Raw genomic sequence first — 72,089 nt, 5'->3', positions numbered from 1 at the left:
CAAGTCCCACTTATGGGAAGAGAATCTGAGTCTAGAGGGGTGGCAAGTTTACGAGCGAGAATTATCACGCAGTGGAAATAAAACCAGCCTGCCACTCGCTAACTATGCAGAATTAACCAAGCTTCCTCTGTCACTTACGATCCAGTTCCCCTGTGTCTGAAGTTGAACCTCAAAGTCCTTTCAATTTTCAAAATCCTATGAATCCCTGAGAGCGTGCTCGTGTGCTCCTACAACGGTTAAGTTAGGAAGTGGAGTTTTGTAGTTGGGGTAAGCAAGCCGTCAGTTTCCCAAGATCTCTGATAGTCAGCAACCCAAAGACTTAGAGATTAGTAGGGAGTCAAATTCAGTGTCTCAGACTGTGAGTTGTGGCTTTGCCCTGGGCTGAAAACAGGATATTTGTACTCTGAACTCTGGGTACTGTTCACTGGGTCCAAGTTCACTTAACAAAACAAGAGGACACACAGTCACAGATATGTTTATTCAGCCTCTTGCCACCAACCCCCCTTTCAGCACCTCGGTCACACTGTTGTGAAAACAGCAAGGTAATTGCCAAGTTCAATCAGCTTCCATGATGTCATAAATGGAAAGAGCCATGAATTGCTCCATTGCTAGACATTAAGGCAGGGAATGATGTCATTCTTTAAAAATAAATAAGCATAACCTAATGTCTTTTTATTAATAGGAGACTAATTGCTGCATCAGAAAAAGGAGAGCTTTGTAGAAGGGGGTGAGAAACTGCCCCTGACATCATCCCAATAGCACAAGAGGAACTTTATTCTCGGGATGGACACACATACACACGCGACTGAAACGGTCTCTTAAATATGGAATCCCCAGATAACATGCAAGAGACTTAAAGGGGGGATGTGTCGGCAAGCTGATTGCTTCACAGCTGGAAAAAATTAGAGACTGCAAAGGACAGAATGGTATGATGCTGTACGTGGTAATGACATTGGCTGGGGAGGAAGGCAAGTGGAGCGGCCCTTGAGAGTGCCCTCGCCATGGCAGATCCCCCATAGCCAAACAGTTCTTACCTGTGCTGTCTTTCATCTGTTCAGTGCTCTTCACCAACTGCCCTGCACTGTGTAGTATGCAGGTAAAGTGTGACTGGTTGGATGAAACGAGAACCATGGACATGGATTTAGGTGGGGGAGATGTACTCGTGAAAACTCCTAAGAAGCAAAACCACGCCCCCCAGAGGAACGCTTAGACATCAAGGTGCTATAAAAGAATTAGATTACGTAGGTATTAAGCTCTTTAAATATTCATGGCTCCAGAGACTGAGTTTTCTTATGAATGGGTACAGCGCAGTATGGTTTCTTCCCAGGAGACTGAATTTGTCCCTTTCTCATCGGCTCTGGATGTTTTTTATTTTTTTATTTTTTGACAGGCAGAGTGGATAGTGTGAGAGAGAGAGAGACAGAGAGAAAGGTCTTCCTTTCTTCCTTTTGCCGTTGGTTCACCCTCCAATGGCCGCCGTGGCTGGCGCGCTGTAGCCGGTGCACTGTGCTGATCCGATGGCAGGAGCCAGGTACTTATCCTGGTCTCCCATGGGGTGCAGGGCCCGAGCACTTGGGCCATCCTCCACTGCACTCCTGGGCCACAGCAGAGAGCTGGTCTGGAAGAGGGGCAACCGGGACAGAATCTGGCGCCCCGACTGGGACTAGAACCCCATGTGCTGGCGCTGCTAGGCGGAGGATTAGTTTATTGAGCCACAGCGCCAGCCTTGAATGTGTTTTTGTAACGATTTTTGTAGCCCTGGAAAAAAAGAAAGGTCTTTTCACAGCTTCTGGAGTGTGTCCATCGTATTTCCTAGAGACAGATGTCATAAAACACTTGCTTGGGTTGAAATACATGATTCAGTGGGAGTGGAAACACAACCGCACGTGCATTACCCTATGTAATGTTGATGGAAGCATTGCTATGCTGCCTACACCAGACACACACGCCCACTGGGTGATGCATTTCCAGCCGGGTCATCATTCCAAGGGGGAGAGGTCAGGAGGCTATCGTGAAGGAAGAGCCATCCTAGCATAGGGTGACTCTCCCTTATCCCTTGAGAACAGAAGTGTTTCAGATTCCAGACTGCTTCAGATTTTGGAATCTTGGCATGCACATAATGAGATGCCTTGGGGATGGGACCCAAGTCTAAGCACAAAATCCATCTGTGTCCTGTGTGTACTTTATACACACAGCCTGAAGGTGATTTCATGCAACTGTGTGGGGTGCACCTGCATTTTGACTATGACACCCTCAGGTGCGGCATTTCCCACTGTGGCATCATATTGGTGCTCAGAACGTTTCTGATTTGGGCGTTGATTTTGGATTTCCAGCTTGCATCAGGTTCTCTTGATATCCTCACAACAGCAGGGAAGCCATGCTTCTAGTTAACAACGTTCCATGGACAGCCTTTGACCCACAACTGGAGGACTTGTGAGTTAATCAGAAGAAATGATTTACTGAGAGGATGAAACCACTCTTACAGCCTCCATGGCTACAGCCATGCTAATGATGGCTTCCCTCAGCCAGGTGAGGGCCTACCCATCAAACTGCGTTTGGACTCTTAGAGACCCCTGTGGCATAGCAGCTCCTCTTGGTTGCTCATTCTTAGTTAGACACATGCCAGGAGTCTTGGTTGTGACAGAAGGAAGAAAGGGAACAGTGAAAAGGTGGAAGAAAACATAGCGACTGGATGCCAGCAGGAAGTACCTTGTACGGAAGTAAAGCGATGCCTTGGGAAGAGCGCTGGGCTTGAGAAGAAGAGGAATAATCATTCATGCAGCACTGCTAATAATTGGGAGTGAGGGGGCGTGGGCAAGTGGCGAGTTCTGTTGTGGTTGCCCAGCACTCTAGTTCTCAAGATGCAGGCTTACTGTTAGCAATGCAAATTCTCAGACTCCATCAGTACTGGAATCCAAACTCAGATGAAATGCCCAGTGATCTGTTTCAGGCCCTCCAAGTTATTTATTATTTGAAAAAGAGACAGAGAGAGAGAGAGACAGAGAGAGAGAGAGAGATCTTCTATATCCTGGTTCACCCCTCAAATGCCCGCAACAGCTGGGGCTGGGACAGGCCAAAGCCAGGACCCAGAAACTCCATCCTAGTCTCCCACACAGATGGCAGGAACCCAAGTATGTGAGCCATCTCTTGCACATTAGCAGGAAGCTGGATCGGAGGTAAAGGTGGGAATTGAATCCAGCCATTCTGATATGGGATATAGGTGTCCCAAGCATTGGCTTAACCACTTTGCCACAACACCCACCCCCTCCACATCACTGTGACGCACACTGAAGTTTGGAAACTACTTTGAGAAATCCTTTGATGTGAAGTCAGTTGTGATTTATGCTTTCTGGAAGCAATCCTCCCTCATGCCCTTGTGCCTCACTGCACTCTTTTTGAGCACAACGTTGACCATGAAAGGTGCCTGTAAGTAGGAGAGAGACATTTTGTGCTATTTCGTAGCTGGGGGACATCAGGCAATGTAGCAATCCATTTTCCATTCCTAGAATGAAATGCCTGTGGCTGAGTAACTTGTTAGGAAAGGAAGTTGATTTTAGCTCCCCGTTCCAGAGGTTCAAAGGCATGGCACTGGCATCTACTCAGCTCTGGTCAGGGCCTTATGGCAAGTGGCATCACACAGGAGCATGTGTGAGAGGCAGCAATCACACAGTCAGACAGGGAGCCAAGTTGTATGTGTGGGGGGTCAGGCTTGCTCTTTATTTTTTTTTTAAGATTTTTTAATTTATTTATTTGACAGGTAGAGTTACAGACAGTGAGAGAGAGCGACACAGAGAGAAAGGTCTTCCATCCGATGGTTCATTCCCCAAATGGCCGCAACGGCCGGAGCTACACCGATCCGAAGTCAGGAGCCAGGTTCCTCTTCTTGGTCTCCCATGCAGGTGCAGGGGTCCAAGCATCTGGGCCATCCTCCACCAGGCTTGCTCTTTTATAACAGGAACTGACACAGGGTTCCCCGAGAACTATCCTTCCGAGGGTAGCATCTCTAAGGACCTCCCACTGAACTCCATCTCTTAAAAATCCCATGGCCGCCACCCTGCCATTACGGACCAAGTCTGTAACACATGAATCCTGGAGGGACAAACTAATCTCAGGAGACAAGAAGAGCCACTTTCCGGGCCTCAGTTTCCTAGCTGCACAATGAGGAGTTGAGCTAGCAGATCTCTAAGTCCCTCTAGAGTGAAGAGAACACAACTCTCTTGACTTGTCCGTTCGATTCCTCTAAACCCTAAGCAAGCGCCGCTTTCTCAAGCAGCTTACTCTTACACAGGATAAGAAAAGCTGATAACAGGATACAAGCACAATATACAACTGAAGGCTTGTAGATACCGAGACTCTTAGCAGAAAATGCAAGTGACATCACGATTGACACAAGGCTGGTGACAGATAGCAAATAGTAAGTGTCTGAATGTATCAGTCTTCATTCTTTGGGGACATATGCTACAGATAGTGTATTAATGTCATTGAAGGCAACAGGTTTCCTAGTTGGGTTATTATCAAGTCAGTACTGAATGACCAAATGGTAAAAATCAAATGATTCAGGGTTATAGTGATGTTTCGTCATAGATTTGTTCAATAATGACTTGTGGGGACACTAAATGTGATTCCCAAATCACTGGAAAATATTTTGAAAACCCAGTGGTGTATGTGTTTGATAGGAGAGCACTTCAAGTTTGGTTATTATTTTATTAAAAATGATCTTTAAGCTCTTTTGTATGGCAAATTTGAAACAAAGAAAAAGAGATTAATTAGAGTTGTGAACCCCTCAGCTTGCTGGAGTCAAAGTTTCAGGTGAGGTCTCTCGTCAGGAACTACACTGAGACTGAGGATCAGGATCAAGGTCAACATCAGGAGGAAAACTCTCTCCTCGCTGAGTACGTGACCTCAGCCTGGCATCCCCTTGGCTTGTGCTGAGCTGGGCTGGGGTCTGATTCTAGCAGCGGCATGGAGTGAGAGCTGACGGTGCTCTGAAGCTTCCGCTTCCTTGTGCTGCCAGCACCACAGGATGCAATAGACACTGGTTTTAGACGGTGAACAGAGGAGGGAGTTGAGTCCACGCTATTGACTCCCAGAGCCTGCATCATGCCCCACTACACTGCCTGCTCACTTTGGGGGATATTCTAGGACCATCAAGGAGAAGGCAGAGAGAGAGAGAGAGAGGAGAGGGGAAACGGGAGAGGGGAGAGGGGAGAAGGGAGAGGGGAGGGGGGAGGGGGGAGGGGAGGGGGGAGGAGCAGAGGGGAGGGGGAGAGGGGAGGGGGGAGGGGGGAGAAGGGAGAGGAGAGAAGGGAGGGGAGAGGGGGGAGAAGGGAGAGGGGAGGGGGGAGAGGGGAAAATGGAGAGGGGACGGGGGAGAGGGGAAAATGGAGAGGGGAGAGGCTTTCTGCTGGTTAGCAGAGGAAGGGGGAAGGGAGAGAGGAGAGAGGGGAGAGGGGAGGGGAGAGGGGAGAGGGGAGAGGGGAGAAGGGAGAGGGGAGAGGGGAGAGGGGAGAAGGGAGAGGGGAGAGGGGAGAAGGGAGAGGGGAGAGGGGAAAAGGGAGAGGGGAGAGGCTTTCTGCTGGTTAGCAATTCCCTCCATTTGTATGAATCCACCCCAAGACAAAAACTATTGGGGCTCCAGTAGCTGAGACCCCAAACTGAGTCCAAAACTCGAGAGAGGAGTGCATTGCCTTCTTTGCAGCTCTCCAGGTGACTGCAATGTGCAACCCAGGTTGAAAAATTTCTCAGAGTGCAGAGGGCTTTGGGTGTGATCTAGCTGAGATTCCAACTCTGTCACTGGGCATTTCCTCACCTCTCAGGCACGGAGCTCTCTCTTTATTGAGGTGATTACGGAAGATGGAGCTTTTTAAGGCCTCCGGCACCACCGTAAGTGCTCAACCCATGATGCTTCTTCCTTCTTCTGGCAGCTGCTGACATCATCAAAGTCAGAAGCGTGGATTTTCTTCTTGCTTTGTTTTCCACTAAACTTTGGATATGACATGGAGCATTTGGGGCTTCAGCATCATTTTGGAGGAACAACGAACATCAAAGGGACCGACTCCAGTAATCAAGGCTTGTGATCAATAAAAGTCAATCATGCAGACAAGTGTAGTGCACATCATTGCCCCCAGATGTCTGACACGTGTGCTTAGTAACATGCAAATACCTCCCTTCTGATCACGCACAGGACTGTGTGTGTGTTTTTTTTTCTTCCTGCCTACAGTTTATTTATGTGAATTGGCCTCTCTGGAAGAGGCTAGTTAACCATGGCAAGGCTCAAGGTAACCTGTTCTCTGCCTTCAACTCTTGGAAGGGCTCTTGATGATTGTGAAACTGACATGTTATTTATTCTTCCTGTCCACCCAGGACTCAGCAATGAGACACAGACCGGTGTTGGAAGAAAGAAGCATTTCCCAGTTGCACCTCAAGAAGTCTTCATTGTCAAGAGTGAACATTCGCTGGAGTTGATTACAGAATCCTTGGACTCCACACTCTCTGGCGATAAAAACACCCCTGCTGTAGTTGGATGGCTCTCCACCCGCCGCCTCACCTCTGCTTTGCTTGGTCTCCTTGTACTCTGTGATTTCGTATTTCTTTTGATTTCTTGATTCAGCCTGGCCATATGTCCAGAGTGACTTTGTAAACCCAGTCTGGGCTGAACCCCAGGCTGCAAGTTGGAATCCCTCTGGGCCTGTGAAGCTTACTGATCTCAGGAGAGAGAACATTTTCTTGCCAAATCACTGCTCTCAAAACAAACTCTGGGATGGCAGCCTCATTACCTTGTGCCTGCCAGTGCACCCCCAGCTGTGATGCTCTGACTCTGAACTTCTCCTCCTCCTCCCCTGTTGAGTTTATGTGTGTTTTAGTTCCCTCCCAAGAGGGGCTATACTTCACTGGTATTAAAGTGATCAGCTCTGGAGAGTTTACAGAGTCTTCCATTTCCCCAAAATCAATCTTGGATTCCTAAACGCCCACATGTTTAGCACTTAGGAGCTGGAAGTGGCTGCGCTGGAGGTGTTCGCCAGACCCTCTTGAAAGAGTGGCTGGGAAGGTTGAGGGACGCTTAGGGGCTCACCCAAGGCCAAGGGGCTCTTCCATGCTATGAGGAGTGCCCCCCTTCCAGGGCTCTCCTGCTGCTGCTGCGACTCTTCATTGTATTATTTTATCTTATCTAAACATTGAAAAACTTTCCCATCGATTTTAAACACATGAAAGTACATAGCATAGTATGCAACCTCCCCCACCATACTCAAATTCAACAAATAGCAGTGACCCTCCGTTGATCTTTTCTGTGAATCCATCTTTGTCAGTCTTGATGTGGTTGATCTTGTTTCCACTGTAGTTCAGGACCTGTCACCCCAAAACACGGCAGCTTGGCACAATTTGGGAAAACAGCAGAAACAGGAAAGTCTCTGTGGCCTTCTCCCTTGAGGTAAGTAATAAAACCTTGGAAGAAACTTCTGACCTTAAGCCTCTTACGTAAGAGGTGCTTACCTACACCTGGAAGGATAGAGCACATTTATCTCTGAAGACACAGGGTCACAGGCAAGACTAAGGACAGAGAAGCCCTGCCAAGTTTCCCCCAGTTCACTGCCAAGAGATCACACCGTGTCCTGGAGAAACGTAACTCTCCCTTCTTCATCAGACCAAGCAGAATAATAACCCTTCCTGTTCATGGACTCCAAATCCATAGATTCCACCACCCTCAGGTTGAAAGTATTTTTTAAAAAATTGCATCTGTACTGAATGAACGTAGTCAATCTTGTGTCATTCTTCTCTAAGCAATACAGGATAACAACTAAATTTATTTGACATTTGTATGGTGTTAGGTGTTAAAGTAATTTAGAGAATAATCAATGTTCACGTGAGAATGTGCATAGATTCTATGCAAATTACTTGAATATCCGCAGAGTCCAGAGGGAGGGGTTTCTGGAGCCACTTCCCTTTGGATCTTGAACGACACCTGTAGGCAGGTGTAACTGTTTTTGAGTCTTCGTTTGTACCTTCTAATGAGGGATCCCATGTCATGTGTGACTTCCATTAAATACATTTGTATGCCTTTCTCTTATAAATCTATTTTTTGCCATGAGGGCCCCAGTCATAAACCTAGGAAGGGTAGAAGGACAGATGCTGTTCTCCTTTGCAGTTCTTCTGTACCATAGCCAATGTTCTGCCCTCTCAGATTTGAAGCAAATCCTAGATATTATATTACTTCACTCATTATTGTGTTTATGTGAAAACAGCCGGCGCCACACTGATCTGCAGCCAAGAGCTAGGAGCTTCTTCCAGGTCTCCCATGTGGGTGCAGGGGCTCCAGGACTTGGGCCATCTTCTACTGCCATCCCAGGCCATAGCAGAGAGTTAGATCGGAAGTGCAGCATCTGGGACTTGAACCAGCATCCATATGGGAGGCCGGCACTGCAGACAGCAGCTTTACCCCTTACACACAGCACCGGCCCCAGGAAAGTGGAATTTAAAAGGGAAAAGTCAAGGTAGCTACAGCTGTGCCTAGACTCCTAGAGACAGGAATATGTAGAGACAATCTTAATTGTGAGACAGCGAACAGGTCTTTGTTACAGCAGAAGCTGTGTTCCTTTAGAACAAAATCCTGGATGGTAATGTAGATTTAGGCTGGATGTGTCTTTGAAAGTCCTGAGCTACAAAACTGAGAATTTTCAGCTCATCTTTGCCTGTCCTGGGGAGCCAGGGAAGGATTTTGAACAACTATAAAAGCAATTTGGCTTCCTGGGCAGTGGCAAGACAAGAACGCAACGTTTTGTCATTATTATACCAGATAAATTGAAGTGGAAGTAAGCCCTATCTATCTCCGTACCACCATCAGAAACTATAATTAGGGAAAAAGTGTAATTTAAATGATAGCCACTAGCACACTGAAGACATTAAGATTTTTCCACGGACATTGTAACATCATTTGTCAACAGGCATCAGATTTAATCGGGAAAAAAAGAACATGACCAGCTTATGTCCCCAGTGCAGATATTTGAAGTTGCTTATTGAACTGGAATTCAATCTCCATAATTCTGTAGCTCCCTCTTTTCATCCATAATAATTCATCTCTATAATTAAAGCCTAATGAACCAAACAATTTCTCTCTTCATAATCAAGTTCAGCTGTGTGAGTGGCCGGCATTAAAATAGAATCTTTCCAGTAAAGGGATTTGGTTGCTTCTAGTTTTAGATACACACACACACACACACACACACACACACACACACACTTTTCTTCTTAGAATTTCGCATTGGCTCCCATTAATTGGATTTATTTTCTTGAGAAGGCTAGGAGGTCATCAAGAGTAGCAAAAGGGATTCCTGATAACTCCCAGACCTAGAACAAAGCTACGTTATTATTAGATTAGTTAATTGATGCTACTTGGAATCTAAAAATGTGCTGTGTCATCCGGGATCTATCCAGGGCCTTCAATCTCTTCAAGCTTTGTTCTTTAATAATGCTTTGGTACTTGGGTTGGGGGGGAGGGGTAAGAAAGAAGAAAACGTTTCCAGCTTGGAGTCCTCATTTAAAATTTAAATACCTCAAGGAAATGTAAGGTCGGAAGCCAGGATCCGCTATTGTCTTTGGATGTGATTAGCTGCCTTCGGCCTGGACCACACAGTGGATGCAGCAGAGGAACTGTTGGGGTGAAGGCCAAGGCGAAAGAAGGTGGTAGAGTGGGGACACCAGGGACAGCTCCATGGGTGTCTACACTCTGAGCAGTCACACCAGTCAAGTCACTTCAGTCCAGTCACTTTCTCTCACTGGCCTGAATGCCAGAGATTGCCAAGCCCGCGCAGCAGCTATTTCTTCTAGAACATCCTGTATTGTTGAGATAATTGCAAATCATATAAATTGCATGTGTGGTGGAATCTTAAAATTTTGATTGACACATGCCATACATAATGGGGTATAATATGTTTTTGAGTCATGTGTGCAATGTGTAATGAGCAAATTAAGGTAATTAGCATATCCATCATCTCAAACATTTATGATTTCTTTGTGGTGAAAAACTTTCAAAATCCTATTTTCTAGTTATCTTGAAATATACAATATGCAGTCATTAGCTATGCAATAATTCTATGCAATAGAATACCAGAAGCTATCCTTCTAACTGCGACATGGTACCCACCAGCTAACCTCTCCTTATCCCCTATACTCCTTCCTTCAAAACCTTCCCCGCCTCTGATCACCATCCCCTACTGCTAAATCTGATGATATCAACTGTCTTAGATTCCACATATATGTGAGACGAGGCAATATTTGTGTTTCCATGCTTGGCTTACTTCATTTAACGCGATGTCCCCCTGGTCCATCCCTGCTGTTGTGAATGACACAGTTTCACCCTTTTCTATGGCTGCATGGCATTCCACGTCTTGTACAGTAAATGCCACATTTTCTTTATGCATTGCTCAGTTGACGGACACTGAGGTTGCTTCCACTTCTCGGCCGTTGTGAATGGTGCTGGAAGAGCAGATGTCTCTGGGACAGGCGGATTCCATTTCTTTTGGACACCCCCCACCCCGCCCTCCGCTTGCTGGATCACATGACCCTTCTAGCTTCGGTTTTCTGAGGAACCTCAATACCAATTTCCACCGACGGTGTGGGAAATTCTCTCGAAAAACATGAGACTCTGCCCAAGTCTCAATCGCTAAGGTTTCTAAACTCAACCTCACAGCCTTCCGAGGTCCCAAAAGAGTTATTTCACCAAAAGATGTGGATTTCCACTTTCTCTGGCAAACAGAGAGAAGAGGCAGGACTGATGCTGCCCTTCCCAAGGAGCTGTGCCCTACAGGCTCTCCCACGGGATCCCACCGGGCTGCACCACGCCCTTCATCATTGCCCCGCAGCTGATTTCTTCCCGTTCTGGTAAATAAACCGAGAAAGCTAAAGCTAGCCTAGGGGTGCAGGCGACTCTTCCTACACCTTGTCTGCCTGGAGTATTTCTGTTCCCTGCCTTGCTCCGCTGGGCACCACGTTCTTACCCTTGCTCCAGAGCCCCAACTCAACAAACCTCTTTTTAACTCGTTTCTCTAATTTTTTCCCCCTTCATCTTTTATCCCTTTCATTTGACTGTTTGCTCTCAGACCCTTTAAATAATACCTTAAAGCCTAGAATTAGTTCAGCCACGTCTTTCATTCCTTTTTCCACGTTTCCAAGCACAAAAATCCTTTGTTTCTCTTGACATTTCACCTTTTCCCAACTCTCTGCTGGGGAGTTTAACTCCCAGTTTAGAATTTGTCTGCAAATATTATGAAGGGACTTTTCAGAATCCAGAAGTGTGCTGGATCCTCAGCCAGCATCCCATGCCCATCTAGGACTGAAGGCAAATAACTGCATTTCTCTTTGGATTCTCAATGCCTGACCCTGCCAGAAATCAAGTGGTCACTTGAACCTGTTTGCTGACGGAACATTCCTGCAGATTGTACCCACTTAGATCTGGGGGTCTGTCTGGAATTTCTTCAAAAGGACATGTAGTAAATATTGCAAGCTGGGTGGGCCACACAGCATCTGTGGCCACGGAACCCTGCTGCCAGACAGGAACACAGCCCTAGAGGATACACAAATGGGTGAGCACGGCTGTGTGTCAATAAAACTTTATTTAAAAAGAGATGTTGTCTCTCGGATCTGGCCTGCAGGTCTGTAGCCTTCCAATCCTTGCCTTTTGAAGCATTTAGAGAAAATTACCAAAAACCTCTCCTTTACTCATTCCACTTCCTCTGTAGAGGAAAAGAACTGAAAAATACAAGAACCATGAAGCAGTTCATCACCGTCAACATTTATCATTTCTTTGAGATAAGAACCAGCAAAACCCTCTCTTCCCGCTATTTTGAAATACACAGTAGAAGGCAACACTTGGATCAACAGAGATTTCTCTGTCTTAAAGAGTCATTTCTTGGGGCCGGGACTGTGGCGTAGTAAGTAAGGCTGCTGTCTGCAGTGCTGGCATCCCATATAGGCGCTGGTTCGAGTCCTGGCTGCTCTACTTCCAAGCCAGCTCTCTGCTGTGGCCTGGGAAAGCAGTAGAAGCTGGCCCAACTCCTTGGGCCCTGCACCCACGTGGGAGATCCAGAAAAAGCTCCTGGCTTTGGATTGGCGCAGCTCTAGCTGTTGCGGCCGTCTGGGGAGTGAACCAGTGGATGGAAGACCTCCCTTTCTCTGCCTCTCCTCTCTCTGTAACTCTGACTTTCAAATAAATCAATAAATAGTCATTTATTGAGCTCCAGGAACCTAGCCCCGTGTTGCTTGGCATTCCTGCAATGGGTCACTCTGGCATTGTCCCTGGGACTGGTATGGGGACTCACAGGTGAATTCCAGAGGTAATAAGGAAAAGAGACACGCGATTGTTGAGGCCAGTCATTTGCCCAGGTTAAAAAAACGAATCTCTGTGTTTCTGCAAAAAGTAACCAGTAATTAAGCTTTCAACTTAATGTTTTCAAAGTGCTTTCTGAGAATATATGGCACTTGATGCTTATAACATATTGTAGGAGAAATAACTCGGGCTCAGGGCAACCTGACTAACCCCACTTCATAAAGTAACAGAGTGATTGAGTGGCTTAGCCCTGAAGCTTTCATTTCCTTCATTGCATTCACTTTACAAATATTTCTTGAGCATTTACTATGTGCCATTTATGAAGTGACACTGAGTACACGTTATTTGGAATTTTAAAAAATGTTCCTTAATTATTAGCTTTATGATTTATATGTAGAATTTGATGACTAGTCTTAAAGAAAGAAAATTTTTAGTAAGTTACACACTTCATCTAGTACCAATCCAAAACAGTGAAAGTACACAGGCCAGCCGACAACTGACTACATTAAATTGAAGGTATTATTGTTGACATGAACCATGTGGGATACGTGCAGAGAGGAAATACAAGGATACTTCAAAAAGTGCACAGAAAATATAATTGAAAGATAAGCTTCTTCTCAGTACAAAAATGTCTAAAATCTATGCATACTAAGGGATCTTCAGAAAGTTGTACTGAAAGATGCATGCTACGGATAAAGCTATGCATGGATTTCAAAATTTCTTTGTATCCAAATAAATTTGTTTTTATCCATTTCTCATAAACTTTTGGAAATACTCTTGGACAGCAGTTTCCCTGGTAGGCCATGTTGGATATCCATGATGGGAGCTACGGCGATGAATAAGAAGCTGGTATAAATCCTTTATTGATGACTGCAGAGGTAAATGAAAATAAAAACATGATTTCAAACATCAGGAGAAAGAAATGTTTTTTGGGGTGTGTGTGTGTATGTGTGTGTTGTGTACAATGGTCAGCATTTGTTCTTGCTAGGGAAGTCAAATGCTTCTAAATTTAAATAATAAATTTAAGATTTATTTATCTATTTGAAAAGTAGTTATGGGCCATGGGGGGGGGGGGTGGGGAGAGAAAGAGAGAGTGTCCGAATGCCTGTAACTAAAACCTGGATCCTGGAACTCCATCCAGGTCTCATGTGTGGCAGGGATCCAAGCACTTGGGCCATCTTCTGCTGCCTTCCCAGGCAACAGTGGGGAGCTGGATTGGAAGTGGACTTGAACCTGCACTCTGATATGGGATGCTGGTATCGCAGGTGACAGCTGTACCTGCTGTGCCAAAATGCTGGCCCCTGAAAAGTCACATTTTAAAACTCTACTTGTCCCTTTTGCGCTCAATCATCTGGCTGGAAATGAAAGATCTTGAAGTCAAGGTGTGCCCCAGGGTGGAACAGATCCCAGAGGCAGACAGGAAGGGAAACCATCAGAGGGCATTGAGTGGAGACCTGGCACCAAGTCCAGAGAAAGGAGCAGAGCCCACGCCTGCCTGTGTGAAGAGTGAGGGTTTCCGGTTGGTTGTGCCCCAGGTGAGGTGAGATAAGGCTGAATCCTGCCACTGCACAGGCAGCAGGGCTGTGTTGAGAGAGTAAGCCCACGCCCGCCCGGGGCCGTGCTTCCTGGTATGGAGTGAGTGAGGCCGACCAGAGCTGCAGAGGCTGGGAAATGTCCTTAGCAAACAGCTCCCTCCCTTCCCACTCACCGCCCTGGCCTGGTCTTGGAGCCTCCAAACACCAGCACACAGGGTCCCCTGGGCTCTCCCTTTGCTCTGTGTCTGTCATCAGGGATCCTGCTCACTGCATCACCTCTCCTGGCCCCCAGGGCAGGCCCCAGCCCCTCACAGCTCACCGCAGAGGAGGTGAGAGCTAACCCATGTACTTTCAGAGGCTGCCCTGTCTCCACAGCAGACCCAGGCTACGGCCCCGGGGAGGGAGGCCCAGGGACATGAGCACAACCACCCAGCACCGCCCTAACGGAATCCAGACGAGTGACTAAAGGTACAGTCACCACTTAGTGCCTGCATCTGCAAATGCAGCCAACCTCAGAAGGAAAATATTCAGGGAAAAGAAAACAGAACGTTGACAGGTGTTTTTTTTTTTCCCTTGTCTTTCTCTCATAAGCAAAGCAGTAGGAAAGCTATTGACGAAGCACTGGCTTTGTGTTAGGTATCATCTGGGGATGATGTGATGTATAAGAGAGTGTTGTGTAGGACACAGGCGGGTAAGGGCACAAAGCGTGTGGCAAGACAGAAGTAAACGAGAAGTTCATTTGGATGCCAAAAAAATTCTGAGGAGCAGTGTTGGGCTGCACTGGGTTAAGCCGCTGCTCCAGAGATGAACGCATCCCAAATCAGAGGCTGATTTGAGCCTCAGCTACTCTGCTTCCAATCCAGCTTCCTGCTAATGCACCTGGTAGGGAGGCAGCAGAGGATGGTCCAAGTGTTTGGGTCCCTGATACCCATGCGGGAGACTAGGGTGGAGTGCTGAGCTCCTGGCTTCCACCTGGCTCAGCCCTGGCTGTTGCAGGCATTTGGAGAGTGAACCAGCAGATGCAAGATTCTCTCTCTCTCTCTCTCTCTCTCTCTCTCTCCCTCCCTCCTTTCTGTTGTTCTGCCTTTCAAATAAATGAATAAAACTAAATAAACATCAAAAATTGTAAAATCTATGCATACAAGAAATCTTCAAAAGATTCATGGCAAATCCAAGCATAGTTTTTTTGTAATATGATTTTTCCAAGAACTTTTCAAAGATTTCTTGGATGCATATCTCAAAAGACTGCTGCACCAAAATAAACTATCTTTGTAAATGATTTATTATTCATTTCTTTGAAAGGCAGATGAATAGAGAGGAAGAGCAAAAAGAGAGCTATCTTGCATCTGCTGGTTTACTCTCCAAATGGTCTCCAAAACAGATATGAAGCCAGGAGCCAGGAACTCCCTCTGGATAGCCCACGCGGGTGGCAAGGGCCAGGATTCTTGGGCCATCATCCACTGCCTACCTGGGGTTCAAACCAGGGCTCCAATACGGGATGCCAGCACTGCTTACAACAGCTCACGCCCCCTCCATGAACTCAGTGACGTTCCCTCCAAGTTCCCGAGATAGTCGGCTGCAGACTTTTGGACAGCCATAGGCTTTTCAAAGCATTTCCTCTTCTCGGAAAAGGTTAGGCTTTATTTTATATCTTCCTGGAGCAAAGGTTTCCGTTTGTGATTTTCAGGACCCTGGTGCTGTTCACCTCAGTCCCCACTGACCCAGCCATAGCTAGAATTCAGAGCTCATAAAAAGGGTTCACACTGTACCCATTTTACACCGTCAGTGCCGCCGTGTGTGTTGAAGTTGGAAATCTTATTCTGATTTTTCAAACCCTGCCCCGTCTCTTTTGGGAAACCTGTATCCAGACGTGCACAGAGAATGAAAGAGGGTTGGAGCTGGTCTGTTTAATTAAAGCTTTCTAATTGGAAACTTTTCATAAATGAAAATCTGATTCTCCTGGTTCATTCTGCTTATAAAATTTTGCCAATTAAAATCTAATGGAAAAGAACTAAAAAAAAAAACCCTCTCTATATGTAGATATAGATATATATATGAAAGCTTTGAAAAGTTCCTAGTGCACAATGGAAAACTGTTAGGCACTGTTCTGTTTGTTCAGAAAGTTTACTGCTAGGAAAATCTCGTAACTTGTTTAATCCCCTGCAGCTGGGAAAAGCAGTGGAAGGTAGCTGAAGAAAGTCATTAGCTGCCTTTGCAGCAGAGTGTAGGGGGAGAGAGTGATATGCATATTTCACTGTGCAGCAAAGCCGTTCCATAGCTTAGGGAGAATGCAAAGCTTTGATTACAGGTGTGGTCCAATATGGATGGGGACTTAGTTCCTGCTCTGAATTCCAAGGCAGAGCGCGTTTTACTTTTCTCAGCAGGCTTAGGACAATAGAAAAGTTTTTCAACAAGCAGGCCTGAAGATCATAGACATGGTGAAGCAGGAGCAAACTGAATTAGTATATTTCTTGGCTTTTGCCGCATGCCAGCTCAGACAGGCATAAACAGATAATGCTATCAAGTTTATTGCATTTCTTTCTTTCTTGTTCTTTTCTTTTTTGTTAAGATTTATCTACTCATTTGAAAGGCAGAGTTAGAGAGAGAGAGGGAGAAAGAGATTTTCCACTGGTTTACTCCCCCAATGGCTGCAACTGCCTAGGCTGGGCCAGGCAGAAGCCTCCAGGAGCCTGGAACTCCGTCTGGGTCTCCCACCTTGGCGGCAGGGGAACGAGCACTTGCGCCATCTTCTGGTGCTCTCCCAGGCCCCTTAGTAAGGGGCTGGATGGGAACTGGAGCAGGCGGGACTCAAACCAGCGCCCATTTGAAAGAAGAGAAAAATGAGCCTGATATATCGCAGGACACTGCAAAAAGTTCACGGAAGATGTTTTACAAAGCACCTGTGCACGTGTTTTAAGGGTTTTTTTTTTTTTGCACCAAAATAAAGTTGCTTTTTTTTTTCATTTCTCATGACTTTTGCAAGTCCCTTCACAATTAAAGGAAAGAGATGGATGAGAACAGAAGCAAGAACGAATCCCAGATTCTCTGAGCCCTTGGATCCAATCTGTCCTGAGGTCCGTCCTCCATGTCCTGTATTCACATGGTCTGCTAAGTTCAGTAAGTCTCTTTATGAGTTTTGTTAGCATGAATTAAATTTCTATCTTTGAAGCCAAGAGCCCTGACTAAATAGAGGCTACTCCTTGTAATATATATGACTCGGGTTTTATATAAGAAATAAAATTTGCATATATATATATATACACATAAATAAGTATAAAGCCCAATTTTTTCTTTACCCCAAAATTACAAGTTAGAAAAGGTCGTGCTGTGATATTTTCAAGTCCTTACAACTTCTCTGTCATTACGTTTGCTCCCTCAGTCACTTTAATGTGAGCCACAATATGTCATTTGCGAAAGAATGATGCATTAGCTTGAAACACCTATTTTCTGTAAATTTAAAAAAAAGAGAGAAATTTAAGCCTATCTGCTAATTATTCCATGAAGTAACAGATTTTTTAAATCAACTCATTTGAACTTTTTTTATAGATCTATTTAATTTATTTGAAATGCAGAGTGACAGAGATAGAGGGAAAGACAGCGAGAGAAAGAGAAAGAGAGAGAGAGAGAGAGAGAGAGAGAATCTTTCATTAGCTCGTTCACTTGCCAAGTAGCTGCAATGGCTGGGGCGAGGCCAAGCCAAAGCCAGGAGCCCAGACCTCCATGTGGGTGTCCCACATGTGTGGCAGGGACCCAAGCACTTGGGTCATCTTCCTCTGCCTTCCCAGGGTATGTGCTACTAGGGAGCTGGACTGAAAGCAGAGAGCCAGGGCGGCAACCAGCACTCTGACATGAAATGCTGGCATTGCAGGCAGCGGCTCAACCTGCTGCACCGCCACGCTGGCCCCTAAAACATTATTTTAAGAAGCTAAGCCGTCGGTGACTATGCCACGGAAATCATACGTAAATTCCCTCAAGAAGAAATGAAAAAGTGAGCAGAAAATTGTCCTTAAGCTATGAAAAAGGAAACCTGTGGCCTGGGCTGAAAGTTTCGCTGTCAGCATTGTTCACCACTTCACACAGTTTATCTCAAGAAGGATGCAGGGATGCCTTTTCTGGGATACCACACTGATGAGTCAAGGCAAGTGGCTGAGACGTGGGAAACTGTGAACAGCAATTCTCATTAAACGTGAAACAGCAATATTTCTCAGTGAAGGGATTACTTCGCACAGTATGTACTTCTTTATTTTTTTTATTTTTATTTGAAAGGTTGAACCACAGATGGAGAGAGGGAGAGACAGGCTGCAATGGCCGGAGCTGGGCCGATCTGAAGCCAAGGAGCCAGGAGCTTCTTTGGGGTCTCCCACGTGGGTGCAGGGGCCCAAGGACTTGGGCCATCTTCTACTGCTTTCCCAGGCCATAGCAGAGAGCCGGCTCAGAAGAGGAGCAGCTGGGACTCTAACTGGTGCCCATATGGGATTCTAGCAATGCAGCTGGAGGCTTAGCCTACTATACCACAGTGCTGGCCCTCAGTGTGTACTTCTAAATACCAATTACCTAATAACTATTGGAACTAGAGATTTTTTTTATATGTATCACTAACGTTTTAATGGACTAGCATTTCATGTTCTTCAATACTCCCACTGGGAAATGAAGAACTGCTTCAAATTTGCAGGTATACACTGTGTCTATCACATAAGGTCCAACAAGAAGTGTTTGGAAAAATGGGATTAAAAGATGAGTTGATTGATGCTGGCATTGTGGCATAATGGGTAAAGCCACCATCTGTGACTCCAGCATTCTGTACGAGTGCTGGTTCACATTCTGCCTGCTTCACTTCTGATCCAGTTCTCTGCTAAATGGCCTGGGAAAAGCAGTGGAGGATGGCCCAAGTGTTTGGGCCCCTGCCACCCATGTGGGAGACCCAAAGTTCCTGGCTCCTGGCTTTGGCTTGGCCCAGTCCTGGCCATTGCAGCCATCTGGGGAGTGAACCAGTGGATGGAAGATCTCTCTCTCTGTGTCTCCCTCTCTGCAACTCTGACATTCAAATACATCAATAAATCCTACAAAAAAAATTAGTTGATTTTGATGCAAAACATTTTGGAATCCATCCATGGTCTTTCCATTACACGCATTTCCATGAATTTGTTGAAGGCCCCTCATAGGTATCTAATGGGGGGGGCAGGGGACGAGAACTTGGAGTCAGAAACTTGACCTTTAGTTTCGGGGAGTGTCACCAGGTAACCCAGCTTGTGAGCCTGAACTCCACCTGAAATGGTTATTTGGGGTAAGGTTTCTCTGGTTTCCCATAAAGTAAATTTAAAGGTAACTTACTGAGCCACAGAGCCAAGAAAAATATCATAAAGCACCCTGAGTATATTTAAGTGAAATTCTGCCAAAATCCTCACTCCCAGCCGCAGGACGCCATTTGTCCACCGGCAGAGCACAGCAGCAGGGCCTCCCCTTGACACTGGAGAAAAGGGTGCATGGTGGCCCTGTCCAGGGTCCCTGACTCCAGTGGGGAGTGAATGATGGGAAAGGGAACGGCCAGAAAGAGGAGGGGGTACAGCTCCCGGGCAGAGGTGGGAATATCATTCCGCCACAAGCAAGCAGTGTGCCTGTGCCTCTGGCTGGTTGTTTTTCCAGCTGAATCCTATTTTCCCAGCCCTGTCTGTCGCCAGCACCACTATCAGCATCAGTGCCACTCCTGTTCAGCAGTGGCAACCCTGCCGCTGGGCCAACCTTCAGGACTGCCCGTGAGCCAGGCACTGTCCCGTGTGCGCCAGGTGCTGCTGCCTGGTGCTTACCAAGCACCATAGTGTGGATGGCACTGTGTTCAATTTGAGGGTTATGGGGCCAGAGCTGTGGCTTAGGCAGGTAAAGCCACCCCAGCATCCCATATGGGTGTGGGTTCGAGTCCCAGCTGCTCTTCTTCTGATCCAGCTCTGCTATGGCCTGGGAAAGCAGCAGAAGATGGCCCAAGTCCTTGGGCCCCTGCACCCACATGGGAGATCAGAAGCAGCTCCTGGCTCCTGGCTTTGGATCAGCACAGCTCCGGCCACTGCGGATACTTGGGGAGTGAACCAGCATATAGAAGACCTCTCTCTCTCTCTCTGCCTCTGCCTCTCTGTAACTCCACCTTTCAAATAAATAAATAAATAAATAAATAAATAAATCTTAAAACATTTTCAGAGTTATAGAAGCACAAAGCATGACATGCTTGCCTTAAAAAGAATGCAGCCAGCTAGGAACAATACAGCACACAGGGACAAACTCAGCTAACACTGAAGGGGGAAGCTAATGACACCAAATGAGAACAAAACGTGTACAGCGTAAAGGTGATGACGTCACGTTCCGTGAATCCATCATTCGTAGCTACAATGACCTTTGAGAGTTGTGACATGCATTCCGAAGGACACCAACAGTATCCGACCAACTTGATGGCAGAAATAGTAAAATGAAAATCTTTGGATATGATTGGATATGACCAGCTTCCCATCTCCAAGGAGAAAATCATTTCAAATTCAATTTCACAGAAGTGAATGAATAGGAGATTTTTGTCCTCGGAATTTTCATAGTCTGCTCTTTCTCAGACTGCCCCCTGGTAGTCAGAGCTCCTCTTCCAGAAGCTGTGGCCTTGACTGCCTTCTTCTGCACTGAGTAAAAGAGGAAGTGTGGTCGTTTCTTGGTATCTGTGGGAGATTGGGTCCAAGACCCCTGCAGATACCAAACTCTACGATGTCAAGCTTCTTACATAAAATGACATAGAATTTACATATAATCTACATAGATTATTTTTTATTCCTTTGGTAACTTAATTTCTTTTATTACTTGAAAGTTACAGAGGCAGGTACACAAACACACATACACACACACACACACAGAGAGAGAGAGAGAGAGAGAAAGAGAGAGAGACAGCAGGGTGGATGTCCTGTGCACTTGTTCACTTCCCAAATGCCTACAGTGGCTAGGGCATGGAGCAAGTCGGAACCAGTGGGCCAGGAACTCAATCTGGGTCTCCCACATGGATGACAGAAACCTGAATACTTGAGCCATCACTGCAGCTTCCCAGGGTCTGCATAAGCAGGAAGCAAGACTTGAAGCCAGGCATGTTGACATGGGCTGTAGGCGTCGGCAACAGCATCCTGTCTGGTAGGTCAAGTGTCAGCCCCCTTGCTCGATGCTTTGAATTACTTCTAGATTACTTATAACACCTGATACAGCATAAATGCCAGGCAAGTAGCTGTCACACTGTATCATTTAGGACTTATGACATAGTGAGTGAACTACATAGCACATGGGAAAGACATAAGGTGCACACCTCTCAATGGCTGCTCCAGGGAGACCGAACAGCTGTGAGGGGCAAGAGGCTAAGGCAGGATGTCCTGACACATCAGTTTTTAGCATGGATTCAGCATAGTGCTCAGCATGTTGCAAATTCAAGTTTTGCTTGTTTGGAGCCTTTTGGAATTTTTTAAAAAATATTTTTTGATTTGCGGTTGGTTGAATCCACGGATGTGGAACCTGTGGATATGCAGAGTTGAAGTAATCTGAAGCAAAAATAAACAGAAGACTTTGTAGCCCACATTTCCATAGTGCTTGTGGGTCAGATCTATAAGGGCTTGTGAGGTGCCACAGAACTGGACCCAACATCAAATATCATGGGGGTGAAAAGTATCACTTCTGCCTTCCAGCAGACCCTGACAATAAAATTATGTTTCTGGAGCTTCATACATGGTTCTGGGAGGGACTTAAAGATAGACTGGACAAGGAGTATAGACAGAGGAAATGTGAGAGCAAAGGAAAAATTTTTCGGATCTCAGATTCAAGATGCCAAGGCAATTCTTAGATTGATTGTACACAGTCACAAGCCTGGAAATTTGAAATTGTTCCTGAGGAATCACATCAAGTAACTCTGGCAACTCTGGGGATGGTTTAAGAGCCATTTCTGTCTTACAAAATTTCCCAGGGTGCCAGTCTGAGTCACCGTGTCTTACTTATCCTTTTTTTTCTCCATGAAGTTCCATCATATCTTACTCAGCATTCCTCAGTATTGAACTGCATTTTGTCTTCTTTTTTGGTGACAAAGCTCCCATTCCTTCATGTGAAATCCTACATGATTTGTGGGGATATTACAGTGTTCATGGAGCTGTGGATTTGACTCTTCCATCTCCTCTTCTTTCTTACTGTGTCTCCACCAAGGTCCCAAGACCTAGGAGCTCTGTGCTATACATCGGTGAGCATCAGTCTTGGCTGTGACAATTCTTAGACACAAGGAGAACTTGACACTGGTGCTTCGCCTTCAACCTTAGAGTTGTTCTAGTAGGACATTCCTCTCCACAAAGTTTTAAAGTAGAAATGCAGATGCTTAAACACCTGTGTTGTCAGTCTCTCTATATGGATCACAATAGCTTCTTCTATGGTTTTCACTAAACTTGTACTCCCAGTGTGAGCCTTCCAGAAATGTCAGCACAGAAATTCTTCAACCACAGATGAGACTCATGTTCAGAGGTCCAACCGAGTGTTTCAGAGCCCCAGGCTTCCTTCACTGGTCTTTCTTTCCTGACCACACCAAGGACAAACACAGATGAGTGACTCTGTAGGTCTCCTTTTCTTGCATTTATATTCTTTTTCATCAAGATAGTTGTCTCCCTAACATAGGATCCTAGATTTTTTTCTATCATATATCTATCCTACCCTATCTCAAATAGCGAAAGAGATGATGTGAGTTCTTAGGCTGCCCAAAGCATCTATTGTGCAAACAATTCCTCTTTCCCTAGAACCAGGACACCATGTGCATGTCCTCTGACTTGTTCAACATGTCCCCAGGCTGGACTCTCACATCAGCATCTCATCCCTCCTCCACCTTCTCTCAAAGAGTTGCCTCTATGAATGTCCTTGGCATGTCCTTGAATCTCTCCCTACAAAAGCCATGTCACCTTAAAATCCCACTCATAATGTCTAAAATGTGTTCACTGCTCTTCCAGTCTTCCACTCTTATTCTGTCTAAAATACGGTCACAGAAAAAAATATTTTTGATTATCTAAAATATATAATAGTCATGCAATACAAACTATAACAAGACAAAATAACTAACATTTCTTTTATGTATGTAAAAATTCATATACTTTTACAAACATATAATCATATCATACATCTTATTGTTGGTGTAGATGAGATTGCTTTGTCTTGCTTGTCTTCTGCTCTCCTATTTTTTTTAAGATTTTATTTATTTATTTGAGAGGCAGAGTTACAGAGAGAGAGAGAGAGAGAGAGAGAGAGAGGTCTTCCATCTGCTGGTTCCCTCCTCCAATGGCTGCAACGGCCGGAGCTGCGCCAATCCGAAGCCAGGAGCCAGGAGCTTCTTCTGGGTCTCTCACACGGTTGCAGGGGCCCAAGCACTTGGGCCATCTTCTACTGCTTTCCCAGGCCATAGCAGAGAGCTGGATGGGAAGAGGAGCAACTGGGACTCGAACCCACACCCATATGGGATGCCGGTGCTGCAGGTTGAGGATTAACCTACTGTGCCACAGGGCTGGCCCCATCTTGTATTCTTTTAATTCATCTCATTACAGGAAACTAGTGTTAACAACCTATTAAGTATCCTTCCAAATAATTTTACATGCTTATATAATCAGAAGAATGGTGGAGCGCCCATGGGCTATCAATACTAGGACTGTGGTAGATGGTGGGTAGCTGAGCAAGTCACACGTTATATATTCTTCCAATATAAGCCATTTTGCTAAGCTTCCAGACTCCTTGCCACTGTATACTGGGAATAAAATAGCTTTTCAATCTCTTCATAGAACTTAGGGTTTGATTAGGTCACCTAAAAAATGATTAGTGTTGGTTTACCAACAAATTAAGTTCCAAAATCTGTTGAGAACATCTGTGTCAGAGAATTTTTCCAGAACCCAATTAAAGTTTTTTTCCCATTGATTTAACATCCTTAGAATCCACTCCTACACAAATTCCCCAGACTTCCGATGATACGTGTTAGCAAGAATCTCTCACTGTCTTCGATTATAAACCATTCTGTCCTGGAGCAAGTCTTTCATCCCTACATCTGGAATGTATAGGGCTTTAACTGGGCTTAGGGACCTAGAAGCAATGAGAAGGATTGGATAAAAGGAGAGTAACCAGATGTTCCAGTTTTCAGGCAATTGCTGGAGTTCCTTGGTCACAGGATTCTCACTGTTAAAACCAAGAATGTACAAGACAAAATGGGGGGCTGGCGCCATGGCTCACTAGGTTAATCCTCCACCTGTGGTGCGGCATCTTATATGGGTGCCAGGTTCTAGTCCCAGTTGCTCCTCTTCCAGTCCATCTCTCTGCTGTGGCCCAGGAAGGCAGCGGAGGATGGCCCAAGTGCTTGGACCCCTGCACCCACATGGGAGACCAGGAGGAAGCACCTGGCTCCTGGCTCCTGGCTTCAGATCAGCACAGCACTGGCCATAGTGGCTATTTGGGGGGTGAACCAACAGCAGGAAGATATTTCTATCTGTCTCTCTCACTGTCTAAGTCTATCTGTCAAAAAAAAGACAAAATGGGATAAGGTGGTCACTCTAGATGCTGATCCTGAAAAAACAGGCATCATCATATGAGGCACCTGCTCCAGGAGCAGCTACTGAAAGACTTCGTGTAAGGAATAGCCAGTTATTGTGGAAGGAAAGAAGCCGCCTCTTAGGAACAAGGCTCCAAGTTCTTAGTTTCGTTCATTTCTATTCAAATGTCCTCATCCTACCTCTCAGAGTCCCGGTTTTCTCCATTAATGTCCTTATCATAGCTTAAGAGGCTTGGTGAGGTTGAGAATTTATGTAGAATTGTCCCTCAACCAATGATACAGTCACATCGGTCACGAGTTTCCTAGGATCACAGGAGATGAAGGAATCTTTCATGGCTACCATGGAAACTTCTGGTTTTCCATTCATGTCTTCAATTTTGTGCTCATCATATATAATTTCTCCTTTCCTCTATGCCCACTAGCTAAAACCTAGGAAGCCTGGTGTCTCCATAATATTTATGACTGTATTTGGCCACAGGAAATCAGAATCACAACCTCCTCTCTCTCTCATTATATCCCCTACATCTTGCTTCATGTTACCCTGCTCTGCGCACCCGTGATCACTTGCATGATTAAATACCACAGGTTACTCATACTCTATCTTCACTCACTAGGGAGGTTATTCTTTCTCTCCTTCAGTGTGTGACTAACTCAATTCCCAGATCTCATTTTGAGGACCTCTTTTATGGGGCCAATTCTGGGACTGATCATTACCCAAGTCCCAACAGAAAACATATGGCACACTCCAAACAGGATAATTCCAGATAGGAAAACAGATGGCAAACTCTATATGGAGTGTGGGCGTGAGGGAATCACAAGGTTGGTCAAGTTGCCGGGCATGGCAGAACTTGAGCTGTCAAACCACTGCGTTGATGGGACAGGAAAACAGAGAAGTTGCTGTATATTTGAACTGAGTAGAGAATTGAGTAGTCAGTTAGTTTAGGAGCAGCAAGTGCACAACCAGTCCAGCCGAGACTCATGGGGTAGGATCTCATTGTACAACCTCCTTCTGATCTCTTCTGCAGAGTTCCTCATTGACTCAACCTGAGGGGAAACCAAGAGAAGAAGGAGTCCTTTAGGTCCTATAGGTCCTCCAGTAGCTCCTGATGTAGCTCCTATGGGTCCTCCAGTCAGAGCAGACTGTAGGGCAGAAGCCGGTAGACTACAACTGTAAGGGCCAATTAAAGGGATCCCACCCAGAGTGTTCCTCAGGAAGTGATGTGTTTATGAACTCACGCCATCTTTAGTTTAACAACTGGCATACATAATCTTTCTCTTTATTTTACTCCAGCTGGTTATTTCATCCATTGCTTTCCTTTATCTGTTTTTTTGGTCTCATTTTTGTTCTTGGGTCAAATTGGTACCCAATCTTTGTTTCTTCCTTGTTAAATCGGAAGTCCTGTCCAGGACTGTTTCCTTCCCACATTCAGCACGCTCACTATTTTTATTTTCTTCTTCTCCACACCATAATTTGCACTTCCCCCCACTCCCAACTGCCCAACTTCTAGGTTTAGAAGACATAGTTCAGTATTTTCTATTTGGCAGCCCTTGGAAACTAACAAGGCAAAGGGAAGTCCAAGAGACCTGCAACAGCAAAGAAATCTAAGAACTCACAAGTTTAGTTGGTAAGTTCCTTCCCTAAACCCATATCTACGTTTAGACTTTCTTTTGCAGCATGTGTATTTCAGGAATCCTATTGAACATATTATAAATCTCCTGTTATTCAATCATTTCCTGTTTGAACTTGACCTTGTATTAATGGCAGTTCATGACTCCTCTTTCTCTTCCCTATTTCAACGTCTCTGTTCTAATCTGTTTGTTGTTTTCATTGGAAAACTTTTTGGGTATTTTCCACAGATCTCATCCTCAGATTCATGTCTCTCAAGAAATAGAAGTTTTGGCCAATGCCATTTCCTCAAGTTCTTCAAATGAGTGGCACAAAGTTTGAGTTAATACATGTCAAAATGTTTAACTGGGGTGGTGGATTATAGATGATATTTATTTTCTTCTACAATGAATATACATTAGTTTTATAATGAGGAATAAAAATATATATCATGGATCAATGTGTGAGCCTCACTGCTACGGTTGTTCTGGGACTCAGACATCTCTGGATGTGTTTCAGAAAACTGACAGACTGAAGAGCAAACTGTAATTATTAGAGAGAAATGGTGTTCCTGAGAACAATGTGGGAGCTATCCTCTCAAACTTGTTCTGGGCTCCAGAAACCCAGGCTGTGACGAACTGCAAAAGACTTCTTCCTTCCTCATAGTTGGATGTGTTACTTGGTGGTGTCTTGAAGAGCCAACAGAGGCCACACTGAGAGCTTTAGGGCAGCAATGATGCTTGGTGGGCACACAAGTTCTGTGGCACCTGCTGGAATCACAGGAAGAGAGCCGGGAACATGCTCATCAGAAGTATTCCAATACAGACCACCGGGCCCAGGAGAAGAATTGAAGCAGAGCTTTCTCACATTCTGTGTGACGCTGCCTGGAAACACTCAGAAAAACCTGGAGGGCACAGCACGATAGAGGGAGGGCCTGAGGTCTGGATTCTGAAGACGGAGCCATCATTAGTAGAATTCATCACTAATGCTATGATCCCGTTGGAGGTAGTGGGGTTGAAATATTTCAGAAAAAGTTGCTGGTTTGGGCTGGCGCCGCGGCTCACTAGGCTAATCCTCCACCTTGAAGCGCCGGCACACTGGGTTCTAGTCCCGGTCAGGGTGCCGGATTCTGTCCCGGTTGCCCCTCTTCCAGTCCAGCTCTCTGCTGTGGCCCAGGAGTGCAGTGGAGGATGGCCCAAGTGCTTGGGCCCTGCACCCCATGGGAGACCAGGAGAAGCACCTGGCTCCTGCCATCGGATCAGCGCGGTGCGCCGGCTGCAGCTTGCCAGCCGCGGTGGCCATTGGAGGGTGAACCAACGGCAAAAGGAAGACCTTTCTCTCTGTCTCTCTCTCTCACTGTCCACTCTGCCTGTCAAAAAAAAAAAAAAGTTGCTGGTGTCTACAATGTTTCCATCATAGTGATATACGTAGTGATACAGAGGTGAGTGAGAGTCCAGTGGACTCAAAATATTCACGTTCCAGAAAGTGGCCTGTGGTGACAGAACTGTGGGAAGCATTAGCCAGCTCTCAAGTAACTGAGATACAGGCTATACTTTCAGTACCAAGCCTTATACAGTTGTTCATAAATACATATAAATTAATGGGTAATAGTGAACTTTAAAAATAAATGTCGGATAAGTGTTAGAAATAATAAAATTAAACTATTCTTTGTTAAAAAGAAGACTTATTTTTTGAAAGGCAAGGTGACAGAGAAAGAGAGAGAGGTAGAAAGAGAGAGGAGAGAGAGAGAGAAATTTTCCATCTGCTGGTTCACTCTGCGAATGGCCATAATAGCCAGGGCTGGGCCAGGCTGAAGCCAAGACTCAGAAATTTGATCTTGGTCTCCCACATGAAAGGCATTTTGCTGCCTTTCCAGTTTCAATATCAGGGAGCGGGATAAGAAGTGGAGCAGCCAGGACTCAAAATGACACTCCAAAATGGAATGCTGACATCACTGAGCCACAACACAGGCCCCAGATGCTAAAATATGCTTGCATTCAGGGGAAATAGACTGGCCAGTTTCGAAGCTGTAACCACACTGAAACGACTCTGAAATGCTCTTCGGTCAGTGATATTTGTATATTACTTGCAGTAGGAAGAACAGTCTGAAGCACTAAGTGATGTAGGAAGTGTGTCCATAAATATCAAATGAAATAGTAGTGACAGCAAGAAATTCTCAGAGGTCAAGATAAGAAGTTCAATGGTCAGAGGGAATAAAAAGAAGAAAAGAAAAAAAGGAGAGGAATAAATATTTCACAGGAACTGTGAACCCAAACCTACTGAGGACAGAAAACCTTGGCATAGCTCTTCAGTGATACGGGACGTGAAGGGATAAATAATACCAGCAGGCAGAGGGTAGCCTGGGGAAGGTCTTGATCTGCAGCTCCTTATCAGCCGGCTTTTCTCATCCTTGCCAAGAAGAATCCACGCTTACGCTGACCTGACGCTGCCACACGGATTCCCCGGGAGCAGCCTAATGCTTTGTGAAGCATTAGCATCCCCCTCAGTAGCCTTCCAGGACTGATGCTTAAAGAGATGCCAAGTTGAGTTGTGAGTTTCTTTCGTGCAAGCTTCTGAAGTCCCGGCAGGTAATTCAATCAAATTCCACTCTCCACCTGTCCCATTTTCCTCTCACCCTTGCCCTACCTGCCAAGAAAGAAAGATAAATGGAAACCAGAACTAACTGGAAACTATTTGGGGTATTACATTCCCACTGCAGATTGTCTCAGCGTAGGCCCTTGGGATTTGGGTTGCTTTGGGTCAATGCCAGTCCAAGGCTTCTCTGAGGAAGCTATGGAGCCCAGCTGTCTCACAGGTTCCCTGTGTCAAAGGCCTTGATGTAGATGCAATGTGACTCCTGCCCCCTGACCCAGGGTGGGAGGCAGTCGGGTGGAAGCACGTCGGTCTCCTACAGTTCTTGCTCACTCTGCCTTCACCTCCTTATCAGCCACTGCCAAACACCCACAGAGAGAATCCTAATGAAATCCCCAATGACATACTTAGATTGCTTCTACAAAGGATGAACCCTGGGCTAACAGAGATGTGTAAATGGAGAGGAGTTAAAGTAGCAAACTCTAAATGGAATGTTTCTTGAACATTTGTGTGAATACTATAGACATTTAGTGAGTATTTATTGTACATCAGAGACTGGAATAGGTAATGAAGCTGTAATGGTAGAAACTCTTGGTCTCTAACATTACAGAGTTCATAGGCTAAGATTTCAGTGAAATGCAAAGCTAAAGAGCCACGTGTTAGACAAGAAGTCAAGCAATCTCGCGGAAGGCACGATTAACTTCTTAGGGGAGTTAGGGAAGTCTTCATATATAGTAATATTTAACCTGACATGTGAAGGATGAATAGCTGTTCATAAAGCAGGCAAGGGGAGAGACCTTGAAGGAGGAGGCTATGAGAAGACCCAGACTCTTTAATCAGTATTCACTTCTAATCCAGCAATTACAAAATCAACTTGCTGCACTTGAAGGTAGAGTATCTACCATAGAATTCTAAGAGATGAAGATGGTAAATTAGATACTAGATTATGCTATGCTTTACCAGGATTGGAGATGATTAACAACACTATTATAGGGAATTATAGATAAAATAATTACTCCAGATTTAAAATGGAAAAAATACTTGCTTTTTCTCTAAAATGAGAGTCATCACACCTAATGCTTACATCAGCCCTTAATACTCCAGGACTCCAGAATCCAATGCTGATTCGTGGTTCTAGCAATGTAGAGTTGTTGCTTTGGATCAGTAAATAGAAGTTTTGGCCATGCAAATTTCCGAAGCACCAAATTCATAGCAGTTATATTGGTGATACTGCGAATGAAGACACTAGTCATCCCCACAATGCAGATGTCGCCTATCTTCCAATGCCTTCTCAGTTATGTTAGCAGGGACCTGAATCAAAAGCACAACATCTGGGATTCAAACTGGAACTCCCATAATGGCTGCCAGCACTGCAGGTTGTGGCTTAACCTGCGGCACCGCAATGCCAGTCCCAACCTTTATCTATTTTTTTTTGGGGGGGGCAGGCAGAGTGGAGAGAGAGAGAGACAGAGAGAAAGGTCTTCCTTTGCCGTTGGTTGACCCTCAAATGGCTGCCGCGGCCGGCGCACTACCGCCGGCACATCGTGCTGATCCGATGGCAGGAGCCAGGTACTTCTCTTGGTCTCCCATGGGGTGCAGGGCCCAATCACTTGGGCCATCCTCCACTGCACTCCCGGGCCACAGCAGAGAGCTGGCCTGGAAGAGGGGCAACCGGGACAGAATCCGGCGCCCTGACCAGGACTAGAACCCCGTGTGCCGGCGCCTCAAGGCGGACGATTAGCCTATTCAGCCATGGCGCCGGGCAACCTTTATCCAGTTTTAAATGGATTTATTTTTGGGTTGAGTGTAGGAGAGTTCTTTGCTTATTTGGAATACTACAGACTTGTCTGATAGATGATTTACAAATATTTTCTCCCATTCTCTTGGTTGTGTTTACATTCTCAATAATGTCCTTTGATACACAAAAGTTTAAAATTGTGATGAAATCCAATTTGTCTATTTTTTTTCATTTTGATGTTCACGCTTTCATTATCAGACCATTGCCAGTTCCAAGGATAATAAAGATTCATCTCTATGCTTTGATCTAAGAGTTTCATAGTTTTAACTGTTTAACATTTAACTCTTCAATCCACTTGGGGTTCATTTTTGTGTGTGATGTGAGGTAGGAGTCTAACTTCATACCTTTCTACATAAAAATTCAATTGTCCCAACATTGATTGAAGAGATTACTCTCCCCATGGAATGGTGTTGCATCCTTGTTGCAAATTGGTGGAGCATAGATGTGCAAGTTCATTTCTGGACTTTCAATTCTTTTCTGTTGGTCTCTATGTTTATCCTTCAGCCAACATCACACAAACTGTTAGGGTAAGGTAGGAGCTGCGGTGACCAGGCTGAACTCCTGACACTGAATTCTGCTATTTGGCTTATTTTGCCCAGCGGAATGTGAGCAGAATGACACAAGCAGTGTTCTGGAATGGGCTTGCACAATGGGACTTGTTCTCTCATGCCTCTGCTACCACCATGAGAACATGCCCAAGCTAGCTGCCTGGAAGAAGAGACACACGCAACACAGCCAAGTCGCCTCTTTGTCCTAGCAAAGGCCCTACTGAGTCGGCTCACCAGGTTGACAACACTCAGACACGGAGGCAAGCCTGGTCAGAATCAGCAGATAGCCTCCCTCACCGCTTGCTAATCCCAGTGTTACAGGATTTTGTGGTTGATCACTGTACAAGAGAAACAAACTAATATGTTGGCTGAAGCTTTGCTCTCAACTTGGAAGACTCACTGGCTTTTGTGACCTGAGATTTCTGGCCAAGGCATGTTCCTTGATTTCTCCCAGGGTTGGAAAGTAGCCTAACGGAGGGGTGAAAAGTAAATAATTTTGTCATCAACGTGTGCCTTGTAAACCAAAAATGGAACCATGGATTCTAATTCTACCACACATAAGCTCTATGGCTTTGACAAAGTTAGAATAACTCTTCGTTCCTTTTTCCATAAAATGTGGATGGAATACTTGTTCTAAGGGATTATTGTGAGGATAAAAGCAAACAAATGTATCTAAGGCTTTTAGAACGAAGTCTGGTAAGTGGTAGTCATTTTTGTTAATTACTTGGCTATTGTGATTATCTCTATTATTCCAAGGGAGAGAGCACCACACAAGGGGAACATCTTCTGGGTGCATTTTTTTTTTTTTTTGACAAGCAGAGTGGACAGAGAGAGAGAGACAGAAAGGTCTTCCTTTTCCGTTGGTTCACCCTCCAATGGCCGCTGCGGCTGGCGTGCTGCGGCTGGCGCACCACACTGATCCGAAGGCAGGAGCCAGGTACTTATCCTGGTCTCCCATGGGGTGCAGGGCCCAAGCACTTGGGCTATCCTCCACTGCACTCCTGGGCCACAGCAGAGAGCTGGCTTGGAAGAGGGGCAACCGGGACAGAATCCGGCGCCCTGACTGGGACTAGAACTGGGGGTGCCGGCGCCGCAGGCAGAGGATTAGCCTATTGAACCGCGGCGCCAGCCCTGGGTGCATCTTTCAGATACAGCCTAACAGAGTTTCTGAAAGATAAGACCCTGATGTAGAAACTTTGTAAAGTAACTAAATGCTGAACAACAATGTGGGAAAACGATAAGAAAAGGAGATATAACTTTAGTAATTCAGTAAAAAAAAAAAAGGTACAACCAGTGGGATGACAGCTCCTTTAGGACTTTCCTTCACCCAATTAAAAACCACATCCTCTGGTACCATGTTCCCACAGGACTCCTGGTCTTGACTACTTCTGCTCCTCCTAAAAAGTGCAATGAAGTGCACTCACTCCTCTCCTTGGAGGGACTGGTAGAGCTCTTTCTGTCCTCACACTCTCCCCAGGGCACTGCTTTTGGATGGAATGTGGGTATGGTCACCCACACAACAATGCCGCAGTCTCCTCTCCTCTTCCTGTTTCCAATGTGCATGGATAAATGGGCTTCTATAAATTACAGCCAGCCCTGCGAGGTTTCCCTAGTGAATGAGCAGGTTTGCAAAACCTTTCCAGTGAGTGCTACTAATTCACAGTTCATAGGACAGTTAAAACACAGGTCATTTCCTCCACTGTCCTTTGTCCAGGGGTGACTGATGTGTGGTCAACATCGGTTAATTGGTTCTAGGTATAGGAAGGTACTTTGTGGAAAATGGAATTACAAGATGAGCTCATTTTGACGCAAAAATGTTTTTAATATCTTTCCATAGTGTTTTTAGCAATATGCTCTTTCCATGAACTTTTTGAGGATCCCTCATATACATGGATTTCAAAATTTTTTGCACCAAAATAAATTTATCTTGTTTTTAAAAAAAGATTATTTATTTGAAAGGCAGAGTTATGGAGAGAGAGAGGAAGGCAGAGAGAGAAGCAGAGACAGAGACAGAGAGAGAGAAAGAAAGAGAGAGATCTTCCATTTGCTGGTTCACTCCCCAAATGGCTGCAACAGCTAGGGTTGGGGCAGGCAGAAGCCAGGAGCCAGGAGCTTCTTCCAGGCCTCCCATGTCGATGCAGGGGCCCAAGCACTTGAGCCATCTTCCATCTCTTTCTAAGGCACATTAGCAGGGAGCTGGATCAGAAATGGAGCAGCCAGAACACAAACCAGAGCCCGTATGGGATGCCGGAGCCACAGGTGGAGGCTTAACCTATGATGCCACAGTGCCGGTGCCCATCACCCTTTCTTTACCCTCATTTCTATGACTTCTCTACTTCTCTCTTCCCAAAACCTTTTCTCCTCTATTTTTTATTGCTTTTACAGGAATGATAAACTCATATTGATGATTACCTGTAGCATTCGGACTCCAGTTCTTAAAATCAGAAAGCTTCGGTAAAAGGAAGGTATTTATTGCAATTCCTAGATGATTCTGGAACGAGGGCAACTCAAGTTAGATTCTTGAGGGAAAGAGATAAGATGCATTGACACTACTTCTTTGAGCCAAGCCTTCTCTTGACACGTTTTAATTATCTGATGCAACAAGCCAGGTCTCCTTCATGCCTGGCCACTTTAACGGAGCTTGGACACCAGGGATTTAATTACAGCAGCATCTCCAAAAACAAATAAATGCAGGAGTCACAGCATCTCTTTCAGGATTATTAAGCATAAAGAAATTTACCCCCTATGGGCAACATTACTCTATGAGGTTTGTTACTTTATTTCTAAATAGACCAAAACTTATTTCTGATTGTGATGCATCATTTTTAGTTATTTTAACTAGTCAGGTTGTTTTTTTTTTGGGGGTGGGGTGGGGTGGGGTGGGGGAGTAAGTAGTGGTGTTATGCCAAAAGTTTTCAGGAAGAACACTTAACATATTAAAAATTAAAACAAGCAAAAAAGAAACCTGCAAATGTTCATCCACATGTATAAAATAGACTTTAAAAGCTAGAGATAATCTTAAATATCACTTAAGGGACTGGCACTGTGGCGCAGCGGGTTAACGCCCTGGCCTGGAGTGCTGGCATCCCATATTCAAGACTCGGCTGCTCCACTTCTGATTCAGCTCTCTGCTGTGGCCTGGGAAAGCAGTAGAAGTCGGCCTAAGTTCTCGAGCCCCTGCACACACATGGGAGACCTGGAAGAAGCTCCTGGCTCCTGACTTCGGATCAGCACAGCTCCGGCCATTGTGGCCAATTGGAGAGTGAACCATAGGCTGGAAGACCTCTCTCTCTCTCTCTCTCTCTCTGCTTCTCCTTTCTCTGTGTAACTCGGACTTTCACATAAATAAATAATCTTTAGTTGGAGTTTTTTATTACATGCACACACGTACACACACATACACACATGTAATATACACGTGCACACACGTAATATACATTTTACCTAATGTGAACATTTCCAGCTACATACATACATGGATGATTCAATGGTTCACTCAAAATCACAACTGGTGGAGGAGGTAATGGTATTAGAACGTCTATCGCCAAATAGAGCATCCCTAAGATGGTCATGACTCAGCGCCGTGGTTGTTACTAAAAGGGTGGGGCTTCTGGTGATGCAAGCAGCACCGGAGAGCTTCTGGGGCCAGCACTGCTCTATTCCGTGACCTGGGTGGTAGGTAGCACGAACCTGAGGACAATGCCTTAGTCATTCTGAGCTGCTGTCACACATATCAGGCAAAAAAGCACTGGTGAGCCACAGACATCTATTTCTCACAGTTCCGAAGACTGGAAAGTCCAAGATCAAGGAATTGGTAGATTTGGTGTCTGATGAGGGTCCCTTTCCTGGTTCATTTACAGCCACCCTCTCGCTGTTACCTCTAAGGGCAGATGGACGTGAGATCTCTCTGTGGCCTTTTTTTTTTTTTTTTTTTTTTTGACAGGCAGAGTGGACAGTGAGAGAGACAGAGAGAAAGGTCTTCCTTTGCCGTTGGTTCACCCTCCAATGGCCACCGTGGCCGGCGCGCTGCGGCCGGCGCACCGTGCTGATCCGAAGGCAGGAGCCAGGTACTTACCCTAGTCTCCCATGGGGTGCAGGGCCCAAACACTTGGGCCATCCTCCACTGCACTCCTGGGCCACAGCAGAGAGCTGGCCTGGAAGAAGGGCAACCGGGACAGAATCCGGCGCCCCGACCGGGACTAGAACCTGGTGTGCCGGCGCCGCAAGGTGGAGGATTAGCCTAGTGAGCCGTGGCGCCGGCCTGTGGCCTGTTTTAAAGGGTGCTAATCCCAGTGATGTGGGCTCTAACCTCTTGACAGCCGACAAGTACCCTCATGCTGGGATAAATTGGGATAGTGAGAAGAAACATTCAGACTACAGTGGAAAATTCATTAATGTATACGGTTCAATGTTATGTGCTTTTGTATATGTTATATATTTACCAACTTCAAAAACTTATTTGAAGTTATTTTCACAGATATAAGGGCATCTAACATATTTATCTATGTAATAATATAATATATGAATATGTAAGCATTTGATGTAGCAAATATAAACATTATGTATGTATGTGTATACATAAATACACCTCCAAATTTGTCAAAAAATGGAATTAAAAGATAAATTTAATCTGGTGCCCAAAATTTTGAAATCCATGCATCACTTTTTCATAATACACATTTTCCAGGAACTTTTGGAAGTCCACTCATTTACACATGGGGTTCAAAAAGTTTTTTTTAATGCCAAATGACATATCTTTTTTTCTTATATTTATTTATTTATTTATTTGAAAGGCAGAGTTACAGACAGAGAGAGGGAGAGACAGAGAGAGAGAGAGAGAGGTTTTCCATCTGCTGGTTCACTCCCTAGGTGGCAGCAACTGCCAGAGCTGGGCTGATCTGAAGCTAGAAGCCAGGAGCTTCTTTCGGGTCTCCCACGTGGGTGCAGGGGCTCAAAGACTTGGGCCATCTTTTACTGCTTTCCCAGGCCATAAACAGAGAGCTGGATCAGAAGTGGAGCAGCCGGGACTTGAACTGGCACCCATATGGGATGCCAGCAATGCAGGTGACAGCTTAACCTACTACATCACAGCACTGGCCCTGTAGCATATCATCTTATTTTTTTAATTTGAGAGGCAGAGAAACAGAAAGAGATATATAGACAGCTTGCCTCTGTTGGTTCACTCCCCAAATGTCTGTAACAGCTGGGGCTGGGTCAAGGTGGAAGCTAGGAGGTGGGAAGTCAGGTGGGTGACCAAACCAAACCATTTGAACATCACCTGCTGCTTCAAAAGGTCTCCATTAGCAGGAACCTAAAACTGGGTATGGAGCCAGGTACTGAATCAAGGAACTCCAATATGGAATGCAGGAGTTCCAACTGGGGTCTTAACTGTCATGCTAAACGGTCCTCTTATTGTCTATTTTGAAGATCGAGGCCATGAGTCTCTAATTCTTTAGGGAAACAGCCAGATGGAAAGCCAGGAGCTGTGGAGGAGCGAGCACCAGTATCCATCACCCACCTTCCGTTTGTCTTCCTGTCTCGCACAAATACAATTCTCAGTGACTCATTCAGCTGCCCAGCCTTTCTTTGGTGCTAAGGGTGTGTCTCAGTTAATTGCGCATTGCTATATCAGAAGGCCTGAGGCTAGGTGATTTATAAAGAACAGAAATTCATTCTCGAAGAAGGCAGAAGGGCAAGGGGGTGGGAAAAAGAGGGAGAGGTCGAACTTGTCTTTTAGGAGCCTTCATCACCCACTCACCTTTTTTTTTTCAATACTTATTTTATTTATTTGAACAGCAAAGTTAGAGAGAGAGAGAGAGAGAGAGAGGTAACTTCCATTCACTGGTTCTCTCCCCAAATGCTCAGGGCTGGACCAGGCCAAAGCCAGGAGTCAGGAGTCAGGAGTTTTATCCTGGTCTCCCATGTGGGTGCATGGACCCAAGGACTTGGGCCACCCTCCGCCGCTTTCCCAGGCACATTAGCAGGGAGCTGGATGGAGCCCATATGGGATGCCTGTGTTGCATGCAGAAACTTAACACATTATGCCACAATGCCAGCCCCACCCACTCACCTCTTAAAAGTCTCACGTCTCAACTCTGTTGCATTGGGGATTAATTTCCTAACACGTGAACTTTGCGAATCACATTCAAACCACGGCAGGGTGTGCATATGGCCAAATTCTGGCCAGTAGGATAAAACATGGAAGTTTCTGGAAGCCTTCTTGCAATTGTCTTATAAGACAATGGCCGTGCACTCTGTCCATTTTTTTCCTTCCGTCTGATGCCTGAATTACAGATGTTTGGATAGAGACGACACCCAGGAATGGCTGAGTAGTAAACGCAAAGCTGCCTCCATCTCTGAGAACCAGGGATGCCATATTGTTTTTGGGCTTTCATGTAAAATTAAACTACAAAATCAAGGCTACCATATGGTTTAACATAACAGCGCACTACCTACTTTATGGATGAATTTTATTCTCCTTCACAAAAGAAATTTAAATGGGCTATGTTGTGACACAGCGGATTAAACCGCAATTTGTGATGCCTACATCCCATAACAGAGCACTGGTTCAAGTCCTGGTTGCTCCACTTTCAATCTAACTCTCTACTAATGTGCCTGGGAAAGCAGCAGAGGATGGTCTCAGAATCAAGGCAGATTCGGATTGAAATCCTGTCTTTCTCACCGCATAATTTTGGTAAATTATTGCGTGTCACTGAGTTTCCTTCTTTACCAAAGACAATAATCCCTTTGCAAGGATTAAGTGAGTTACAGTTTGTAGCCTTGGCACAATGATCTCACCTCAGATAAGCAGCTCCCTGTCTGGTCTCCATCACCAGATTTCGACTTACCATTGTTCCTGCCTCTTGACTCTGAGTGTGAGAAAAAGCCACCCTGTGACTCTTGGAGTAGAAGAACCATGGGAGGTGAAGTTCCCAAGGTCCAGCCTCATACCTCACCACAAAGCCAGAATTTCATTTTCTAGTCTGAAAGGGAAAAAAATTGGCAAGATGATGGAATTTTCTCCAAAATATTTTATCTTCATCAGAAATCCTTTCTATTCATTTAGGAACAAGCGTGTTTGGCCAACCCCAGCCCTAAACGGAAACTCCCGTTCGTCCGCTGGCTTCTCACACGTTGCTTCTTTGAGATTAAGCACACTGTGATATATTTATTTGACAGTCAGAAAGAGCCTAAAATGGAAATACTAGGGCTCATATCTGTACACTGTTACCTACTAAATTTACCCTACTAAATTTCAAATAGTCTGAATGACAGAGAAGTGAAGGGACTTCTCCAAAGTAATTGGAACTGGAACGGCAACCATATACTTTACCTATGAATCATGTGTTAAGAAAATAAAGTTCTGATAGTTTGATCCCACGTGGACAAATAATATATTAGTCATAGCTTATAACTTTGCAGGAAAAGTGGTAACTATTTAAATGACAAGTGGCCAACAGCCTCAACTACCTGGAGCATGATCAGGAGGTTAGCAAAGCTTTTGTATATTCAAAATTGCTGTCCCAATATTCTGAAGTAAAAATTCATAATCTTTTCTTGCAGTATTTATTACGTCTAATCCAAGGCTCTATTTATGCCTCATTTCTTTACTACGCAACCTACCTTTTACCTTAACTACTGCTTTTTCCAGGTCCCGAATGGAAGCTAGAAATTAGAAATGCACCATCCTTGTGTCTCTATGTCTCCACTATTGACTTTTGACCTTCGTGTTCCTTTTTGACTCAGAAAATTACTGACGTTACTGGGCTAGGCATCTGATAGAAGGAAGAAGGTCTGACTTTAATCATATAAAACAAGGAAGGAAAAAGACACATTAAGAACCAATCTGGAAATTAGAATTAAAAAATAACAGCAGCCTACATTAACGAAAGACCCAGATTTATACATTGCAATTTCCCATGAGAGCAAACATGATTTGCAACACGGAACAATTATTATAATTCATATGTGACATGCATCATCAATAAAAGGTCAAATGAAGTTTAATACAGTCTGTCAAAGGGATTCTGAAATATGTAATGCATTTAAATTATTTTTATAAAAGTATAATTTACAAAAAATGTTCAAAAGAGTAAGTCTTAATTACCTGAAAAGCTGACTTGTGCACAATGTCTTTCTTCCCAAGGAGACTGCATAAGGAGGCAACACTTTTTATCTTAATGGACAACAGATAAAAGGCAAGTCTTGGGGATGCGTAGATCATCTGAACATAAGAGTTAAAATTCTCCTTGTAGGATGTGAGTGGGTAAATGACTGTGGGCCACAGTCTTGATTTTTAATGGTCAGAACTGTTATGTTTACCATAGCTTCTCCCAAAAACTGCACTTCTGAAATTGGCCTTTAAATTATACAACAAGGGTAAGATTACAGGAAGAGTTATATGGAGGGGTAAATAGAATTCATAATCATCCAACAGAAAAATATAGTTAACATCTCAGATGGCTAAAGGAACCCAGCCTAGGGATGTCATGCTTTTTCAGAAAATAATCCCAGGCCACTTTTCACTTGATTTCTGAGTTCATAACTGCTCATCCCACCAAGAAAGGGTATTTAACAAATATGTATAATTTTCTCTATACTGAAAACTATTGAATATGCTGCCTGATACTAGAATCATCAGTCACATAAAGCTATTAAACATCTGAAATGTAGGTCATTCAAATTAAGGTCTACTTCAAATGCAAAATACATATTAGATTAGGGGCTGGCACTGTGGCATAGTGGATAAAGCTGTCATCTGCAATGCAGGTCCTTGGCCAGCGCACTGGGGCCAGCACATCGCGCTGATCTGAAGCCAGGAGCCAGGTGCTTCTCCTGGTCTCCCACGTGAGTGCAGGGCCCAAGGACTTGGGCCATCCTCCATTGCACTCCAGGGCCATAGCAGAGGGCTGGCCTGGAAGAGGGGCAACCAGGACAGAATCCAGCACCCTGACCAGGACTAGAACCCGGTGTGCCAGCACCGCAGGTGGAAGATCAACCTATTGAGCCGTGGCACCGGCTGCGACTGCCGATTGCTCTGCTTCTAATCAAGCTCTCTGCTATGGCCTAGGAGAGCAGTGGAAGATGGTCCAAGTCTTTGGGCCCCTGCACCCACGTGGAAGACCGGGAGGAAGCTCCTGGCTCCTGGTTTCGGATGGGCACAGCTCTGGCTGTTTCAGCCACTTGGGGAATGAACCATCAGATGGAAGACCTCTCTCTCTCTGCCTCTCCTCCTCTCTCTGTTTAACGCTGACTTTCAAATAAATAAATAAATCTTTAAATATATATATATATATATTAGATAAGCTTAAAATATGTAACTGCTAATTTTTATGTATTGATTGCATGTTGAGATTATAGTCTTTTGGATGTATTGGACTGAATTAAATTAATTGTTGAAATTAATTTCACCTATTTCTTTTCCTTTTTTTTTAATTGCCACTGTAAAATATATGATACATGAAAATGAAAATTTAATTTCTAGTTCATACAGTTCTACTGGACTATACTGTGTAGAACTTGATTGAAATAAATTAAAAGAAGATTAAAATAGAGGGTATATTTCTCTGAAGGGAGGAGAGAACTTCCACTTTGACTACGACCTTGTCTAAATATGATCAGAGTCAGTGAACTCAAAAGGCTTCCATAGCCTTGGCAACTCATGACAAGAGCCTAGGGTGATTACTGATGCCATAAACAAGAGTGTTATTTGTTAAGTCAACAAGAGGAGTCACTGTGCACTTACTCCTCATGTAGGATCTCTGTCCTTAATGTGTTGTACATTGTGATTTAGTGCTATAGCTAGTACTCTAAGAGTATTTTTCACTTTGTATTTCTATGTGGGTGCAAACTGTTGAAATCTTTACTTAATATATGCTAAACTGATCTTCTGTATATAAAGAGAATTGAAAATGAATCTTGATGTGAATGGAAGGGGAGAAGGAGCAGAAAAGGGGAGGGTTGCAGGTGGGAGGGAAGTTATGGGGAGGGGGAAGCCATTGTAATCCACAAGCTGTACTTTGGAAATTTATATTCATTAAATAAAAGTAAAAAAAAAAAAATAGAGGGTATACCATACTCATGGATTGGAAGACTCAAATATGTAAATATGTCATTTTTTCCAAATTAATTTATTTTTGTTTTCATTTTATTTGAGAGAGAGAGAGAGACAGAGACACACATACACACACACAGAGAGAGAGAGAGAGTGAGAGAGAGAGAGAGAGAGATCTTCCATCCATTGGTTCATTTCCCAAATGTTCATAATAACTGAGACTGGGCCAGGCTGAGACCAGGAGCTTGGAACTCAAACTAGATCTCCCACATAGGAAGCATTGACTGAATCATCATCCCCTACTTCCCAGGGTGCATTAGCATGAAAAAATCAAAAGCAGAGCCAGGACATGAACTCAGGAACTCTGACATGTGATGTGGGGTTCCCAAGTGTCTTCTCAACTACTTCACTATGTTTCCACCCTTCCCCAAATTATTGTAATAATTAAATATCCCAAAAAGAAGGCTACCACCTTGGGGAGTTTACTTAAAAATGTAGGGGTCTGACTTGGATGTTCCCGGGTATATTAACTTTGTCAAAATTTATCAAATTGTACACTTATGATTTTTGTACTCTTTTGAATGTAACTTATTATTCAATAAAAATATACACATATCCTTTCACCCAGAAACTAGATATCTGCATTCATACACACACATATAAAGTCTCTGCAAAAATATCTGCATCTGTGTCTCTCTACATATCTTTCTATATACCTGTATCTATATAAATATTAGCTCAGTGTTGCCTCTTTTCTATAAATGGAGAAAAAAGGGGACGTTTCTCAGCATGTGCCCATATGTACTGGGAATTTTGACTGTGCACAATTTTGACTGTTTCACAAACTAAATACAATATGTGACCATAATACCTATTAAGACACAACGCACGTTCCTATTTTTGATCTTCCTTCTGGAATTTTTACTCTTGACAGACTCATTTTAGAAGTTATTTGAATAAAGAGATCATGGAAATTAAAAAAAAAGAAAGAACACATTCCCAGCATTCCAGAAATATTCAAGTGTATGTCATTCTACAATTTTTAATGAATAGAAAATACAATAAGAGTCCCTGAACACAAGTATAGATGTTCCTTGACTTTTGATGCGGTGATATACTGATCAATCTGTTGTCCACTGAAAAGATCACAAGTTGAAAATGCATTTTAACACAGCTAACTTTCCAAACATTACAGTGTACTGTAGGCATGGGTGCTCACCCCATGATACTGAGGCTGACCAGAGCTGCAGCTTGTTGCCACTGCCCAGCATTATGTGAGAGCATTGTAGCCCAGATTACTAGCCTGGGAAGAGACCAAAATTCAGAATTCAAAGCATGGTTTCCACTGAATGTGTCTCTATTTTGCATCATAGAAAATCTATAAGGCAGACTTTTGTAAGTTGGAATCTACCTTTGTTCTTGCTTCCTTTTGTTCCTGTTTGTGTGTGTAATGTGCTTGCTGGGTATGGTATTCTCAAAACAGCATGTAGAAATAATGTGAAGCTTAGAATGTTACCTTTTTCCATAAAGTAGTGTCTGCAATCTGACAGGGATGACCTTCCTCTAAATTCAAGAACTGAGTTGACTTGTAGTTGAGGTGAAGTCCTTCGGAAGACCTATTTCTGGTCCATGCATCCTCTAAGGATAAAACTGATGGAGTTTCCAAACAAGTTGGCCAACCAAGTATTCCAATTCTTGTACTCCAAGCCACACCAGGCCATCAGAAGCACCATTCAAGTGGACCCTTCGGTTGCCCTTGTAGGGGTCAACAAACACCCTGTATGAAAAGTGGCTGCTTCTGCCATTTCATCAGGCTCTACTCCTGGCCTGTGAGGTCTTCATTCTCTTCTCATTTCTACATTGGTTTCAAGTGCAATATATATTTAATTTTGTCCAGTTTTTTTTAGCTCTCCATAAAACCATTGGTCTCTATATGGCTGCAGTGACAGTCTACAACTGCCTTTCAATCTTACAGATGTCTAATGATTTGAATTTTTAAGTTTGTCACCACGTATCTCCCCTTTGTATTCTCACATACTTCCAGGTTAGATTCCACAATATGCCATTTCACACACCCTCTGGTGATATTTTCAAATCCTTGCCACTTTTATGTCTTAACCTAAAGATACAGGATTCCAAGATGAAACTTGACATCTTTCCACTAACAGGTTCTGCTTTCTGATTTCCTGTCACTACTATCAATTTCCAGAAACCTTGGCCACATTCTTAATTCTCCCACACTCATCCATAACATCCAGAATCAGCTGCTGTGTTCTTTTCTTCCCATTTTGTAAACACAGACTAGCAAGGTAATATATTAGGATATTTACCAAGTATTTCCCATGCTTGCTTTCCCTACCTGCTAGAACACTGATGACTTCCAGAGGCTGCCCTCTTGACTGGAAGAGCCACTGATATCTGAGAAGAGACTCAGGCGCATCAGGTGCTTTCTTTGAAATGGTAATAAATTATTTATTTGAATTTTGGTGGTCTTTGTACTGTTTGCTCTATTACTTTCTGCCTTGGGTGCTGAGGGCAGGGGATGATGAGTATTGGGATTCACAAAGCAGAAGGTGCTGATGTCTCAATTCTGCCATACCAGGAGGAAGCAAATTAGAGATGGTGTCTTCTCCATCAGTGTATCTTCAGGGCTGAAAAAGCAGTAGTGAAATATGAATCTTACAGCCTCTAGAGAAAGTATGGAGGTTCTACAGAAAGTTAAATATAGAATTGTCATGACACAGCAGAAAATATGTACCCTAGGATATGCTATTTCAACCATGAATATATTCCTTTTTAAAAAATATTTATTTATCATTTATTTGAAAGGCAAAATTATAGGAGGCGGGGGAGAGAATCTCCCACCTGTTGGTTCATTCCCCAAATGGCCTCACTGGTCAGAATTGGGTCAATCCTAAGCCAAGAAGCCAGGAGCTTTTTCCGGGTCTCCCATGTGGGTGCAAGGGCTCAAGAATTTGGGTTATCTTCCATTGCTTTCCCAGGCACATTAGCAAGGAGCTGGATCAGAAAGTGGAACAGCTGGGTTTGGAACCGATATCCATATTAGGGATGTTGGTATTGCAGGCAGTGGCTTAACCCTCTACACCACAGCACCAGGCCCTCCTTTACTCAACTTTTGTACACACACATACAAATATACTTTTAAACGTTTGTGGTGGGGCAGGCATTTAAATGGTTTAGCAGTTAAAGACCTCAGGTCATCAGAGTAGTTGGGTTTGATATTCACCTCTGACTTCTGAGTCCAACTCCCTGCTAATGCCAACCCTGGGAGGAAGCAGGAGGGGTCAAGTCATTGAGTTCTTGTCACCGATGTGGGAGATCTGGATTGAATTCCTGGTTTCTGACTTGGACCCCACTGGGCATTGTGGCCAGCATTTGTTGCAGCAGATGGGAGCTCTCCCCCTTTGTCTCTTCTGCCTCTCAAATGAAAAAGAAATAATAAAATTTTTAAAAAGAAATTATAATTTTAAAAGTCATAAAAATGGAATTAAAAGGTAAATTTATTTTAGTGTAAGAAACCTTGAAATCCATGCAGTTTTGTCATAGACACATTTTATGCAGACTTTTTGAAGACCTTCATAGGCATGGATTTCAAAAATGTTTTGTACCAAAGTGAACTTATGTTTGTTTTAATTCCATTTTCTGAGAACATTTTGAAGTCCTCTTGTACACAGCTGAAAAAAATTGGAAAATGATTCCTAAACAAAGTCATAGACATGCACCATTGCAGCACCATTCACAATAGCCAGGAGGCAGAAACAACTCAAATGTCAATCAAACAAAATAGCCACACAACTGGAGGGGGAAGTGGGCATACTGCTTTATAGGTATGGGATTTCCTTTTGAAGTGACGAAAATGTCTTGGAACCAGATAGAGGTATGGTTGCACAACATCGTGAATGAGGTAAATGTCACTGAATTATAAACTTTTAAAAGTTTAATGGTTAATTCTATGTTATATGAATTTTCCGTTAATTAAAAAAAAAAAAAAAAGCAAGAGCAGGCAGATGTCTTCGGCCACAGGAGCAGGCAGGCAGGAACAGCCAAGGATTAATACGGGTTCTATTTCTCAGCAGAGGCCAGTGGGTGAGCATGAGGGACGTCCCTGGAACTTAGACCATCGGCCCCTCTACCAGGCCACCTCCACCAGGAAAAATGGAGGGAGACAAATCCCGGTGGACCTGGTTAACTCCCACGCTGACCAAAGTTAATTCATGAAATGATCTTCTGTGATTCCCAAAGTGACTTTATTTCCTTTGGAACGCTCCAGCATGTTGGCAGACTTAGCTGGAAGTCACACATCTAACTGCATTATAGAACCGTGCCCTGATCACCTAAGTAAGTCACAGTGAATAGCATTTGCTACTAATCTTCCAAACTCATTCGTTTTTTATTATTTCCAATATCCTTTCACAACTCTGAGCTTAGCTGGCTGATAGCAACTAAGTAGGGAGCTGCTTTGTCCATAAAAAAAAAGGGGGGGGGGAGTTTATCAGATCTTTGTATTTAGAGAGATAACAAGGAGCAGCTACTGGGTCCCTAGGAAGATTTGGCTGAGAGGAGGGAGGGTGGTTGAAGTTCTGGGCTTGGGAGGTAGAGGGAAGTGAAACCCATGATGACTAGGGCAGGCTTGTGGCCTGCATGACAGATGGTGCAAATAAAGAAACTTTGCTGCAGCCGACAGCGTCGCCTGTCCCAGACTGCGGGACACACTGGGCATAGACCTACAGCCTCCAGGTGTAGACAAACTATGACACAGGCCTCAGGACTCTCCCTCAAAGTCGCAATGAGATCCACACCTGGGCAGCTACTGGATGGTGAGACACAGGTTACGTCCTCCAAGAACAGCACAACATGCAGCCAGAAAGGAGTAAGGCACCCCAGTTTATGCCCAAGTTCCTGGCCTCCTGCTTCCAACTTCTCCTTTGCAATGGGAGTTTCGGCCACATTCAACTTCTCATGCTGCTCCTGGTCTTAAGTATCCTTTCTTCATGTCCACCATCTTTCTTCCTTTATTTCTTTTCCATCCCTTCTTCAGATCCTAGGTGAGGTGCCCCTTCCTCTGAGAAACCTCTGTGGATTTCTCAAGTCTGGGTTAGGTACTCTCTGTTGGATCTGGCACATCAGTATTTACCCTTCCTAACCCATGTCTCTTTGACTGTGATTCAGGCCTAATGCTCAGACTTCCCTGTGGTAAGGGGGTCTTCCAACTTCTCTATGAGGCCAGAGAGTAAATATTTTAGGCTTTGTGGGCCATATATAATTTTATACCCCTTCTTCTTATTTTTTATGTTTCATTTTTCTTTGTGTTTATGTGTGTGTGTGTGTGTGTGTGTGTGTGTTTTAACAACTCTTTAAAAATGAAAAAAGAAGTTTGAGTTCACTGCCAGCAACTAAACTGTGCAATTGTTCTACCGGCTACACTGTACTGAACCTTGCTCACTCTGGAGGTGAATTTCTTGCCTTGTTCTATCAAATCTTGTTTAGTTTTTGCATTCCCAGTGGCTGGCACAATTCCTAGAAGGATATTCAAAATATTGAACTGACTATAATTTAGTCCTGCATATTAAGGGTGACTTATTTTGCTTCCTCGAATCTCTGTAATCTCTAATGATCCTATAAAACTTTTTTTGCCACCTTGTATGTTTTAGTTTATTAAATTAGTTCCTTCAAGTCCAGTTGCTTCTCTCTCTATCTACAATGCTTTCCATTACAATCTGCAACCAAGACGGAAGTTTTTCCCCTTCTTTCTTTGCTCATTTTGCTTCTTGTGAGAGCCATCATAGACTCATACACATGGCTGCCCATTTCCAACCCGGAAAAGGTTACTCTGGCCTTCCCACAATGTGTGAATCCTAACAGATGTTTAGAGGGATGGGGTTTTGGGGGAAAGTTCTCCCAACTCTAAGTTATAAAAAACTTAGCTTCAGCCCGGAAATTGATTCCTAAGTGGACTATACATTCACTTCCTTCTGGTTGCTTAAAAGCATAGTGGGACAGAAGCTTTTAAGAGGAGGGTTATCTCAGGAATTCAGTCTTCTGGGACTCAGGCACATCTGTAATACTGGTGTGGGGGCACACGGGTGCATGTTCCCTGTCCCCTTACCATTGCATGGCTGAGCAGCCGTCCCAGGCACCTGAAAAGTAGCACCTGCTACCTCGGTGGAGTGAGAAAAGATGGCCAGGAACACTCCAGAAACTGTGCTCTCATTTTGAAAAAAGTGATGACTTCTGAACAAAATAAGTCATCCAAAGCCATAAAATCCATTTTTACAGGCATTCTAATGCAGAGATTGAAGCAAAGTGAAAAGCAACGGCAAAATATGACCCTGTAAAAACGGGCTGTGGCTGATGAGAGATTAGTCAGTAGGTATAACCACAGTTCAGGCCAAAACACTTGTTGCCCTTCTTTGTAGCTTTGAGGCACTTTCTTTCCGGCCCATCTGCACTGTTTTTACAGCAGTATTGCATACTTACAGAATGAGAGCATGTTTCTTGTTGCTACAAACAGCACTCATAAATGTCGGAGCCAAGTGTGTCTAAACATTACAGCATATTAAACACCTTTAAGCATGATCCATAACCTTGTAATTGGTACCAAAATAACAAGACCTGTGTTTTAAATGGGAATTCGACACTGTGTTTGCTGTTGTCAATCTGCTCCATTAGAAATGTGGTTGGGAAAGTGGGTCATGAGAAAATAATGGATGTGATTGATGCGTAGAACCCTGAACTTCTGGACCCTGACGATCATTTGGGGCACGGGGGGCAGGGGGGCAGGTGTTTAGCCTAGCAGTTAAGACCCTGGGTAAGTTGCTCTCATCCCATGTCAGCGTGCCTGGGTTTGAATCTCAGATCCAGGTTCTGACTCAAACCTTTTGCTCACATGGACCCCGGGAGGCAGTGGTGATGGCTCAAGCAGTTGGGACCCTGCCACCAACATGGGAGACCTGGATGGAGTGCCTGGCACCCAGCTTTGGTCCTGGACAAGCCCCAGCTTTTGTAAGCTGGGGAGTAAGGAGAGTGAATCAGAGGATGAGAGAGATCTCCCTCTTTCTCTTCCTCTCTCTCTCTCTCTCCCCCCCTCCCCCGAATAAATAAATGATTTTTAAAAGGGGGAGTGATATCATCTTGTCATAAGAATGCCTGCCTCTGGTCGATGAAGAAATTGAAGCTCAGGTAAGTTCGAGAATTCACTAAAGGTTTCCTGATTTTCTTCTATGCTTTTCCCTTTGAACACAATGCTTTCCTTTAAAGGGAGAATTTTTGCTGGCCTGGATAACTGCACTAGCAGTGAAGTCATACAAGTTCACGTGGAGATGTGTTTGCTGGCACAGGAAAAGGACCAGGAGGGAGTGGCTTTTGTCTGGGAAGGGCATTGCCCAAGGCTTTCTGCTTTCCAAGCAGCTCTTTCTGAATCTACTCCAAGTGCTCAGGTCTTCATTATTAGAATCACCCATGTGGTGATGCGGTGTGGTGGGTTGGGCCACCACCAGTGACCCAGCATCTCATATGAGCACCGGTTGGAGTCCTGGCTGCTCCACCTCTGCTCCAGCTCCACACTAATGCTCCTGGGAGAGAAACAGAGGATGGCCCAAGTGCTTGGGCCCCTGCCACCTATGCGGGAGACCTGGAAGAGGTTCCTGGCTCCATGTGGGGAGTGAACCAGTGTATGGAAGACCTCTCTCTCTCTCTCTCTCTCCCCCTTTCAACTAAATAAAATATTTTTTTGGAAAAAAGAATCGCTCATCTGACCGCTTGCACTGCAAGTCCTGGCTAAGATGAAAATGCTGCTGGAGGAATTGTGAAATGGGACGATGAGCACACATCAGTGGTTTACATTCGGGCCGAGAGATCTCCAGGGTGTGTGATTCTGACAAGCCCCTGACTCTCACCAGCAGCCACTCAAAAACTGAGGAGGAACTGATTCTGAACCAGAATCATCAACTGGAAAATGAGATCCCTCCCAGCAGAGAGAACTGTGAGGGTCACAGCAAGCCACACACCAGGTCACCATCCTTGTGTCTTGAGCCTGAGGGTAATGGCAATGCAGGTACCTTGAGATGCGAGTTCTACTGGGTATAGTTATCAGGTGTGTCATCTACATCTGCCACTGATGGGGTTGACTGCCCAGTTTCCAAGTTCACCACCAAGAGCACACCAAGATAAACACTGGGGTCTTTGGCTGACATCCCCTAAAAATGGACAGAATTAACATATGACTTCCTAATGTGGAAATTGAAGGTACAGTAAGGTTCTCACTTACCAGTGTCTTGTGAATGGGACTTTGTAATTAAAAATCGGAGAGTTTTCGTTTTGCTTTAATTTCCATCCAGCTTTATGATTGAAAACACACTTTCAGGACCCTATTTTCTGGCCAGCCAAAACTCAAGAAAAGTAATATCATGTGGGGAACATAGAAGAGAAAAATGAAGTGTTTTTTTCAACACCTGTTTTCATTAAGTAGGGGAAAGCAAACTGACAGATTTTTTTTTTCAATGCTTATCAAGTAAGTGCCAGGAGCATTACAAATGTTATCTCATTTCATCTTCAAACCCAAAGAGGTAGACACCGTAGTCTCTGCTTGGGGAATGTTATAAGATTGTCCCTAAGATTTTGAACTTTAAGGAAATAGGATGTTTCTGTTAGAATTAAATTTCGAATGAATGGATGTAGGACTCAAGTACAGTAATGAAATGTCACAAGAAAGAGGTAGAATAGCACACAGGCCAGTGCTATCTGCAACCACGCTAACATTATTCACATCCTTACCCAAGAGTAGAATCACCGGATGGGGCTATAAGACAGCCACAAAAGTCCATAGGAAACAGAAAAACAGGTGGTATTATAAAAGAAGAGAAGTTTGGTCAATGAACTTGGAAGAGCTTTAGTCCATTACGGGCTTTTCATTTTGTGGAGATATACACCCAAGGCTACATTAGTTTCATTCCATCAAACACCCAACTCCCTTCCCTTTTTTTCTGATTTCATGCTCAGCAAACAAACCCCTGGTTGCAATTTACTTCCAAGTAGATCTGCCCACAGGAAGAGAAAGTCACTGGTCATGCAGCTGTGAGGACTCTGGTCCAAGTCTTATTTATTTTTGGAAATTAATAAAATAGCTTTCTGATTTGACATGTTAGTCTTGTGATTGGCTAATATAAATAAATGCACCTGACATAATCAAGCTTTTCAGTCTACCAAGCAGAGGTCTTGGATGATGTGTAGTTATTAGATAGTTCATGCTGGATCTCACTGGGATTAAAAAAATCCCACCTGCTCTGTCGGAGAACCACTTTATGAGACCCTTCTCCTGCCAATAACAATTACAAACTTTGGCTGAGATACAAACATAAACTGGTTGGAGATGTGATGGAACAATCCAAAGATCACAGAACCTGAGAGGGGCATGAAATAAGAAAAGGAGAAGAAACCAGGTGAGCTGTATTTTTAAGTAGCTTTCCCCTATGAGAGCGATCGCCTCTTATCTGCCCACACAGAGGTAGACTACAAGGAGGAAGTCACAATCTTTCTGACCTGGAAACACACACAAGCAACAAGAGGGCTGCCATGGCTCCTGGAAATTGACAGGAGAAATCCCTGAAGGTGGATACAGAGACCATGGAGCTTTAAAAGTCACATAAAAATCCCAAATCTGACTCCTAAATATTTTGTATATTTAGGACATAATCACACCAAAACCCAAGAGAGAATAGCAGTTGGAAAGGCAAATATCTCCAGATTTTACCAACTTCCTAGTGCTAGACAGTTTAGAGCAGAAGTCCTGCCAAGAGGAGAACATTTGTAAGTACTGTGGGCTTTTAAACGAAACCCCAGATGGGTCACACGTTAGGAATAAAGCCCACATCCCAAGATTGATGACAATGCAGTAAGACGGCAGTCAGCAAACTATGGCCTAAGGACCGAATCTGGCCCCACAAATACCACATTGGCCACGCTCCCTTGTGTATTATTATACATAGCCACTTTCACACTACAATGGCAGAGTTGAGAATCAGCAAAAGAGACAGTACAGCTAGTCAGGTATAAAGCATCTTTCTTTCTGTAGAAAGAGTTTTTTGACCCCTGTTCCCAGGAAAAGGGCAAAACTATGAAAGACCAAACTGAGTAAGACTTAAACAAAACTTCTTCCAAATCCAGTTCCATCTTCCAACGTTTTTATTTTCTGTCAGAATAAAACAAAATCGTATCTAGAAGAAAATAACCCAATTCAGAGACTTTCCAACATATTTTACTCAGTATCCAGTAAACAACAAGAAATCGCTAGACATATAAATAATTAAGGAAAAGGGATAAGAGATCAATAGAAAACTTTACAGGTGATTGGGAAGATAGAATGGGCATACAAAGGGATGGGTATTTGGAAAAGTGGGTAAGACACAGCTTGAAACATCCGTATCCCATATTGAAGTACTTGGGTTTGAGCCCTGGCTTCAGACCTGACTTCAGCTTCCTGCTATTACCTGGGAGGTAGCAGGTGATGGCTCCAGTAGTTGGACCCCTGCCACCCACACAGGAGACCCTGACTGAGTTCCTAGACCCTAGTATCAGTCTGACCAAGACCTAGCTGTTGTGGTATCTGGGGGCTGAACCAGCAGGTAGGCAATTTCTCTTTGTCTCTCTGTCTCTCTGTCTCTGTTGCTTTGCCTTTCAAATGAATTTAAAAATTTTAAATAAAAAACAATGAGCATATAGGTATTTGAAATGGCTATGCAAGGAGAATCATAGGAAAAAGTGGACAGAATTGATAAACAGCTGCAGAATTCTGGAAAGAAAACTCTAAGTAAGAACAAGTTGCAATTCTAGAACTGAACAAGAATAAATTAGGGCTTCTGATTTTATCTCTCACGTGTTAAGAACTTGGAAGTCATCATATTTTTTTATAAGATTTATTTATTTATTTGAAAGAGCTACACAGAGAGATAAGGAGAGGCAGAGAGAGAGAGAGAGAGAGAGAGAGAAAGAGGTCTTCCATCTGCTGGTTCACTTCCCAATTGGTAGCAATGGCTGGAGCTGAGCTGGTCCAAAGCCAGGAGCCAGGAGCTTCCTCTGGGTCTCCCATGTGGCTGCAGGGGCCCAAGTACTTGGGACATCCTCTACTGCTTTCCCAGGCTACAGCAGAGAGCTGGATAAGAAGTGGAGCAACCGGGACTAGAACCAGTGCCCATATGAGATGCTGGCATGGCAGGCGCTGGCTTTACCTGCTACGCCACAGCACCGGCCCCCATCATCTGTTCTTATAACAAGAAAGAGTTGGAGGAACTAAAACCAATAGTTATTCCTGGACCTCCTGGGGCTCAGAAAACAACATCCTGCAGTACGGTGTTTGAACAGGATGAGCCCCTTGAATGGAAGGAATTCAGAAGGACTTACAAATTGCCTCAGAGACAAGGTGTTCCTGACCATCCCTGGTTTCTCCCCTGAGCACACAGAGGGGCTCTCTTCGACTGAAGGAAATTCTTCCAAAACAAATGCCATTGCTCTGAAACCCCCTTAATCAGGAAAATGCCATCGCCAGAGAAGAAACTAAAGAAATGCCCAGCAGACTCTCCTTCCACTCTTCTGAAAGCTAGGACCTGAGAGACTGTTTGTGTAGACAGATAGCTTTGTTCCCTGTGCAGCTCCACCCCTGCCTTCCCATAACTGTCACGACCTCCTGCAGGGCTCAGAAAGATTTTGTTCCAGGTTATTGTCTGTTCTCTGGGCACATTCACCTCCCCTTAAAATATTTTTTCTTCCTCTAAAATGCCTACTCTCCTCACTCCCTTTCTCCCATGCAAAGGCTATTAAACCTCAACTGGCCATTCTCAGAGTTTCATATTCATGACATTTGAGTATATTGTAAATGTATTAATCATGCACACAAAATAAGTATGCAAGGTAATACACAAGCTAGTTAGCTAAACTTAGCTATTATACAATGTATGCATATTTTGAAATATCATGTTGTACTCCATACACCTTTGTTTGTCAATCAAAAAAGCTAAAGACAAACTCAGAAGTAACATAGATGTTAAAATGGTTCAGGGGCCGGCGCTGTGGCGTAGTGGTATAAAGCCGCCGCCTGCAGTGCCTGCATCCCATATGGACATGGTTCTAGTCCCGGCTGCTCCACTTCTGATCCAGCTCTCTGCTATGGCCTGGGAAAGCAGTAGGAGATGGCCCAAGTCCTTGGGTACCTGCACCCACATGGGAGACTCAGAAGAAGCTACTGGGTCCTGGCTTTGGATCAGTGCAGTTATGGCCATTGCAGCCATCTGGGGAGTGAACCAGTGAATGGAAGACCTCTCTCTCTCTCTCTCTCTCTCTCTCTTTCTCTCTGCCTCTCCTTCTCTCTCTGTAACTCTGACTTTCAACTAAATAAATAAATCTTTTTCTTAAAAAAAGAAATGATCCAGTAGGCAATATTAAATAACTATGGTTAACACTTTAAGATACAGAATAGAAAAGTAGGTGATATGAATTAAAAAAATAAGCAATGTAAATGGAGAGATAGAAATTCAAAGAATCAAAAAAAAAAGGGAAATGGTAGAAATGAACAACAATGTAACAAAGAAAATATACTGTTTGTGGCCTCAGCAGGAGACTTAACACCAAGGGGTGGGGATGGGGGGATGAAAAAAGATGAGCTTGAAGTTGGGCCAATAAACTGAAATGCACAGAATGTGCAAGAATTATGCGAGAATTCCAAAAGCCCTAACATATGCCTAGTTGGATGAAATAATGATGACTGAGATTCTTCAAAAAATGACAGACACCAAATTGCAGATCCACGAAGTTCAGAGAGCACCTGACAGCATAAATACCCCAAACACCTCTAATTGTACATGTTGTATTCCAATTGTATAAGGTCACAATCAAAGTGAACATTTTGACTGAAGAACAAGAATTAGAAGTGCCTGTTTGTTGCTCAGTGGGTGAAGCCACTCCCCGAGACACCAGTTCGAGTACTGCTTACTTTATTTCCAATCTAGCTTCTTGCTAACGCACCTAGGAAAGCAATGGAAAATGACCCAAGATCTTAGGCCCCTGTCATCCATGTGGGAGACCGAGATGGAGCTCCTGGCTTCAGCCTGGCCCAGCCATTTGGGGAGTAACCCAGACCAGAGGATGGGAGGTTCTCTCTTTCTTTCTTCCTTTCTTCCTTTCTTCCTTTCTTCCTTTCTTTCTTTCTTTTCTTTTGACAGGCAGAGTGGATAGTGAGAGAGAGAGAGAGAGAGAGAGAGAGAGAGAGAAAGGTCTTCCTTTTGCTGTTGGTTTACCCTCCAATGGCCGCCACGGCTGGCGTGCTGCAGCCGGCGCATCGCGCTGATCCGAAGGCAGGAGCCAGGTACTTATCCTGGTCTCCCATGGGGTGCAGGGGCCAAGTACTTGGGCCGTCCTCCACTGCACTCCCTGGCCACAGCAGAGAGCTGGCCTGGAAGAGGGGCAACCAGGACAGAATCTGGCGCCCCGACCGGGACTAGAACCCGGTGTGCCGGCACCGCTAGGTGGAGGATTAACCTATTGAGCCGTGGCACTGGCCTTCCCTTTCTTTCTCTCTCTCTATCTCTCCCTCTCTCTCTGTAACTTCCTTTCAAATAAATAAGATAAATTTTTAAAAGAATTACAGAGAACTTCTCATCAGAAATCATGCAAACAAGAAAATCATGGATTGGAATATCTGGAGTATTAAAGGAAATAAAAAGCCCCACAAACCTAGAATTACATGTCCAGCATCATTCAAAAATAAAGGAATGATAAAAACTTTCTTAGAACAAAAAGACAATAAAACTAAAGACTTAATTTCCAGCAGACTTACTCTGCAAGACACGCTAAAAGATTTTTTTTTAGGCAACAGTACAATGATATAGGTAACAAAAATATGTGTGTACATTAAAAGAATTGAATTTTTATGAAAGGAACCAATGGAAGTAAAATGAAACCTTGTATATTTCTTATTCTTAATTGATCTTAAGATATCACTGCAAGAAATGAGACTAACAGCATGATTATAGAATATAGACAGGTAAATGAATGGGACAATGGCAGAAGAGATGTGACAAAGGAGTCAGGAAAACTGTTATATACACCTGCAGGACATAGGAAGATGGTCACTGCATAGTGTTCAAAGGATCAACTCAACAAGAAGGTCTGATGATTATAAATGCATACACGCTCTAGGCCAGAGCAACTGGCTTTCTAAAATACATAGTAGTAGACCTACAGGAAGACACAAACTCCTACATGATAATAGTGGGTTATTTCAATATCTTACTTTCTTCACTGGACAGGTCATCTAGATCAAAAAATCCATAAAGAAGCATTAAACTACGCCATACAGCAAATGAGGCTAATAAACACAGAGCATTTTATCCAACAGCTGCAGAATATATTCTTTCCATCAGCACATGGGGCATTCTCAATGACAGACAGAATATTAGGCCACAAAACAAGTCTCAACAAATTGAAAGCAGTTGAAATTATACCATCCACCTTTTCTGACCACAACAGAATGGAAACCAATTACAGAAGTAACTTTAGAAATTACACAGATTTATGGAGATGGAACAACATACTCCTGGATGAAGAAGTGGTTGTTAAAGAAATCAACAAGGAAACAAAAAAAATTCCTTAAAACTAACAGAAATGGAAGCATAGCATAACAACACTCATGGGATATGGCAAAAAACAAACAAACAAAAAAAACTGGGGTGGTGTATTATAGTGCAGAGGATAAAACTGTTAATTTGGACACTCACATTCCATATCAGAGTGCCAGACATTTGGGGAGTGAACCAGTGGAAGAAGATACTTCTCTCTTTCTCTCTCTCTCCTTGTTAAGTAAATGAAAAAAAAAAAAGATTAAAATACTAGTAAATTGAATCTGTTAACATATCAAAAGATCATTCATCCTGACCAAGTGATATTTATCCCCAAGATGAAGGGATGGATTGATACACAAAAATCAGCCAATGGGGCCAGCATTGTGCCGTGTGCTAAGCCGCTGCTTGGAATGTCCACATACCATATTAGAGTGCAAGTTTGTGTCTCAGCTGTTCTGCTTCCTCTCCAGCTTCCTGCTAGTGTGCTTTGGAAGGTAGAGGATGATGACCCAAGTACTTGGGTTCCTGCCACCCACTTGGGAGACCTGGATGGGGTTCCTGGCTCCTGGTTTTGGCCTGGCCCAGCTTGGGCTTTTGTAGTCATTCAGGGAGTGACCAACAAATGAAAGATCTCTATTTTTTCTCTCTTTCTCTGTCACAATGCTATTCAAATAAATAAATAGTAAGTCAACAAATAAATATTTTAAAAATCAATAAATATAACATTTCTCATCAATAGAGGGAAGAAAAAAATCATCTAATTAGGTGCATAAAAAGCTGAAAGCATTTCCTCTAAAAGCTGAAACCAGATAAGTATGTCCACTCTCTCCATTCTTTTTCAATATAGTGCTGGAAATTCAAGCCAGAATAATTAGGCAAAAGAAAGAAATAGAAGGTATACAGTTAGGAAAGGAAGAAGTGAAATTAACCCTGTTTGAAGATGACATGATTATATATAAAGAAAGTGAAAGAGTCTATCAGAAGACTGGTAGAACTGCTAAATAGACTCAGAAAAGTCACAGAATTCAAAATCAACACAAAGACATCTGGAGCACTTTTATACATCACTGATGAACTTGCTTAGAAAGAGATTGTAAGAGTAATCCATTTACAACAGCTACCCAAAAATGCTTAGTATGGATTTAACCAAGGATGTGAAAGACCTCTATAATGAAAATGACAAAACAAGAATATCTCTATGAAATAAAATGAATTAATATTGTTAAAAAATTCTGTATTACCCAAGGTGATTTACAGATTCAAAGGAAACACCACCAAAAAGCCAATCATATCTCTCACAGAACAAAAAAAAAAAAACTCCCTCAAATTCATATGAAATATTGAGCAATCCCCAAAAGCCAGCACAATCTTGAACAAAAAGAACAAGGCTTGGCCGGCGCTGCGGCTCAATAGGCTAATCCTCCGCCTTGCAGTGCCGGCACACCGGGTTCTAGTCCTGGTCGGGGCGCCGGATTCTGTCCTGGTTGCCCCTCTTCCAGGCCAGCTCTCTGCTGTGGCCAGGGAGTGCAGTGGAGGATGGCCCAAGTCCTTGGGCCCTGCACCCCATGGGAGACCAGGAAAAGTACCTGTCTCCTGCCATTGGATCAGCGCGATGGGCCGGCCTCAGCGCACTGGCCGCGGCGGCCATTGGAGGGTGAACCAAGGAAGACCTTTCTCTCTGTCTCTCTCACTGTTCACTCTGCCTGCCAGAAAAAAAAAAAAAAAAAAGAACACGGCTGGAGTCTTCAGATGCATACAGAGATGCTGTATCCAGAAACAGCATGTTTCTTTTACAAAAGCAGACACGAACACCAATGGAATAGAACAAACGCCCCATAAATACACCCACACATCTACGTCCAGTTGAACTTTGACGAAGGAGCCAAAAACATACCTTGGGGAACAAAGTTTCTTGGATAAATGCTGCTGGGAAAATTGCATTTAAAAATTGCAGAAAACTGAAGTAAAATCCGTCAAACCCTATCCTCATCTATACAAAAACTCTATTCAAAATTATCAAAAATCTAAAGGTAAGGCACGAAACTGAAACTATTAGAAGGAAACATAGGAAAAACACTTTAAGACATTGCATATGCAGCAACATTTTGGGTAAGACAATAAAAATACAAGCAACATAAGCAAAAATAGACAAATGGTGTTATGTCAAAGTAAGAAGCTTGTGCAAGCAAAAAAAAAAAAAAAACAAAACAGGCAACAGAGTGAAATGGGACAAAATAATTTGCAAACTATTCACCTGACAATGGATTAATATTCAGAACACTTAAGAAACTAAAAAGAAATACTCAGCGGTAAAATAATAAGCAATTCAGTTAAGAAATTGGTAAAGGATCTTCACAGACATTCCTCAAAAGAAAAAAAATACAAACAGCCAAGCAATACCCAAAAAACACTCAGCATCACTGGCTATGGGGGAAATGAAAATCAAAACAATGAGGAAGTGTCATCTCACACCACTAAGAATGGTTGTCATCAAAACACAAACAGCAACCAATGCCAGTGAGAATGTGGAGAAAACGGAACTCTTATACACTGTTGATGGGAACACAGATTAATACAGCCACTATGGAGGCTCCTCAATAACTAAAAATAGACCTAACGTCTGACCCAGCTATTCCATTTCTGGGGATATGTATATGTACATATATATGGGGATATGTACATATATATATATTTCTGGGGATGTATATATATATATATCAGAACAAAATACAATCTGCATATGAGAGGATTATATATGTACTCACAATGAAATATTATTCTGCCATAAAAAGAATGAAATCCTGATATATGCCACAACATGGATGGAACAGGAGATTGTCATGTTAAATGGCTTAAGCCAGGTACAGAAAGACAGATGCCACAGGTTCTCCACCATATGTGGAAGTTAAACTTAAATATACACACAGAGACACAGACACACACACACACACACAATATAAAATTGTGATTATTAGAGACTGAGAAAGATGGAGGAAGAGGAACAATGAGTGCCAAAACACAGCAGTGTGCACTTAATTGGTTCTGGTATTTTGTAGCACATTCTGCCTGACCCACCAGGCAGAATATCAGTGAGAATACAGTTGAGCTGAACACGACCATCAGTCAAGTTACTCGAGCTTACATTTGTAGAATATGCCCCGCCATGGTGGTGACCCCATGCTTCTCCAGTCCTCCGGGCCACAGCAGAGAGCTGGACTGGAAGAGGAGCAACTGGAGACACTTGCCAACACAGACCACATCCCGGGCCACAAAATGCACCTGAAGAGTATTAAAGAAGAAATCAAGCAATGTATGTTCTTGACCACACTGAAATCAAACCAGATAGCGGTAACAGAAAACTATGTGGGAAACCCCCAGACATGTAGAAATTAAATGATACACTTCTAAATAACCTGTGAATCAAAGAACAAGTCCAAGAGAAGCTAAAAAATAAATAAAAGCATTCTGAAGAAAATGAAAATACAACCAATCAAAATTAGTAGGATGGAAGGAAAATGCTTAGAGGAAAATAAAAAGCATTTGAATTCACAGAAGCGATAAGATGTAAAGTTTGTGTTGAAATCTTTACTTAATATATACTAAATTGATCTGTATATAAGGATAATTGAAAATGAATCTTGATGTGAATGGAATGGGAGAGGGAGTGGGAGATGGGAGGGTTGCAGGTGGGAGAGAAGTTATGGGGAGGAAAAAGCAATTGTAATCCAAAAGCTGTACTTTGGAAATTTATATTTATTAAATAAAAGTAAAAAAAAATCTAAAGTTTGTAATCCAAGTTTTCACCTTAGAACAGTAGATAAAAAAGAGTAATTTCAGTCTAAAACTAGCAGTAAAAAAAATGATTAGACTATCTTGAAATCAATGACATAAAAAATAAAAAAACCACAAAATCAAGAAACTCAAAAGCCAATTCTTTGTAAGATCAATAAAATTGATAGACTTCTTGCTAGACTAACCAAGAAAAAGAGAGAAGACACCTATGAGCAATATTTAAACAGTGAAAGATGGGTCCACCACTACTCATTCCATGGGCATTAGAAGGATTAAAAAAAAAGGATGCTAAGAACAACCCTATGCTCCCAAGCCTTAGAAGTTACATGAAATGCATGAATTCTTTGAACAACACAAATCACCAAAACTGAGTCACAAAGAAATAAATAACTGAATGGACCTGTGTCTATTAAATAAATTAAATGATTAATAACCTTTTTTTTTTTTTTTTTTGACAGGCAGAGTGGACAGTGAGAGAGAAAGAGACAGAGAGAAAGGTCTTCCTTTGCCGTTGGTTCACCCTCCAATAGCCGCCGCGGCCGGCGCGCTGCGGCCAGCGCACTGCGCTGATCCGAAGGCAGGGCCAGGTGCTTCTCCTGGTCTCCCATGGGGTGCAGGGCCCAAGCACTTGGGCCATCCTCCGCTGCACTCCCGGGCCATAGCAGAGAGCTGGCCTGGAAGAGGGGCAACCGGGACAGAATCCGGCGCCCCGACCGGGACTAGAACCCGGTGTGCCGGCGCCGCTAAACGGAGGATTAGCCTATTGAACTGCAGTGCTGGCCTGTGATTAATAACCTTTCAAGTAAGAAAGCACAAGGCTAGCAATTTTTAAAAATTTTTATTTTGACAGGTAGAGTTATAGACAGTGAGAGTGAGCGAGAGAGACAGAGAGAAAGGTCTTCCTTCCGTTGCTTCACTCCTTAAATGGCCGCTATGGCCAGAGCTGTGCTGATCCAAAGGCAGGAGCCAGGTGCTTCCTCCTGGTCTCCCACACGAGTGCAGGGGCCCAGGCACTTGGGCCATTCTCCACTGCCTTTCTGGGCCACAGCAGAGAGCTGGACTGGAAGAGGAGCAACTGGGACTAGAACCAGCACCCATATGGGATGCCGGCACCACAGGCAGAGGATTAACCATGTGAGCCACGGTGCCGGCTCACATGGTTCTACCAAACACTGAAGGAAGAAAACTACTAATTTCAATAATGCTATGCATGAAATATTGTGTTATTGATTATTTATTTACTTTCTTATTTTCATTTTATTTGAAAGGCAGAGAGCAGATCTTTTTATTAGAAAAGCAGAGAGGGATCTTCCATACCAGTTCACTCCCCAATTGCAAGCAACAACCAGGGCTAGGTCAAGGAGCCCAGAACTTGATTTAGGTCTCTCACTTGGGTGGCAGGCATCTCACTACCTAAACCATCATTTGCGGCCTACCAACGTGGGCATTAGCAGGAAGCTGCAGCCAAAGTAGAGGAGCTGGGATTTGAACAAGGCACTCTGATATGGAATGAAGACGACCCAAATAGCAACTTCACTATTAATCACTTGAGTGAGCCAATTGAGCTCCACCATTCAGTGTTTTTAAAAAGCGTTTTGAAGGGGCCAGCACTGTGGTGTAGTAGGCTAATGGCGACAGCATCCCACATGGGTGCCAGTTCGAGTCCCAGCTGCTCCTCTTCCGATCCAGCTCTCTGCTATGGCCCAAGTGCTTGGTTCCCTGCACTCAGGTGGGAGGCCCAGAAGAAGCTACTGGTTACTGACTTTGGATTATTGGTTCAGCCCTGGCCATTGCGGCCATTTAGGGAATGAACTAGCAGATGGAAGACCTTTCTTTCTGCCTCTCCTTCTCTCTGTCTGTAACTATGCCTCTCAAATAGATAAATAAAAATATTTTAATAATTTCTTAAACATGACATCTCCCCCGAAAAAAAGACTAGAGAGAGAACACTTTCTAACCATTCTTTGAGGCCAATATTACTCCAATAACAAAACCTGATAAGGAGGTTACAAGAAAGGAAAGTTACAGATCAGTGTCTTTCATGAATATAGCTATAGAATCATTAAGAATATATTAACAGGGAGCCGGCGCCGTGGCTCACTAGGCTAATCCTCCGCCTTGCGGCACCGGCACACCGGGTTCTAGTCCCGGTCGGGGCACTGGATTCTGTCCTGGTTGCCCCCCTTCCAGTCCAGCTCTCTGCTGTGGCCCGGGAGTGCAGTGGAGGATGGCCCAAGCATTTGGGCCCTGCACCCCATGGGAGACCAGGAGAAGCACCTGGCTCCTGCCTTCGGATCAGTGTGGTGCGCCAGCCGCGGCGGCCATTGGAGGGTGAACCAATGGCAAAAGGAAGACCTTTCTCTCTGTCTCTCTCTCTCACTGTCCACTCTGCCTGTAAAAAAAAAAAAAAAAAAAAAAGGAATATATTAACAGGGCAGAGTGTTCAATGCAGTGTTTAAGATGCCACTTGGGATGTCTGCCCTCCCTGTTGAAGTGCCTGGCTTCAAGTCTCAGCTCTGTACCAGGTTCAAGCTTTTTGATAATGGCACCCTGGGAGGCAGCAGGTGACAGCTCAGGTAGTTGGGTCCTTACCACCAAACTGGGGGACCCAGATTGAGTCTGTCTTTGTCCTGGCATAGCCCTGACTGCTATGATATTTGGAGAATGAATCCACAGATGGAGGCCTATGTTTATATCGAATAAATGTAGGCTTTTGTTAATATTTCTGTATCAATATTTCTTCATTCACTGTGGCAAGGGTAACATATTAACTTGAGATCTTAATAAAGGAGAACTGATGTGGGCTGAACGGGAGTTCTTTGTACTAATCTTCACATTTTTTTCTGTAAATCTAAAACAATCATGAAAAGTGTTTTTAAAAATGTAATATGATATGAAAACACAGGATTGGTTTATAAGCAGATTAGACACAACAAAAACAATGAATTAACTCAAAAGACATGTCAACAGAAACTACTGCAAGTGAGAGACAAAGAAAATAAAATACATCATTGTAAATTGTAATAGGTAAAACGTGTTATATCAATTTAAGATATTTTGGGGGCTGGTGCTGTGGTGTAGTGGGTAAAGCTGCCACTTGCAGCATCAGCATCCCATATGGGTGCCGGTTCATGTCCTGGCTGCTCCACTTCTAATCTAGCTCTCTGCTATGGCCTGGGAAAGCAGTGGAAGACAGCCCATGTACTCCGGCCCTTGCACCCATGTGGGAGACTAGGAAGAAGATCCTGGCTCCTGGCTTCAGATATGCCCAGCTCCGGCTGTTGCAGCCATCTAGGGAGTGAATTAGTGGATGGAAAACTCTTTCTCTCTGCCTCTGCCTCTCTGTAACACTGCCTTTCAAATATATAAATAAATCTTTAAAAAAATCGCATTGGATTAAATTTTAAGATGCATAAAATAACCTATAAAATACCAAAAATCAATTAATATCAGATTAAGAGAAGGAGCAATGCAGGAAATAACAGGGCTTATTTCACAGTGATAAAAGGAGACATAAGAAACAGAAGTGCATATGGTCTGACACAGTTTCAAAACAATCCAAAAGTGATACAACATGAGGGATAAACAAATTCCTAGGCATAGCAGAAAGTTTTAATAGTTTTCTCTCCCTGGTAGAAGAGCAGCAGAAAGGATACAGAAGAGGGGAACACCCACATGAGGTTATTTCCAAACGTTTCTGGGAAAGAATTAAAAGGTAACTTCATTTTGGTGCAAAATGCTTTGAGATCCATTCATACAAGGGGTCTTTTGACACGTCATGGAAAAATGTATATTATGAAAAAACTATGCATGAATTTCAACATTTGTTTGCCCCCAGATAAACTTATATTTAAAAATTATCTAGCTAGGCTGGCGCCGCGGCTCACTAGGCTAATCCTCCGCCTAGCGGCGCCGGCACACGGGGTTCTAGTCCCGGTTGGGGCGCCGGATTCTGTCCTGGTTGCCCCTCTTCCAGGCCAGCCCTCTGCTGTGGCCAGGGAGTGCAGTGGAGGATGGCCCAAGTGCTTGGGCCCTGCACCCCATGGGAGACCAGGAAAAGCACCTGGCTCCTGGCTCCTGCCATCGGATCAGCGCGGTGCGCTGGCCGCAGCGCGCCGGCCGTGGCGGCCATTGGAGGGTGAACCAACAGCAAAAGGAAGACCTTTCTCTCTGTCTCTCTCTCTCACTGTCCACTCTGCCTGTCAAAAAAAAAAAAAATTATCTAGCTAGCTAGCTATCTATCTAGCTATCTGAAAGACAGAGTGACACAGAGACAGGGAGAGCAAGTGATCTGGGCCAGGCTAAAGCCATGAACCAAGAACTCCATCTGGGTCTCCATGGTGGGGGCAGGGGTCCAAGCACTGGGGCCATCTTCTGCTGCTTTCTCAGGCTCAGTAGCAGGGAGCTGGATAGGAAGTGGAGCAGCAGAGACTTGAAAGGCACTCTGATAAAGGGATGCCAGCATGGCAGGCAGGCTCTCAGCCCACTGCACCACAATGCTGGCCCCATAAACTTCTCTTAGCTTTCTGCGAACTTTTTGAAGTACCTTTGTACTAACTGACTTGGCCTTTTTCACATTTCTAGACTAGAATTCTCCGCATTTCCAGTATATAGAGTCTGTTCCAGTATACCAAGAATACACACCAAGATAGACAATGCTCCTGACTATAAATGAGTCACAATGTATTTTATACTATTAAATCCCCGCCGAATACATTTGCAGAATCTAATAAAGTTAGCATAAAATGTAACAACAGCATACTTGTATAGGGCATTTGGCAGGATTAAGAGATACAAGAGGAAAGGAAACTGTCACTCCACATATCCTGAGCCTCAGTGACATTACAGGAGACACAGAACACCTCCAGGGTGGTCACAGTCTCAGAGTTTCAGGCAATGGCTGGCAGCCGAGCAAATGTGGTCCAGGAGGGAGCCCAGAGCAACTGAGGGGAGTCTCAACCAAGAGCAGCATTTGCTAGGAAGAGCAAGAAACAGTTTTCAGACAGACTCCCCTTTCCTAAAATGTGGAGAAAGCCAAAGCCTAGGCTAATAGTTGAGTTACATATGGATTATGTCAGATAATATATATTCTGCACATAGTAAGCACTGGATATATGGTAGCTATTAAAATAATAATAATAAATCTAAATGAATCCCACCTGGAGCTATTTATCTGCAGAGGAATCTGGAGAGAGAGAGAGAGAGGTAGGGCAGATCAGGGAGCCTCTGGGAATGAAGTAATATTATTTAAGACATCAACAAATGCTGAAAACATAGAAGCATTGAATAGCAGAGCTGGGAAATCTCAGACTTATTTTTAGTACAACAGTCATTTTACAGATGTATACACTGAGTTTCGAGAAATGAAGTGACGGGCCACAAATCACACAGCATCTGTGGCAGTGGATCTGGACACATGGACTTCCAATAGAGTGAGCTTTCTTGTTGTTGTTGTTCCTGGGTCATTTTCCCAAGAACTCTGTATATCTAACATCCCTAAATAAATTCAAGAAAATTATAAAGAATGTCTATTGCAGATTTACCTTGGTGGAGAAGTTACTGGTAGGCATCTCCCCAGATGAATGGAACCATTCAATGTGGAAGAAATTGTATTAGAACAGTTTCATCCAACTTTAAGGGAATGAAAAATTTTCTCCAGAGAATACTGTAAGGGATGTTCAGTTTTGTGAGTGACTTGAAAACCTGAATTCTGGTTTTCCAAGTGCTTGTTGATATGCTGGAAATCTTGTTGAGATGGTAATACCTATCTCTAGGCCTTCTTCACCTTACAAAGTCGGTGTCTTTTGAGAACAAGAGCAAGGGAAGAGACGCTGCACAGAGAAGCTGGAGTTGCAGTGTGGACTGCAGTCTTTTCCTCCATTTCCAATCTCCCAACCGTGCCTATCTTTCATCAGTAAAATTTCATCCTAGGAAACAACAGCTGAGGTTTAAAAATTGGGAAATGCTGTCACAGCAAGGAAATAGTGGACCTCAACTTGCAAAACTAGGACTAGAACTTGCTATATTTTTTTGTTCCTAGACCCTGGTTCAAAATATCATCCCACCATTGCCAATTCCAAGTTAGTAGAGCGGTGTGATGACCAAAGTAATGCCCGTGGTCAAATATCATACCACCATTGCCAATTCCAAGTTAGTAGAGTGGTGTGATGCCCAAAATAATGCCTGTGGTCAAAGGGCATATGGATTTTTCTTTTCAGTTCTTGTTCACTAAAACAATAAAACAAATTTCTCCCTATAGTTGTAGAGCTGGTTGGCAGCTGTGCCCTCAATAATCCAAAGTATGGACAACCCCTTCATGAAGAAGTGAGCCAAGCGAATCTATCTCTAAAGGCTTATAATGCCAATAGAAATGGTTCTTTAGATGTCATGTATATCTCAGAGTATCCAGTCCTTTCTCCTCTGGGGCCCCCCAGGGATATTCCCTATGTGAGTCTTGTCACCCTGATCTCCTGGATTTTCTGTCTGTCAACCTCTCAAGGTCAGGGATCCTTCACAGGGATCCTCACTTTTGGTTCTTCCCAAGAACTACTCCAAATAGAGTGAAGGATTTTTAATCTCAGGATATGGGAAAACCAAATGCCAGCACTAGGTGAAAAAGCTAAAGAAACAAGTTAAGTTTAAGATGGCATGAGAGGTTGGGATGACAAAGGTAGATTAGGGGAGAAAAGAAGAATGACAGATAATCCTACTTTTTTTCAAAACCAATTATTAGAGAATATATATGTAAGTATGCATGTATATATGTATGTATGTATGTATATACACACACATGTGCACACACTTACAGGGAAAGAGACTGAGATAGACATAAAAAAGGAAGAGAGACCGAAAAAGAGGGACAGACAGAGTACCCCATCTTCTGTTTCACTCCTCAAATGCCTGAAACAGCCAGGGCTATACCAGGTTGCAACTAGGTGCCAGGAACTCCATCTGGGTCTCCCAGGTGGGTGGCAGAGATTCAAGTACTTGACCATCATCTGCTACCTCCTGGCATGTATGTTAGCAGTAATCTGGAATCAAGAGTGGAGTTGGGACTGGAACTAGGTTCTTTAATGTTATCTGACTTAACTGCTAAATCAAATGTCTGCCCCAAAGAAAATAACTTCGAACATTTATCTATAAATATATTAGTAAGTATCCAAAAACATACAGTAATGATGGTGTTTTGAAATGTTGGTAGAAAATGGAATTAAACAATGTGCTTATTTTGGTGCAAAATAATTTTGAAATCTGTGCATTGCATGGGTCGGCACTGTGGTGCAACGGGTTGAGCTATTGCCTGTGATGCTGGCATCCCATATGGGTGTCAGTTCAAGTTCCAGTTGCTCTGCTTCCAATCCAGCTCCCTGTTAATGCATCTGGGAAAGCAACCAAAGATGGCACAAACACTCTGGCCCCTGCCAGCCATGTGGATGAACCAGGACACTGACAGATGCTTTCTGAGAGCCACCCCTCATCCCTAGGTCAATGATATCATTGGCCTTGAGTGCTGCATCCTTACACACTCCACACACAAGCCCATCTCCAAGGTCTTACCTCCCATGTCATTATCAGAATAGATCCAAGGAAGGGATGACCTGGCTTCCCACCAAGAGGTTCACTATCTCATTCACACCCACTGTTTTGTAGAACCCAAAGAAATCCCCTAACACATTGTCTATGGCCCTTTGTCTTCCTAAGTGACAGCTCACAAAGATGCTCACTGCTTGATGAAAGGGACATCCACATTACAGACACATGGCTCTGTCATCTTCTCCTGTGACTTCCCCCAGCAGGCTGCTCTCTGTAGCATCCTAATTTGGATCACGTCAGTTCCTTTGACATTGCCTCCTTTGGCTCCTTGCTTCCCCAAGGGATGCCGGATGTAATTGAGTGTGGATATTAGTTTTGCATTATCCACAGCCAGATGGTCCAGAGACAGGGGGATTTTGGTCCACGTGGTCTCTGTCCTTTGGAAGCAAGTGACTGCTGCTGTGCGCAGTGCCTGGGATGTCACAGATAGTGGCAGTGTTAGCAGCAATCCTCTCAGTGCAAATAGAAAGTGACATATAACAGAGTGTAATCTCAACTGGAGACGGGTGCCTCCAGCTCCCCCAGCTAAAGAGTAGACAGACAGTAATGGGCTGCAATAAGGCAGTAATGGCTCTGTGCAAATACCCTCTGCTTGTAGATGGGTACACTGAGGTCCAGCTAAATCCCACTCCTCAGGGACACAAAGTTACTGGCAGGTGCAGAAGCAGAGCCTAAGTGACTGAACCCTTAGGGCAGCATTCAGTTTTACTGAAGTTCTGGATCTCCATAATTTAAATGCAAGTGCATAACCACTTGGTATGCACTTACTATATTTAATAATATAAATGGATATAAAAATCAATGTTAAAGGGACGTGAGGATGCAAACAAATCAGCTTGAACAAAAGTGGCCAAAATGATTATAACTGCACTTTTCAGTTTCACAAGACAGACCTGGAGGCGAACAAGTGACATGAGCTGGGGTGAGAGCAGGTGTGGCATCTGCACACTTGCCATGACTACTGCAATTCCCTATGAAAGATAAGTTATTTATTTTTGCCTGTTTTTAATTTTTATTTATTTGAAAGACAGAGGTCTTCCATCTACTGGTTCACTCCCCCAAATAAGTCAGGAGCTGGAAACTCAATCTAGGTATCTCACATGGGTGGCAGGGATCCAAGTCACTGAGCCATCCATCATCTGCTGTGTCCCAGGTGTGCATTAGCAGGAAGCTGGAACTGGAAGCAGAGCCAGGATTAGAAGCCAGGCACTTTGCTAGGGGATGCAGGCATTCATTTGTTTATTCAACAAATATTTACTGAACCTGTATCATATTTTAGACACCATGAAAGGCCCTGGAGATGCAACAAGTGATCAGAGCATCATGGAATTCTCACCTAATGGTCTGGAGTCTAGAGACCACATACAGCATGGTGACTACAGCTAATACTACTGCCATGTGCACTGTGAATCTGCTAAGAAAGTAGGTTTCATGTGCTCCTGCAAAAAATGCTAAGTACATGAAGAAATTGATATGTTAATTTGCTTCACTGAAGTCATCATATATATCAAAATGTGGTTCATGTAAAATATATGCCAGTATTATTTTAAAAAAGAGTATATGAGAACATTTCAAGTAGGTCATAGAGCTTGAAGTAATCAGGAAACATCGTCGAGTTCTATCTTTAATTTGTTTATCCATTAGGTATGCTAACATATTTACTGAGAAGCCTAAACTTTTAGTTTTAAATAAAGGCATTTTCACAACCCTGGAAACCTTCGTGAAATTTGTCAAGTAGACCTGTGTCAAGTATGCAGATTGTGGAGAACTGTGTACTGACATACAGCATGGGTGAGCTGTGGGACAAGGACTCGTGTGGAGAACTGTGTACTGACATACAGCATGGGTGAGCTCTGTGACAGGGACTTGTGTGGGAAAACAGCCCTATAGGAGAGGTCCAGGCCACCGGCATGCCAGTTCAGAGAAAAGAGGATGTGCAAAATCCAGAAAACAGATTTGCATGAATGAATTCCCTGAGACAGACTTTGGAGGAAGGTGACGTTTTAGTTGAAAACGACCTGGTGATGAGAAAATATTGGATGGAGGAATCACCGAGAAGTAGTGGAGACTGCTTTTGTTCATGGAGTCAAATAAACAATGAGTAAACACAATTTGCCTTTGCTAAAGGAAGAGGTGTGATCTAACATGCTTGTGCCGAACACAGTGCTGGCCCCTTCCATACCTTGTCGTGATGTTTCTTGCAGTGCCGTGATGGGAGTATCCCTGTTTTTAATGTGATGGTATTGAGGATCAGGAAATCCAAGTAACTCCTAAACAGCCACCTGGTTATCAACAGCCAGATCTTAAATACACATATGCTTTTCCAGCGCAGCTCACTGCTATTCAGGGATTTAGTCTTCCTGTGCTGGACCCCTGGGGCCCAAGGGAGGAAAAGGTGGATACAGTGAGGATGAGGCCCTATTTGAAAAGGGTAGAGACAGAGAGAGAGAGAGTGTGTGTGTTACAGAGAGAGAGACAGATAGAGAAACAGAGACAGAGAGACATAGAAAGAGAGAGATCTTCTATCAGCTGGTTCACTCCCCAAATGGCTGCAAGGGCCAGAGCTGAGCTGATCCGAAGCCTTGATCCAGGAGCTTCTTCTGGGTCTCCCAAGTGGGAAAGAGGGCCCAAGGACTTGGGCAATACTCCGCTGCTTTCCTGGGTGCATTAGCAGGGATTTGGATCAGAAGTGGAGCAGCTGGGACTTGAACAAGTGCCCATAAGGGATGTGGGCACTACGGGTCAGAGATTTACCCTGCTGCATCACAGTGCCAGCCCCTCATTCCTATTATTTCTGATAGGACTTTGGGATGGCAAATTTGAACCCATATTCTTAAGGAGGTGTTAAGGAGTAAAACCCTCTGTCAACCTGGGATTTTATGCCTAGCAAAAGTATTTGCCAGAAAATGGAGATGAAATCAGTATTCTTGGAGATGTTGCAAACTGAGAGAAATTGCCACAGACCTACCCAAGAAGACATGCCAGAAAAATCTCAAGAGGAAGAAAGGAGAGAATACCAGATGGAAAACCAAGCTGTTTGGGAGGAAGAAAAAAAAAAGAGGTCCAGAAATGGTAAAATTGCATGGAAATATAAAACAAATTTAACAATTATATATATAATCATATATGTATGATAGACTTTCAAAAAATTTGTACTTGCATGGAAATATAAAACAAATTTAACAATTATATATATCATATATATATGATAGACTTTCAAAAAATTTGTACTTGTATCTGTATTTATTTTTGAAAGACTTACTAATTAACTAATTAATTTGATAGGCAGATTAACAGATAAAGGAAGAGGGAGAACAAGACACATACAGAGACGGATCTTCCATCTGCTGGTTCACTCTAAATGGCTGCAACAGTTGGGCTGGATCAGCCCAAAGCGAGGAGCCGGAACTCCATCTGATCTCCCACATGGGTGGCTAGGGCCCAGGTACTTGGGTCATCATTTGCTTTCCCATGCACATTAGCAGGAAGCTGGACTGGAAGTTGAGCTTCTAGGACTTGAACCAGTGCTCGTATGGGATGCTGGTGGAATAAAGCCGCTGCACCACAATGCCAGTCACCATGTATGTGCAATAAAATGTATGCATTAATATAAATAATGAAATATGTATATAATATATATCTTTAAAGACTATTATGTGTTTCAAGACAAATAAGAAAAAGAATAAAAAGAATGTATTATGTGATTTCTAACATATTTAGGAATGACAAGAACATAAAGAGTATAATGCAGCCGGCGCTGTGGCTCACTAGGCTAATCCTCCACCTTGCGGCGCCGGCACACCGGGTTCTAGTCCCAGTCGGGGTGCCGGATTCTGTCCCGGTTGCCCCTCTTCCAGGCCAGATCTCTGCTGTGGCCCGGGAGTGCAGTGGAGGATGGCCCAAGTGCTTGGGCCCTGCACCCCATGGGAGACCAGGAGAAGCACCTGGCTCCTGGCTTTGGATCAGCGCGGTGTGCCGGCCACAGCATGCCAGCCACGGCGGCCATTGGAGGGTGAACCAACAGCAAAAGGAAGACCTTTCTCTCTGTCTCTCTCTCTCACTGTCCACTCTGCCTGTCAAAAAAAAAAAAAAAAAAAGAGTATAATGCAGGTGAGGGTGGGAAGGAAATAGAATTTTATTCTTGTCAGTTTACTCCATTGTGCATGAAGTGTGTTTATTACTTGAAAGCAGGCTATGGGGGCTGGCTTCCCAGTGTAGCAGATAAAGCTGCCGCCTGGGACACTGGCATTCAATATGTACACTGCTTCATGTCCTGGCTGTTCCACTTCTGATCCAGCTCTTGGCAAACAGCCTGGCAAAAGCAGCAGAAGATGGCCCAAGTGCTTGGGCCCTTGCAACGTAGGTGGGAGACCTGCAGAAGCCCCGGTCATTGTGGCCATCTGGGAAATAAACCAGCGGATGGAATATCTCTCTCTCTCTCTCTCTCTGTCTCTGCCTCTCTCTCTCTGCAACTCTTTCAAGGAAAGAAGTAAATAAATCTTAAAAAAAAAAAAAAAGAGTGAGAAACATAAGCTGTAGTGAAGTTGAAGTTCTATGTAAAAAATTCTCTGAAGTCACCAAATAAACATTTTTTAAAATCTTACTAAAGTATAGGCTAAAAAGTCAACAGAGGAGATAATAATAGCTGGGAAAACAGAAAGCATATACAAGATGATAGACTTAAACCAAACAAATTGATAATTACATTAAAAGTGAATGGACTTTCGGACTTTCAGATTTTTGGACTGATTGTTAAAACTCCTTATTTATGTTCTCTACAAGAAATATACTTTACATGTAAAGTCACTGCAGATTGAACTAAAACAACCTTGGAAGCCTGTATCAATTGTAGAAAATAGAATTCATTACTCCGTGTATTTTTAGAGATAAAGAGGGTTCTTTTGTGGCATAGTAGGTTAAGCCTCCCTCTGTGGTGCCAGCATCCCATATGGGACCCACAGTTTGAGTCCTGGCTGCTCTTCTTCCAATGCAGCTCCCTGATGATGGCCTGAGAAAGCAGTAGAAGACGGCCCAAGTGATTGGGCCCCTATACCCATGTGGGAG

General features: G+C 43.7%; 1 long non-coding RNA gene across 1 annotated transcript; it reads left to right on the top strand.

The window, feature by feature from the left end:
- The first annotated feature begins 31,053 nt into the window (after positions 1–31,053).
- Positions 31,054–43,476, top strand: LOC138846220 (uncharacterized). Its single transcript, XR_011383678.1, has 3 exons — positions 31,054–31,655; positions 39,106–39,157; positions 43,380–43,476. It is a non-coding gene; the product is annotated as an uncharacterized lncRNA (long non-coding RNA).
- Positions 43,477–72,089: the final 28,613 nt, after the last annotated feature.

The sequence above is a fragment of the Oryctolagus cuniculus genome, chromosome 17, assembly GCF_964237555.1.
Source record: "Oryctolagus cuniculus chromosome 17, mOryCun1.1, whole genome shotgun sequence".
Classification (NCBI taxonomy): Eukaryota; Metazoa; Chordata; class Mammalia; order Lagomorpha; family Leporidae; genus Oryctolagus; species Oryctolagus cuniculus.
The sequence above is the reverse complement of the archived record's forward strand: the minus strand, read 5'-3'. Positions and strand labels throughout refer to the sequence as shown.